Below are 72,089 nucleotides of genomic sequence, written 5' to 3' on the forward strand. Positions count from 1 at the left end.
TGAGAGGAAGAAGAGAAAAGAGAGAGAGACAGGAAATAGAGGAAATAAAGTGTGTGGGGGGCAAGGGATTAGTGTGCAGCTGTCACCTAACCAGGTTCAGGAGACCTGGGTAGTAGTACAGGACTTTGGGGACATGTTTACTGTTAAGCCAGGGTGAACCATTGTGATGTAGCACTGTGTAGACACAGGGCCTCAGTGGCCATCAAACAGACCACTTATAGTGTGCCTGAACGAGTTAAGAAGACCTTGAGAGAGGACCTACAGGAGAGGTTGGACCTAACAGTAATCCAGGAGTCCAATAGTTTGCTTCTGTCGTAACATGTTTTATGACAAAAATATATGCTAATAAATAAGCATGTTGTTTTATTTTAATAGATGGTCATAGCATATATTCCTAATAGCTAATATGAAATACTCTTAAGTACAGGAAGTCAACAAGTAGAGATAAGGTTGGGTGTCAGTTGAGAGGGCCCACCAATACAATCTCATCTGGTCCCATCAATTGCTATGGCCAGCTGTATGTTAAACTGAATAATTGTTAAGGCAAAAATCATATTTGCATGATGTGTGCAAATGAAAGAATCATTGTAATGATTTGTGTTCTGTTTTATAATTGAATGTGTACTCATGTTGCTATGCAATGTATGATGTTAATAAATATATTTAACAAATATTATATGGACTGGGCTTGTTGCACAGAGTGAAATGATCTCTTACAATGAGAAGGGCAATAAACTCTTTGTTATTACTGCTGCTGATGCGTAAAGTACTGTTTGAGCAGGGACATGAAAGCCTGGATGGACAGATAGGGTGCTGGAGGTCTTGGCTTGGCCGCTCAGCTGAGATCTTAACCCTATAGCTGTGCCAGTGGAGAGTCTTATTTGGGATATAGAGAAAGAGGGAGAAACCAGCCACAGACTGACTGTGATCTCTGTGTGCTCTTAAGGGAAATTGTACTTTACTGTGTATGTACTTGTCATCCTCCCAGTGTGTACGTCCCTCACTGTTGCCAGTGGTGAGGATTGAAGCTCCATGATTAATGGGCCAGTGTCGGGGCATCACAGACATGAACAAGAAAGAGAGATGTGATATGGTGCAATATTTATGCAAAGGAGAAAGCCAAATTAATCAATACAAAAAAGCAGCCTCAAAAGTATTTGAAGAGAAATACAGGCAAAGGCATCTACGTATGAAAAATGTCAAAATGCAAAATAACATAGAACAGAAGACTGGTAAAGCAGATGTTAAAAAAAAAATAGAAGCTGAATTTATGGAATACTTGTGAAGTGAAGGATTTAGGGTAGAAAGTCTAACACAGGTTATATCACAGCATGATGGAACAATGACACCCCAAGTAAGGAGAAACAGGAGGAGCGGGAGACATCTGAAGAAGAAATATGGACATGGGAAAGAAAAAGAGATGTAATATGGTGCAATATTTATGCAAACGAGAATGCAAAACTAATCAATGCAAAAAGAGCAGCACCAAAGATATTTGAAGAGAAATACAGGCAAAGGAATCCAGATATGGAACATTTTACAGTACAAAAAATAAGGAAACAAACAGGAAAAGCAGAAAAGAGGATTAGTAATGGAGAAATTATAGAAATAGAAACTGAAGTTATGGATTACCTGCAAAGTGAAGGATTTTAGAAAATCTAACTCAGATAACATCACAGCAGGATAGAGGAATGGATCCCCAGCTTAAGGAGAAACCACTGGAGCAAGAAACATCTGATCAGTTGGCATATGAAGATACTTTGGAGCTTTCCATAGGAAACCAGTACAAATGTTCATTTGGTGTTGTACAGCAAGGGAAGGAACAGGAAACTGGCAACTCTGACTCAGTCAATGTTGTAAAGTGATAGGCCAATGAGTTCCCATATGAAAGAACAATGGATGATGCAGGATAAAACTGAAGATAATATGGCACAGGAAGATGCTGTGGAACTACCTATAGAATGCAGACAGGAAATGGAGAATAACAAACGAACCCTCAGTTTAGAAGAAAATGATCTAAGAAAAGAGTCACTTGATTTAACACAGAGGCACAGACATATTAAGATCAATGAAATAAATAGATTACAGAAAGTAAATAAAACACAAAAGGTTAGAATTTTGATAAAACAAATGAACACAATAATTAGGACAGTTCGTAGAGATTCATGTGATATAACAAAAGTAAATAGGATATGTTACTGTGCAGCTAAATTAATAACAGATAAATTCTTACCACAAGAACACAGGGCAGTAAGGGAAGGGAAGGGGAGAATACAAATGCCATCATGAAAGTATCAAATACAGAAAACTATAATTAAGACAAGAGGTCACTCTTAGAAAAGTATAAAAGAGGGAACAGATCAGCAAAAATAGTCAGCAAGATAGACATGATAAAAGCAATGGACAGTGTCAGAATAGATCTGGATCTATTGTTTACCATCACAAATAATAAACTAAAAATATCAGCACAGGCAGAAAAACTTAGAAGATATGCAGATAAATATAAAGGAAAAGGACAAAATAAGCAATTTATTGATGACCCAAAAAGTTTTATAGGGAATTGGGAAACAAGGTAAAAGAAATTGTAGCACCACCAATAAAGGATGAAGTAGATACATTTTGGAGAAATATCTTTGAAGATCCTGTGGAACATAACAAAGATGCTAAACGGATAGAAGAAGTAAAATAAAGACTAAGGCGTTTAAAGGTACAGGATATGAAATGGGATGAAGTAATAGCCAGAGAGACTGAAACAAAGTTAAGAAAAGCCTCTAATTGGAAAACCCAAGGTCAGAATGCAATACCTAACTTCTGGTTAAAGTATTAACATCTTTACATGAAGATTTAGCCATGAAACTATTTTTATGCACACTCTGAACAGACACCAACCTGGTTAACAACAGGAAAAACAATGCTCCTACTTATGACTGAACCTGCAAGCTATCCTAAAAACTATAGAACAATAACTTGCCTTCAGATGACATGCAAACTAACCATTGGAATTGAAGCTGACAGAGTTCATAGTTATTTAGAAGAAAACTCAGTTATGGCAACAGAACAAAAGGGTAACAAAAGAAAGTCATATGGAACAAATGATTATTTGTTGTTAAATAAAGTCATAATGGAGAGCTGTATAAAGGGGAAGAATCTAAGTATGACATGGATAGACTACAGAAAAGCATTTGACAGTATCCCACTTTCATGGATAAGAGAGTACTTAAAAATATATAAGATATACCCTACTTTGATCAATTACATTACAGCAACCATGAAACAGTGGCAAACCACTTTGCAGTTATCCCATGATAAAGGGGAAATTATTACTGCAGGGATAAAAATTCAAAGGGGTTTTTCAGTGCCGCTTTTTGTCTTGTCCTTAACCTGTTAAGCTGTCTTCTTAACAAATTAGGTCATGGCTAGAACTTGGCTCCCAGAAAACAACAGACTGTAAGGACTTCTCATCTTCTCTTTGTGGATGATTTAAAACTGTATAGTTCATCAGACGAGGAACTGAAAGCACTGCTGTAACTGCCTGGTCAACACTTTTTTCAGATGCTATAAGAATGTCATTTGGTCTTCATAAATGTGCAAAACCAACCTTTAAAGCAGGAAAGCTGCAGCACCAAGAAAACATCAGCCTGGGACAGGAAAGTGATATAAAAGAACCTGAGCAAAAGGGAATATATAAATATTTGGGAATTGATGAAGGATTGACAATAAAACAAACAAATGTGAATAAAACATGGATATGTTTTAGAAGACTAAAATTAATATTGAAAACAGAGCTGACATCTAGGAACAAAGTCATATCTATAAACTAATTTACTCTTCCTCTCCTAATTTACAGTTTTGGAGTGATTGACTGGCCCCAAAAGGTGTTGGATCGGTTGGACAGGAAAACAAGAAGGATGTTTCCTGCATTATCAAATGATCTATAAAAATCAGTGCATACCAAGATTATATATTCCCCATTCCGAAGGAGGTATGTGCCTCCTTGAAATTGATTACATGTATACATCTGCAATCATAGGACTGGATACATATCTGCTGACCTTCCAAGACCCAAATGTATTGAAACTTTTATAACATGATGAGAATAAATCTAAGATGACTTTCCTGTTTAGTTTATCAGAAGCATATCAGTGTCAAGTGGGAATGGAGATCAAACCAGAAGTAGCTAAAAATCAGACAGCAACTGAATGTGCCAAAAAAAAACAAACAAAAGAAAGAATATAAGGTGAAGGATCAGATGAGAAGGCAGGAAATATGGAAAGTGCATAAATATAGTTGCAAGTATAGAAAACTCTTGGAACAGCCTCATGTTGATCAGGATCAAATGCAGGAATGGTTAAGGAGAGGCGAATTTAAACCAAAAGACAAAAGGTTAATACTGGCAGCCTAAGATAGTGGACTATACATGTCGATTTACAAAATCCAACAAGGAGTCAATACTGGGCACATTGCGGGTACTGCAAAGAGGATCCCTGTCATATGATAGAAACCTCATTTGACTGAATCGCATTTGACTGAGACCAAAAGACTGAAATTTCAAAACACTGAAAAGTCACTTGACTGAAACCCATAAGACTGAAAGCCATAATACTGAATTTCAACATACTTATTTTTAAACTGGATTGGACTATATAAAAGCAGAGTAGGTGGGGGGGCTATGCCCCCCACACCCCCCAACTATATATACTAACACCAGGATCACACTACAGTGGGGAAAAGAGCATATCAGTGGCAGCATGTAGACTACTGTAAGGTAAATGAAAGGTATATGACCTTTCATAGGATCATAGGTTCATAAGTAGGTACTAGGCCTATATAAGCCTAGCCAAAAAGGTACCCTGGCTTTCGCCACCCAAGAAAATTATTTTCCTGTGCCCCTGTCGAGCAGAGCCACAGAAGTGATCCTTGGAGTGAATTTCCTATTTCCCATCCAATCATCAAGATTTTCCTTGAAGAGTGCTAATGAGGAGCTCTGTTTGACATAGATAGGTAGTCTGTTCCAGAGTATGGGAAGTCTCTGGGAGAGGAATGTATCCCTCCAGCATGTTCTGTTTATTGTGGTGACAAGGTTTAGGTCCCTAGAGCATGTAGCTCAGAGGGATTGGGATTTCTTTAGGTATAGCATGTCCAACAGCTCTGGATTTGATATAGCTTTGTATGTTAGGCAGAGATCGCCTCTGAGTAGGCGATATGTGACGGAGTAAAGCTGGAGTTTTTTGAGATGGTCTGTGTAGGGCATCTGTTTGAAGCCAGTAATCCTCTTTGTGAGTTATTTTTGTGGCCTTTCTAGTTGTTGTAGATGTCTTGTGAGGTACATACCAAAAGGGGCATTATACTCTATAATGGGTCTAATGAGTGATGAGCAGAGGGGAACAATGACCTCTTTTTTTTCTGGATGAGAAACCTTTTGTGATGAGGTGAGCCATGTAGAAGAATTTCCTGACCACTGTGGTGATGTGATTATCAAATGAGAGACTACTGTCCACCTGTGTCCCAAGGTCTCTTATCACACTTTCAGTGTTAAGTAGACTACCACGTATGTGGTAGTTCATGGGTACAGAGTTTTTACCAAAGGGGATGACAATACACTTTTTGGCATTGAGCTTCAGACCATGGCTTTGACAACAGGCATCTGTCTCAGTGAGGCCCTTTTGTAGTATGTCCACATTGTTAGGAGTTTCGATTATGGCTCCTAGTTTGCAGTCATCTGCAAAGTTTGTTAGCCAAAGACCTTCTGTGTTAGCCTGTACTTCAGAGAAGTAGATACCAAACAGGAGAGGACCCAGGACTGAACTCTGTGCTACTCCACTTGTCACTGGTCTGAAGTCGGATTTGGAGTCTGCTACTTTCACAGTGTGGGTTCTGTCCATGAGCCAGTTGGCAACCCATCTTGTGACATAGGGATTTATACCTAGTTCAGTGAGCTTATCTATAATTCCAGAGTGAAGGATGGTGTCAAAAGCCTTGGCGAGATCAAGATAAGCTGTGTGAACCACCTTACCCTCATCTATGGCTTTGGTGACTGCTTCAAAGAAGTCATTCAGGTTTTGGAGACATGATCTGCCTTCTACAAACCCAAACTGGGTAGGGTCCAGAGTTTGGAGATTACCAATGTCTTTGTTTATGAGTTGCATGATGATATGTTCCATGGCCTTGCAGACCAGGCTCATCAGGCTAATGGGGAGGTAGTTCCCGGGGTCTATCGTGACTCCCCTTTGTAGAGTTGGATAACCGTCATGGTGCGCCATTCAAAGCCTGAGGTGAGGCTATGATTGAACATGGTACTTAGGTAGGGTGCCAGTTCATTCTGTAGTTCATGTAGAACGCAGCCTGGGATATAGGTTCATAGGTTGGTACTGAGCTATCTGCCCAAAGGCATATATTAGCCCAGCCACATTTATTCATTGCCCCTTTAGTAGTTCCCTAGACCCTTGTACTAGCAGCTAGTACCCTTGGCCCCTATCTAGTAGTGCTGTTGGTGTGATCCCCGTTGTGAACTTTCTGTTACCCATCCACTCATCAAGGTTCCTCTTGAAGAGTGATAGTGAGGGGCTCTGTCTTATGTAGATCAGGACCCTGTTCCATAGTAAGGGAAGTCTCTGTGAAGGGAATCTATCCCTGCAGCATGTTCAATTCATTGTGGTGTTGATGTTTATATCCCTAGAGCATGCAGCTCGAGTAGATTTGGTTTTGCTAAGATGGAGCATGTTCAACAATTCTGGGTTGGACATGGCTCTGTACATTAGACAGACATCGCCTCTGAGAAAGCGGTATGCAACAGAGAACAGTCTTAGCTTTTTCAATCATGCTGCATAGGGCAACTGTTTGAGGCCAGTAATTCTCTTGGTTAAGTACCTCTGTGGTCTCTCCAGCTGCTGGAGATGTCTAGCCAGGTACATTCCAATTGGTGCATTGTACTCAATAATGGGTCTGATGAGGGAAGAGTAGAGGGGCACCATTACATCCTTAGATCTTGATGCGAACCCTTTCGTGATCAGATGGGTCACATAGAAGGATTTTCTAACCACTTTGGCAACATGGTTATCAAAGGAAAGCTGGGTATCTACTTGAGTCCCTAGATCCCTTATTTCGTCTTCAGATTTCAGGGGATTACCTCCTATGTTGTAGTTTGCGGGTACTCTGTTTTTTCCAAAGGGGATTACTACGCATTTTTTTGCATTTAGCTTGAGACCATGGCTTTGACACCATGCATCAGTCTCATTTAGGCTCTTCTGGAGGATCTCCATGTCGGCCGGAGACTCTATTATAGCACCCAGTTTGCAGTCGTCTGCAAACTTAGTCAGCCACAGCCATTTCATGCTTGCCTGTACTTCTGAGAAGTATATGCCAAACAGAAGGGGCCCCAGGACAGAGCCTTGAGGCACAACACTCGTTACTGGTCTGGATTTGGACATAGATCCCACTACTCTTACTCTATGGGATCTGTCTGAGAGCCAGTTTGCGATCCATCTTATGACGTAAGGGTTTATGCCCAGGCTGGTGAGCTTATCAATAATACCCGAATGGGGAATGGTGTCAAATGCTTTAGCAAGGTCAAGGTAAGTTGTGTGTACCTCCTTTCCCTTATCTATAGCCTGAGCATTGTCAGGTCCCATGGGTGCTGTGTTCTTGGCTTTGGAGAGTGTGTTTTTTACCTGTGCAGCCATGATTACAGGAACTTTGCATTCTTCCGGTATAGAGATGGGCCTTCTAGGGGAGTGAGAGGGGGGTAAAGTTAGCACTGAACTTATCTGCCAGGATGTTGGCAATATTTGTTGGTTCTGTATATTTAGTTCCATTGAGCTGTAACTCAGAGCAGATCTGAGTGTTGCCATTAAGATTCTTGACATAGCTATAGAATGCTTTGTGGTTCTCTTTAGAGTCAGTGGCAATTTTGTTTTCATAAGTGTTACCTCCACTGTAGTGCGATCCTGGAGTTAGTATATATAGTTGGGGGGTGTGGGGGGTTTATTTGGTCCAGTTTACAATTTAGTATGTTGAAATTCAGTCTTATGGTTTCAGTCAAATGCGTTTCAGTCAAATGAGGTTTCTATCATATGATATGGATCCCTGCAAAGAGCACTTCTGTCTGACATCAAATACTGAAACAATACTAATTTCATGACATTTAATCGTACTTTGACTTAGGAATGGAGTCCATTCCTGTCATGGTATTATAAACCTAAAAGACATTGACGGGAAAGCATGGCTTACAACGGCAGAAATCATGACTTCATTTACCGTATTTGGACAGCTCTCCTTACCACTAAGGCTATTTAGTTCAACCGATCTACCGAGTGCGGACTCTCAAAGTAAGGAAAAAGGAAAAGGCAACATCTACATTCGTTAAAAAGTTAGAAGGATGCTTAAATATATAAGTTGTCTGATATGCAGAGAATTCTAACCGCAGCCAGATGATGGAAAGACCGTTCAACCACAGGTGGCCATTAAGATTGAGCCAGGTAAGAATGCATCTGGTGCATTTAATATTAGGCAAGTTCCTAGGTGGGTCTAAAAGGTGGTTCAATCTGAAGCTGTAATACCCACCATGGAGGATGCAATTGAATGACAGACTGAAGGGAAGACTTGGAATGCAATTCCTAAAGAGCAGTGATATCAGATATAGCCACACTTCTGTAGGTACAGTCTGAATAATAATGATTGAGAGATAAGTAAATAAATGGCAAAATGGTGACAGCAGGCTTCCACTGTGGTTGCATGTGATGAATCTCCTCAAACAGCATAAAGTGCAAGCGCATCGCCCATGAATATTTCATCATAGTCAATGCAAGGTTTTATGTACAATGCTATAAAAAAAAAACAAAAAAAACTCAAATACTACTCAGCAGAAAAAGAAAAAAATAAAATAAGGCTGCAAAACTTCAATGTAAAATGTATACAGGGTTAGTGCTGATTAGAAGAAAATTTGGTTATCATCCACAATTTCTTTGGGTGTGCATTTTGATGGTTTTCATTCATTGAGTTTACTTGGGGTAGGGGATATTAAGGAGTTCTTTTGGATCTGTAGCAGAGTAGCCCAAAAGGTATAGTTCATCAGTTATGCAAACTCACAGCATGTAACAATCCTCCTAACTCAAAACTTGATCAGGCTACAAAAACTTAAATAAACCACATCCAATACTTAGATCATGACCTCAACATAAAATGAATCATTGCAGCAAAATGATTAATCCTAACAATTAAATATCTAGTTGTGTTACATTTACAGACACATCCATTTAAAGCTTAAATCAATGTTCATAGGCCCCTCACCTGCACCCCCACTGTCCCACCGCATAGTTGAATAACAATAATAATGCTCCTAGAAACAGGTTCACTAAGCATAACCAAGGTCATGAAACAGAAATTTTGTTTCTATGATTTTTTACTAGAACTTTTAAAGCAAAACTATGCAAATGTTCATTTTTTTATATGCAGTTTCATAATCCAAATCAGTGGAGTATGACTCAGGATGAATAGGCAGCAAGACGTGCTGAAGGAATTTGATATTATTTGACTGACAAGGTTAACCTTTCTTTACAATGATGCCTGGAAGGCAGAGATGGGACCTCTTTTAGTAGAAAGCTAGTGTAATTGCCTCTGTCCCTCAATAAATATTACTCTAGGTTCCATATCAATTAGAAAGTGATGACTGTTTTGCCTTCCTAAGAAAGACTGTGTCAAAGTGTTGGAATGATGATGTCATCCAATAGCTGGGCCTATTTAGGAGGTGCAAATTTCATCCTGTGCATGGGGCAACAGATCAACTATTTGTCCTTGCACAGATATTGGATGTGCAATGGTAATTCACCACTGCTGGCTGCATGTGTTTTGTGGAATTGGAGAAACAATTTAACTAAATACCTAAGAATGTCTTGCAAGGTGATATAGTCAGATGGGTAAGAGTTGTACCTCTATGCCTAGTATTGTCAAGCACATCCAATGTTGGAATAGGAAACTAAAACGAATGTGCCCTCTTTATCTTCCCCTTCATTACTTTAATGTAAAGACTAGTGTGGAGATGTGAGGGTTACATCTGTGATATTGTCCTTTTGGTAGCAAGTGACCTTTGATCACCATTGTGCATTGGGATGGTTTGCTGTGAATGTGAAACAACTTGGATGGAAATTTGCACCTCATAATTTCAGGTCTTAATTCTCTCATAAAAGTGCATTGTTGTCTGCAAACATATGGAGGAACAAGTACCTTAAAGGAAAGAGTTTAAAAACCTTACTAATCTTGGAGTTTTAATGATAAATGATGGTAGCAGAGAATCAGGAGTCTGACCATCGGATAGATACTACAGTGGCAGCAGTATTGCAAACACTTCAGTGGACAGTAGTCATGTCAAAATTAAGTCATAGGATGGGTCTGTGATCACAAACATCTGCATAATGACTGAGAAGGTGATATTATGGATTCAAGTGGAAGGGATGAGTTTTTTCAGAGGGTTGTTGACCTTACTCTCTGTGCCCTGTTAAGGAGCATGTCAATCACAAGAGTATCTCAGAGCACAGTCACTGCTCTTCTGCATTACATGCAACCAGCTGAGGTGGTCTGTACACGAAGTAAGGATATCAGTGGGAAGTTACTGTGCAAGGTGTCAGGCAAGGCCTGCTGGGAGAACACCTTGAAGCAGGCGTCACACTGTCATGGAATGGAAGGAGATGCAGTAGTGTGAGATGAGGACTGTTAATGGGAATAAAAATGTCTGGTATGTCCTCTCAGCTTGTTATTCAAATGACCCACATCTGGATGGGTGGTTTACAAAACAGATGTGGATGGATGGAGGGGTAGATGGAAGGATGGGCTTCTCATTTTCTAATGGCTAGATGGATGGATAGATTTTTCATTCTCTAATGGATGGATGGATGGATGGATGGATGGAATGAAGGATAGATGGAGTTCTTATTATCTAATGGATGGATGGATGGAAGGAAGGACAGATGGAGTTCTTATTCTCTAATGGATGGATGGATGGAAGGAAGGATAGATGGGAGTTCTTATTTTCTAACGGATGGTTGGATGGAAAGATAGATGGAGTTATCTAATGGATGGACAGAGTTCTTATTTTCTAAGTGCAGTACAAATCTTTAGAATAGGAGGCAATGGGGAATACTGGATCCTTTAGATGTTGAAGCACCACATCTATGGCACAAAATCTTACCACACCACTGGGTGTTCTGAAATTCTGCAGCATTACCCATTCTGCTAGCTATTATATTTTAAGCAGAAGTACGCTCAAAACGTATAATGTTTCTTTTGCTGTCTCAAAAAGACAGTAGACACTATCTAAAAATCCTCACATAAGTTCAAATTATATATGTTGGGGGAGAGTTTTGCTTAATGGTTAAGATCTTCACCTCATAGATGCAAAGTACAGGGTTTGATTCTCACCTCAGGCTATTGGCTAGGCTTAAAATTGCCCTTCAAAGCAGTTAGCCTCATATTCACCTATGAACCTATATACTTCTGGAATTTACCTGAACTCTATCGTCTATATTTGCTTAAGTAGCTGAATATTAATACCTGAGCTTTTATTAGATTTTTTTTTTCAGTTTTCCCAACAATGACAGCATGATATGTTAGGTTTAGAATGCTTGCTGTCCAGCATGGGCTTCACAATTCTAAATCCTGCTAGCAAGAATGCCACGGTTTAAAATTCAGTACACAAAGAGTAAGACTGTCCATTATGATCTTTTTTTTTTTGTTATACAGTTGTCAAATGAAATAGAAGACATTTCCATGAGACAATGAGACATCATTGGAAGGTTTTACCAATGCCAGTAAAAAACAACTGTATTCAAAACTATGGCTAATGAACACTATTTATTTTTTTTAATGTACAGATCTATGGTTGGCATGCAGGATAGTCAGAGGAACAGCATTTAATTATGTTTTATTCATTATTCTTCTCAGTTTTAGCTTTTGATCCCACTTCAAAGATTTTACTCAATGTAAAAGCACAAGCTATATTTCTAGTGGAAGATCTGTTCAGCTTACTAATTTATTTGCAAATGCACTCCGTGCTTAGGGACTTACTAATTACCTGTGCAAAGGCGCAGATGTTATGCACTTACAAGACAGATGACTGGCTAATTTTGATCGTCTGTTGCATACCACTGGCTGCATAACATCCTTTCATGCTCCAGCTTGTTTCGGCAGCTCTTCCAAGCTTTTCTGTGCTGTGTCTAAGCAGTGGTCTATGACCCCAGCAGTTCCTGTATTACTCAGAACTCCAACTTGCTTTCACATCAGGATTTCTTGAGTTTCCTTAATAGAAAACTGTATCTGGTTTGACAAAGTGTTTCGCTCCTGCTCTGTCCTACGTTATTCTTCATTAGTCTGTTTTGAGGATGCCTGTCACTGCTCATCATTGTACTTTGAACGATTTAAAATGTACCCACTGTACTTCTGTGATTGTTAAACTCATTTACTACTACTTTATCTGCCATTTTTCCCTTCTGTTTGACAATTTCTACTATCTTTAAGTAATGTTATCTGTTTTATCTGTCTAAAGAAAAGTTTTACTGTCTGAAAAAATGTAGTGTACTTATGTTGCCTTGCCAGTGATTGGAGAGTGATGAGTCATGTGACCTGTCAAGAGGCTTAGTGAGCAACGCAGAAGATGTAGTCTAGTCAATGTGAAATTTATATTTCAGTATAATTCTCTGTGAGAACTGTGTACCACATAACATGCAAATCTCTGTGGGTAACTCGTTATCCTTAAAGTTTTTCTAAAGCATATATATGTTAGCATTTAGTAATATAATGGTAAAAACGCAGAGTTTAAAACAGCTATCTCAGAAGAAATCATATGTTTATTTACAAGAGCAAACATAAAGAAAGAAAGAAACAAAGAAAAATGTGCTTATATGCAGCCAGCAAGGTAAACAAAATATAAATAAAGTTTAGTTCTTCATAAAACCAGAGCAAGTACAATCCTTCCTTAAATATTTTCTTCACAAAGGATTTAAAGCAAAACACTAGTTTCAGTCAATAAACAGGTTTCAACACACACAGACATGCGTGTTCCACTCAACAGCTCCACTCTGAGTCAAGCTTCAGGGACAATTTCCAAAGTGATTTCTACCTTCAGACTTATCTCACTTGAAGACTCTTTGATATGTTCCCTTAGGTTCATAGGTTCATAGGTAGATACTAGGCTATCTGCCCTAGGGCATTTATAAGCCTAGCCAGAGTGTATTTGGCTTCCGCCTCCCTATTAGATTAGCCTACCCTGCCTCTGTAAAGTAGGTCACAGAAGGTACCCTTTTAAGATTAGTTTACTGTGCCTCTGTCTAGCAGGGACAGAGGAGAAATCCCAGGGGTGAATTTGCGATTTCCCATCCACGCGTCCAAATTTTGCTTGAAGAGGGTCAGCGAGGGGCTATGTCTAACATGAATTGGGATTCTATTCCAGAGTGAGTGGAGCCTCTGGGAAATGAATCTGTCCCTCCAGCATGTCCTATTTATTTTTGTGCTGAGGTTTAGGTCCCTGGAGCGTGTAGCTCTAAGGGACTTGGATTTTTTGAGGTGGAGCATGTCCATTAATTCTGGGTTTGACATGGCTTTATCGTCAGGCATAGATCGCCTCTGAGTAGACGGTAAGCAACTGAGTAGAGCTGGAGTTTCTTTAGTCGAGCTGCATAGGACATCTGTTTGTAGCCCATGATCCTCTTGGTGAGGTACTTTTGGGGTCTCTCCAGTTGCTGCAGGTGTCGGGTAAGGTACATCCCAATAGGGGCATTGTATTCAATTATGGGCCTGATGAGTGACGAGTAGAGGGGCACAATGACCTCTCTTGATCTAGATGCGAACCCTTTGTGATAAGGTGGGCTATATAGAAGGTCTTTCTAACCACTTTGGCAACGTGATTATCAAAGGAGAGATTACTATCTACGTTGGTCCCCAAATCTCTAATTACTTCTTCCAGATTTAATGGATTACCACCTATGTGGTAATTTGTGGGCACCTTGTTTTTCCCAAAGGGGGTGACTATGCACTTTTTAGCATTTAGCTTGAGGCCGTGGTTCTGGCACCAAGCATCCGTCTCTGTGAGACCCTTTTGGAGGATGCTTGTGTCAGCTGGAGATTCGATTATGGCCCCCAGTTTGCAGTCATCTGCAAACTTTGTCAGCCATAATCCCCCCGTGTTAGCCTGAATCTCAGAGAAGTATATACCGAACAAGAGAGGTCCCAGAACTGAGCCCTGTGGGACGCCACTTGTAACTGGTTTGGATTTGGACATGGCACCTGCGATTCTGACCATGTGGGTTCTATCTCTGAGCCAGTTTGCAACCCATTTTGTGATATAGGGGTTGATATTTAAGCTGGTAAGCTTATTTATGATGCCTGAGTGGGGTATTGTGTCAAAGGCTTTTGCGAGGTCCAGGTAGGCTGTGTGGACTACCTTGCCCTCATCTATGGCTTTGGTAACTGTTTCAAAGAAATCAACTAGGTTTAAGAGGCAAGATCTGCCCTTAAAAAAATACCCGAATTGGGTAGGGTCCAGTGTCTGGAGGCTCCCAATGTCTTTGTTTATGAGTTCCATGATAATACGCTCCATAGCTTTACAGACCAGACTAGTAAGGCTTATGGGGCGATAGTTTCCGGGGTCCGTTGTGGCACCACCTTTGTGGAGTGGGACCACTGTAGCTGTACGCCATTCTTTGGGTACATATCCTGTAGTAAGGCTAAGTTTGAACAGTGACTTAATGTGAGTATTCAGTTCTTCTTGTTGGAGCTCGTGTAAGACACAGCCTGGGACACCGTCCGGTCCCATAGATGCTGTGTTTTTTGCTTTGGAGGGGGCAGCTTTCACCTGTGCATTTGTGATTTCAGGGAGGTTACATTCAGTTGGGATAGGCATTTGCGCTGAATCTGTCTGCCAGGATGTTGGCTATGTCTGTAGGTTCGGTATATTTTGTACCGTTATGCAACAATTCAGAGCATATCTGGGAGTTTCCGCCCGTGTTTCTGACATAACTAAAGAAGGCCTTGTGATTATCTTTAGTGTCTAGGGCAATTTTTCTTTCGAAACTGGCCTTTGATGATTTTATGAGGGATCAAGTTTCTTGCTAATACTGATCAGAGATGCCTTCCCTTTTGGGATTTTGCTTTGTCATGTAGTAGCTTCCTCCTTCTGTTGTATAGCTTATTTATGGCGGGTCCACCAGACCGGTCTCCTGTTTTGGAGGAGTGAGTCTTGGTTTTATTTGGGATAGCACAATCCATGCATTCCTGCAGGTGCTCATAGAATGCATTTGTAAAGGATTCTGTGGATTGGGCTGTATTATCCTCTGGCCCAGGGGCTTTGAAGGATTCTACCTCAGTCTTGAGAAGTGCAAAGTTAGCTTTGAGAAATTCTTTACAGTGATTTCCTTGGTGGGGTGGGGACGGGATATGGATGTCCAGGGAAATTTGTTTATGGTCTGATCTTACCAATGAGGGGTTTACCTCTGGTGTGGAACATAGAGTCCCCATGTTGGTGATGACCAGGTCCAATATGTTGTTCCCTCTTGTGGGAGTGGTGACCAGTTGTTCCATTGCGTTAGAGTTTATAAATTCAAGGAACCATTGGGCGAGGGTGTTTGGGCTTGAGTAGTTTTCCCAGTCAATGTTTGGGTAGTTGAAGTCACCCAATAACATAGTGTTTGGAGAGACCTTTATATTCTCCAGTGTTCTCAGGAATGCCAAGTGGGGTTCCTGTAATAGGGAGGGTGTTCTGTAGCAGGCTACAAACTGAAAGGAAGTTTTGCCCGCTCTTAGTGGCACATGGATGGTTTCCGATGCTTCATGCAGTGTCACTAACCTGGATGAATATAGATACTCCCCCTCCTTTTGTGCTTCGGTCTGAGTTTTGGGGCCAAAACGCATGGTATGAGTTATAACTTGGTAGTGCTGGGGTGCTCTCAGGAGCCTTGAACCAGGTTTCTGTTACTGCACAGACATCAATTTTCTCCATACTGAGGAGAGTCTGGAGTGCGTGCATCTTGAGGTTTAGACTTCTGGCATTGAGTAGCATTACCTTTAGTTTTTTTATCTTTGGGTTGTCTATGGAGGTGGGTTTGTCCTTTGAGCCTTGCCTAAAAAAGGCACTATGGGGGTGGCAAGAGCCTTGGCCAGTATACGAAAGCCTAAGGGTGACAGGTGCAAGCTGTCCCTAGCGAAGCAACGTGGCTTGTCGAGCATGTCATCCCAGGCTGACAGACACTGGATCACCTTTGAATGACACCAATACTTTAGCCAATTGTTGAAACTGATCATTTTGTCTTTATACTGTGGCATCATTCTTGGTGAGGGCAAGATGCTACTCAAGGTCAGGGGCATACCAGCCTGGGCTACATGGTCAGAGAGTTCCTCTATGTCTCTTTTCATGTAGTCCAGGGAGGTACGTCTCAGGTCATTCACACCAGCATGGACAATGACGGAGTCATACTTGTACTTGCTTTGGAGTGACCTGAGTGCTTGCATTATGTGGCGGATCCTGGCACCTGACAGGCAGATTACAGTGACCTTCTCCTTGTTCAGTTTGGTGAGTGGGACGTCAGTGTGCTGGACAATAGAGTCCCCTATAACAAGTGTATTTGGTGTGTTGTTTGGCCTTATGGGCTGTGACTGTGAGGCACACTGATTTTGTGAGATATGTGATTTGTGGGTATTGTTGAGGGGTGGCTGTTGGTTGAATATCTGCTTAGGAGGTCTTTGCTGTTTAGGCAGATTTTTATTTAGAACCTCTGAGTATGTTTTTGTGTGTTTATGTGTTGGGTATGCAGATGCAATAGGTCTGTGTGAGACTGGATTTGTGGTGTGGGTGGTTACCTTTTCCTCCTGACTGACTGTGCCAGTCTTGGGTTGAGAGAGCTCTGCCTTCAGTTTGGCTGTGTAACTGCATCTCTCACATGTATTAGAGTTTGTTGGAAGGAGGAGAGGGTTGTCTGTGCACATAAGGCAATTGTAACATTGCCTCAAAATTCCCAGATTCACCAGCTGGACTGGAGAGTAACCTTGAAACTGACCCTTGGACATACCAGATTAGTATAGGGAACTGTTTTTTTACTGATCAGATTAGGGAAGGGAACTGATTTTTCACTTGATCAGGAAGGACCAATCGGGAGTCTAATACTTATGAGAAGTCAAGGAGGGTGTAATGCTTTAGTTAGTTAGCGTTTCCTTATAAGAACTGAGCAAGTGCAGGGCTTTAGAAAGAGAATAGAGTGATTACTTTGAGTGCTTGAACAGTTCTAAGGGAAAAAGTGAAGAGCAGACTTTGTGGAGCCTGGAATAGTTTAAACCTGTTTAGGTGGCGCTGCCCGATGCTGCTCAGTGTGCAAAACCGTGCAAAAAGAGAGTTGTAGGGTTTTAAAAGAGAGAGATCAAGGAGTTTAGAATTGACTCAAAATGGCCAATAAAACTACAGCTTCTAGGTAGTAACCACTCCTCCAGGGACAGACAGGCTGTTCAATGTTTACCACTCCAACTGGTGAACACAGAGACTTCCCTTTAGCCCAAGCAAGCACTGGCCTTCTAGAAACTTCCAAACAGTTCAGAACAGCAAATCTGTAACTGAACTTTCTTAACTTTCAGAAAGTGGGAAAAAAGCAAGATTTTTTTTTGTTTTTTTTTCTTTTTGTTGTAGTTTAAAGGTAGCAGAGATACACAGGCAGCAAAATAATCACAACAGTGCAATAAATGACCCCACACTTGAGTGCTAGGCCAAAATCAGGTAAAAATGCAGTTTAGTTCTTCATGATACAGAACTCAGAAAAACAGGAATCTAACTATAACTGATTCTCTGTCCATTATATCTCCTAATGGCACCTGTTCCTTGATGGAACTGGCCTACCTCCACTTAAAAGTGCAGTGTCTTCTAGGTTCAGCTACATCAGTTGCCACCACTATACCACTATACAGGTGAGTCACAAGTATCATCAAGCAGAGTTTTAACGAAGTCAGGATTGTCAAGCTCAAGTCTTTTAAACCAGGTGCATTGACAGCAAGGTGCAGGTAACCAAGCCTGTTGACAGTAAAGTGCAGGTAACCAGGTCCATTGACAGCAAGGTGCAGGTAACCAGGCCCATTGACAGCAAGGTGCAGGTAACCAGGCCCATTGACAGTAAGGCACAGGTAACCAGGCCTGTTGACAGCAAGGTGCAGGTAACCAGGCCCAGTGACAGCAAGGTGCAGGTAACCAGGCCCATTAACAGCAAGGTGTAGGTAACCAGGCCCATTGACAGCAAGGTGCAGGTAACCAGGCCCATTGACAGTAAGGTGCAGGTAACCAGGCCCATTGACAGCAAGGTGCAGGTAACCAGGCCCAGTGACAGCAAAGTGCAGATAACCAGGCCCAGTGACAGCAAGGTGCAGGTAACCAGGCCCATTGATAGTAAGGTGCAGGTAAAGATGGACTTGTCTCTCCTCCACAGGACCCACACTAACAGACATAATGAGGTTTCCTCAGTAGGGTTTTTCTGGATCAAGACCGACATTTCAATGAATGCCTGATGATAATGAGCCCTTTTCTCAGACAATTGATGTATTTATTCCATCAACAGTGAGGACATGAGTTGGCTGAAAGGAGTCATCACTAAAGTCAACATCAGAGTTGATCCAAGGATTTTGCTTTGTAGCCCTACATCCACACACATGCTCAGCAGAACAGAGGAGGGGACATGCATGCAAGCAGCCCGATCCCAAGCTGGAAACACATGAAGTGGATTCCCCCATCTCTAACTGCGAAAACTGTTCTTCCATGTGGGCTCCCCAGTTCTTGCTGCACTACAACTTCCCTTGGAGTAAATGGGTCAGGAATCTTCTTTTCTCACTCTGCATTTCTTATCAGTCACAGTTTTCCCAGAGTTTTTTAAATTTTCATTTATTTACTAATTTATTTTATTATTTTAATTATTTAATTTATTTCCTCACAAAATGACTGCATGTAATAATTTTGATTGTTCTTCTGCCTGGACTGTCAAGTTTTGACTTTGGCATATTTGTCTTGTAAAATTGTGTTTTTTTTTCTATAAAACTTATCATTTTTGCCACAAATTGCACAGGGCATTGATTCAGTTAGTTTAGCAAAAACATAAAGTTCAGGTAACAGAATTTAAATGTCTTCTTATTCTTTGTTTGAAACATACAGCTCGGTCATCTGCTGCAGTCCCTGTCATGGTAGGATTTCTGTCTGTGCTGATTTGTATTCAGAATTTATTTTATGATATGTTGCTTGCATGGTATATGTATGTGTGCAGATATGTATATATATATATATATATATATATATATATATATATATATATATATATGTAGATATATATATATATATATATATATATATATATATATATATATATATATATATATATATACATATATATAATATATATATATATATATATATATATATATATATATATATATATATATATATATATATATATATCGATATAGGGAGAGAAAGAACAATATAGATATATACATAATATGTTTACATTACATAGAGTAACATCATCAGGTACAGCTTGAATCTCATAAATAAGTCTGAGATGACACAACCGTTGTAGGTCTCATCTGCAATAATGATGAAACAGCCAGCCAAGAGGAGGGTAACCAACTGATTGCATGGTGTAACAACAACGACCGGCCACTGAATGTGAACAAGACCATGGGGATAATTGTCGACTTCAAAAGGACCCATGGAGTGTACCCTGTCCTCACGATCCATGGAGAAACTGTGGAGAGGATAAAAAGCACCAAGTTCTTAGGAGTACATATCACGGAGGACTTGTCATGGTCCATAAACACATTCCATTGTCACGCAATCACGGAGGACTTGTCACGGTCCATAAACACATTCCATTGTCACGCGATCACGGAGGACTTGTCACGGTCGATAAACACAAATTCCATTGTCACGCGATCACGGAGGACTTGTCACGGTCCATAAACACATTCCATTGTCACGCGATCACAGAGGACTTGTCACGGTCCATAAACACATTCCATTGTCACGCGATCACGGAGGACTTGTCATGGTCCATAAACACATTCCATTGTCACGCGATCACGGAGGACTTGTCACGGTCCATAAACACATTCCATTGTCACGCGATCACGGAGGACTTGTCACGGTCCATAAACACATTCCATTGTCACGCGATCACGGAGGACTTGTCACGGTCCATAAACACATTCCATTGTCACGCGATCACGGAGGACTTGTCACGGTCCATAAACACATTCCATTGTCACATGATCATGGAGGACTTGTCACGGTCCATAAACACATTCCATTGTCACGTGATCACGGAGGACTTGTCACGGTCCATAAACACAAATTCCATTGTCACGCGATCACGGAGGACTTGTCACGGTCCATAAACACATTCCATTGTCACGCGATCACGGAGGACTTGTCACGGTCCATAAACACATTCCATTGTCACACGATCACGGAGGACTTGTCACGGTCCATAAACACATTCCATTGTCACGCGATCACGGAGGACTTGTCACGGTCCATAAACACATTCCATTGTCACGCGATCACGGAAGACTTGTCACGGTCCATAAACACAAATTCCATTGTCACGTGATCACGGAGAACTTGTCACGGTCCATAAACACATTCGATTGTCACGCGATCACGGAGGACTTGTCATGGTCCATAAACACATTCCATTGTCACGCGATCACGGAGGACGTATCACGGTCCATAAACACATTCCATTGTCATGCGATCACGGAGGACTTGTCACGGTCCATAAACACATTCCATTGTCACGAGATCACAGAGGACTTGTCACGGTCCATAAACACATTCCATTGTCACGCGATCACGGAGGACTTGTCACGGTCCATAAACACATTCCATTGTCACGCGATCACGGTGGACTTGTCACGGTCCATAAACACATTCCATTGTCACGCGATCATGGAGGACTTGTCACGGTCCATAAACACATTCCATTGTCACACAATCATGGAGGACTTGTCACGGTCCATAAACACATTCCATTGTCACATGATCACGGATGATTTGTCATGGTCCATAAACACATTCCATTGTCACGCGATCACGGAGGACTTGTCACGGTCCATAAACACATTCCATTGTCACGCGGGTGCAACAGCGTCTCCATTTTCTGTGAAGAATGAGAAGAGCCAACCTTCTCCTCCTGTTCTCACAACCTTCTACAGGGGACTATAGAAAGCAGCTTATCAAACAGTCTTTTGGTATGGTATTGAAACTGCTCTGCTTTTGATCGGAAGTCACTCAGAAGGGTGGTGAAAGCAACCAAGAAAATTATTAGGACCATTCTTCCATCTATTCAGGACCTATACTTGTCTTAAGAGCCACTAAAATAGTCAGGGGCTTCACTCACCCTGCCCATGGACTGTTTTCCTTCCTATCCTCTCACAAGCGCTATCGCAGTATGTGGTGCAAAACTGCTAGATTCAGTAAGAGCTTCTTTCCACAAGCGATCAGACTGCTCCACTCTACTAATAACATGCACGAGGATGGCCATCAGGAGTAGCAGATATCTGTGTTGATGAAAACTCATATTTTTGTGCAATAACTCAAATGCTAGTCTAAACTCATTTTTTTGGTACAATAAACCAAGATACGAAACTAGCCTTCTTGTCCAATACTGAACTGTTGGCATTCTGTGCAATAATGTATTGTTTTAGATTTGTAAAATGTTTTGGATGTTATGTCTCTAATGGTTTGCTGTGATGTTGTAATATCTCTTGCAATGCTTCTTGTGTTGTTTTACACATTGAGTCTGGAGAAATTAAATTTTGTTCAGCTTGCAATGTTGTTTGAAGTCTGAATGACAATAAAGCCCACTTTGACTTTGACTTCAGAGACAGAGAGTATGTATATTATATAAAATGTATATATTATATAGAGAGACAGACTTTGACTATATATCATGTATACAGATAGAATGAGAATATATATATATATATATATATATATATATATATATATATATATATATATATATATATATATATAATATGTGTATATCATGTATAGAAACAGAATTAGAGTATGTATATTATATAATAAGTATATATTATTGTACAGAGATAGAATTAGTGTATATATATATATATATATATATATATATATATATATATATATATAATATAATATTATATATTATGTACAGACACAGAATTAGAGTATGTATATATATTATATAATAAGTATATATAATGTACAGACAGAATTAGTGTATATATATATATATATATATATATATATATATATATATATATATATATATATTATATAATATTATATACAGACACAGAATTAGAATATGTATATTATATTCTTCTTCTTTCGGCTTTTCCTGGTTAGGGGTCTTGACAGCAGATCACCTGTCCGCTCATGATTGGCAGTGGAGTTTTAGAGTGTAGAGTTACCAGCCTGGTGCCCAACCTTCCACAGAAGGCCCTCACACGCACACACTCACACCTAGGGCCAATTTTTAGAGTGTCCAATCCACCTACAGCATGTCTTTGGGATGTGGGAGGAAACCGGAGCACCCAGAGGAAACCCACATCACTACAGGGAGGACATGCAGACTCTGCACAAAAGGCACCCCAGTTGAGGATCGAACCGGAGAACTTCTTGCTGTGAGGTGGCAATGCTAACCGCTGCACCACCATGGCCACCCAGAATATGTATATTATATAATAAGTATATATTATGTACAGAGACAGAATTAGTGTGTATATATATATATATATATATATATATATATATATATATATATATATAATATGTATATATTATGTACAGAGACATAATTAGAGATGTATATACAGAGAAACACAACCTATTCTAACTGAACTTGCAGTGATTCCTTTTAGTATAACAGCCACCAAGATATGCAACTATAGTCGATGGGAGGTATGCGACATACTCTGTGGTGGTTGGTGACTTCAAATCATAGTGGACTGCAGGAGACATTTAAATGGGTGGGGCCAATGAGTAGGGGCACGACCAACTAGAAAGGGGTAGAGTTATGCTAAAAACTAGAAAAACTGGGACTTTAATTAAATACGCTACCTTGGGTATCAAGCCATCATTATGAGAGTCCAATCAAGACAAAATGAAGTGTAGAAGAAAAAATATTTCAATGCATTGGCTACATGACAGCTTACTTAATATCTAGATGGAAACAAAAAGGTTGTGAGGCATGAAAAAATAAATTACTTTTTAAATAAATTATTGGAATGCCAGTCAAAATCAAGTATAAGAAAAACAAGCAGCACTCAACTCAAACCACTTCTCCTTGCACTGGAGTTCTAATTATAATTTATATTCAGCTTTATAAAGTGCCAAGTAACATGCTGAAAGTAGCAATCTCTGTGATACCCCCACTTGTAAAACTGTTTCTTATCCAAAAAAGACCTGCTCTATGACAACAACTATCTCCTTGTTTCATTGGGAAGACATGATCAAAGTAAAAATTGAACAGCAAGCAAGAAACAAGCTAAAGATAAATTGCTTAAAGGATTCCTGCACAGGTTATGGACCACACTTGATAGATTGGCATTTTGTTTAGTTTACATGTAGAGCCTGCAAAGATGACTGCAAGTCTCCAACAAATGTAATGAGGTTCTGAAAATACTGCAGTCCTGTCCTTTATTACAAATACTGTCATATGCATTTCAATACCCAAGGCTTATACGCTATCTAGTTATGTAAATATTCTCTGCATGGCAACAACAAAAAGGCGTTCAATGTTGGTAATTCTTTAACAGTATGCTTATTAAAGCTTACTTGCATCTTATAGTCTCAGACAAGCTTACCTGATGGTTATTAAAGCATTGTTAGGTAAACACAGACCAACAGGTACTGCAACAACATGCATTTTCTGAATAATAAGAAGCATAAATAAACAGTATAAAAATATGACAGAAAACCAGAACATTCTGCAAAATCAAGGACAGATGAAAAGACACTGTAGTACTTGTGTCTACCTTGGATGGGGGGATACTCTGCACAGTTACACTGCATAACTGCTCCTTGCCTTGCTTGGACACATCCAGAGTCACTACATGGGGGAGGGGGGGGGTACAACAAGTATGTCACAAGTTGAAATGTCTCTGGCTGATGGTGATGGCTCTCACACATTTGTCATACCTCTCAACCTCAGAGCAAAACCATAAACAGAAGTGGGACAAAGGCTCAAAAATAAGTACAACTTTGTGATTTTATGCTGTCATTTCTTAACTTGTCACCTAGCTTTTTATACTCCTCTCTCATAATATGTGCATGAAGCGTACCTACCCTCGCAAACTGTATTTGTGTAACAATTGCAATGCTATGTTAAATGTGCTTTTTAATGTTAATATCTTTGTTACAAACTAATAATTATGTTGATATAGATGTGGATTTAGTTCAAAAGTCAGTTTTTTTTATATGCATTTTGATAACATTGCATATAATTGAGTAATTGGTTTTCTTTTCCGCTAATACTGTGTCTACTAAGACAGATGCACTTTGTGAGTCCTAAGCCAGTATAAGGGCTTCATAGGAATGTCAGTGGCATCAGTGGTGTGTTTATTATTTAAACTGTGTATTGCTACCATAGGCTTTGCTTGTGTAACCAAGATTAATGCTTACTGAATTGTATTACTAGAGTGCAACCTGAATCTATATATATATATATATATATATATATATATATATATATATATATATAGATATATATATATATAGATATACACCTTCTGTTAAGTATTATTTCTGCTTGAATACCATTTTCTTGTACTATGTATCTGTCTTATGTATTCTCTGTACTTTTTAATGTATTACCTTTTCCCTGCTCATAGCCTTACTGTTTTGTCTTTTCTAGGTAATTACAGGGAATTTTCTCCTTGAAGCCCTCCCGAGGACATAAACAAAAATAGATTTTGACCGCTCACTTGTTACAAGACAGGTCTCACACATAAAGAAAAGGAACAACAAGGTTACCCATTTCAAGCTTTTCATATAGGTGAATACTGTTGTATACATAATCAGAGATTAGAGCATTTTTTTCTTTAATTCTTTAGTGTGCACAACAGTTAGGGCTCCCAAAATTGACCCCAATCTAAACTCCATTCAATATCTGGTTAAAGTAAATTCCTCATAGTCACAACTACATGGCTCTATCTGTCTATATTTCAGCCTACTAATATTTTACAATAACTTATTTATTCCAGTTAAATAATTGCTGCAAACTTATTAGAATACCTACCCAACCCTATTAATTAAGTTTAGTGCACAGTCACCCCCATACTTGTATCATTGATAAACCCACTCAGTAAAGTTAAATGCTTGATTCCACATACCTTTCCTTAGTCCTCCACTGATAATTTTCATTCTCAGCCCTGCAGGGGCAAGCAAGCCCTCTCTGTTCACTCCGCTCCCCTACCCTGACCCAATTCCCTCCCACCCCCACTGTCTCTAACTTTATACATCACAGGCCACTCCTTCCAACTTCCTCATAGGCTCTAAGCCCCCCTGACGTCTTTACATCCCACACCCATAACAACTAAAACCCTCCTACATCTCACATCATGCACACTCTACTATTAATAGCATCCCTAACCTTCTTTAACCTACTTATTCTCTACCACCTCACTTTTCACAACACCACACTACATCAACTAACCCCAACAAAAACTACAGCATGCATATACCATAACTCATCCCAAAATAGTTACTCTGATATTTCACCATTACTCTTTATTCACAGAGACACTACCACTTTCAAGACCAAACTGCATTTTAATATACCTAAAATCAAACAATTATACATTATGCATACTCCATACTTAACTACATTTCATCTATAATCCAAACCACTATATTCACATTATTATGCCAAAGTGGAGATATTCATCCAAACCCTGGACCCTCTCCTACCCAACATATTAACAACTCTACATCACTCTCAGTGAAAACACAAAAAGACCTTTGCATCGTGACATTAAACATCCGTAGTATCTGCAACAAAGTAGCAGACTTCCATGCATGGCTTACACAGTATACACCTGATATAGTTGCTCTAACAGAAACCTGGCTCAACCCCCAGATATCTGACTCAGAAATACTTCCCCCTGGATATCAAATATTATGAAAAGATAGACTTCATAAGAAAGGGGGAGGCCTGGCATTAATATATAGTAACCACTTAAACATAGTACCCCACCCAAAAATCATTCCCACTTTAAATAATATGGAAATCCTATTAGCATCACTATTTTTCAACAACCATAAACAAATATCTATTGCCACCATCTATATTCCTCCAGGTTCCAATATCCTAACATTGAAAAACTTCTTATCATGGTCTAACCACTACATAGCCAAAATGAAGCCAGCAACCAAAGTGGATCCAATAAAAAATCCTTTAATATTAGATGAACATCAAAAAAGCTCAGACCGGTTTCGGCTGGCAAAAAAGCACAGCCTTCTTCAGTGACAAAAAACACAAATCAATTGATGTAACTTAAATAGTATCTTAAACACATCCCATTGGTTCAATTAAAATTGCTCATTTAATCCAGGTGAAAAAGAGCACCTAATTTAGTAATCCATTTCTTTTCTTTTGTATCTAACATTGAGTGCCATCCTGTTTTATTAAATTTAATACCCTTGACCAAATCAATCACCATAAAGGAAAATTTAGCAGTGTGATGTTTCAAAGTGTGTTTGTACAAAGCATTGTTAATTTTCTTATTTGTAATATTGCTCATATGTTCAGAAATCCGTAGTCTTAAAGGACGAGATGTTTGACCAACATAAAAGGAGCCACAAATGCATGTGGCCAAATAAATAAGCCATTCACTGCTGCAATTTGCAAAGAATGAAATGTCATAGACCCTTGGGCAATTCCTACTAGTAAATTCCTTAGATTTAGCAATTTTATCACAATTACTGCAATGACCACAGGGAAACACCCCACTAGAGGTTCCCCAGTCATAGTTGTTTGTGAAAATTGTGCATTGCTAGCATAATGTGTATGTTTATAATGATTGAAACATGAGGCTAGATTCTTTCCCTTGCGGAATGGGAATAAACATTTATCCGGTAATATATCTGATAATTCTGGTAGACTTAACAAAATGTTCCAATTTCTCTGAACACTATTCATGAGTACATCTGAATTTCTAGCATATGTTGTTAAGAACCTGATTGGCTGTGTGGTCCTCTGATCCCTAAGTTTATAAGTTAACAATTCCTGCCTGGATAAAGTATTGGCCCAATTGCTGGCCCGCAAAACATGTCCCATAGAATATCCTCTGGCGCAAAATCTGTTGATTAAATCACATCTATCTTCTTGGAAAGTATCCTCCTTAGAACATATGTGCCTCAAACGTATAAGCTGCGATTTGGGTATGTTTTTGGCAATGTGTGGAGGATGAAAGCTGGATGCGTGAAGGACTGTGTTGTATTCAGGATATTTCCTGAAAACCTGTGTACTGAGAGTGTCATCTGGTTGTCTTGTTATTAACACATCCAGAAAAGTTATTGTGTCAGCATGATAATTGACAGTGAACTGTAAGCCCCATATGTTGTCATTTAAATATGAGACAAATTCAGTTAAATAGTCAACATCAGCCCTCCACACCATCCAGCAATCATCCAAATACCGCCTCCAGATATCAATTTCTGGAAGGTAAATGTTGTGACTGCTGTTGTAGATTATATGTTCTTCTATATAAGCCATAAAAAGGTCAGCATAAATGGGAGCAAAAGATGCTCCCATTGCTGTTCCTTTAATCTGCCAAAAACAAATGTCTTGATAGAAAAAGACATTATTAGTGAGGACATGCTCTGCAAGGCCAACAAGAAAGGAATTGAAATCTTGTTCATATAGATGGGCTATATTAAGCCAGTGAGTTAAAGCTTCCAACCCCACCTGATGCGGAATATTCGTATACAGAGAACTGACATCAAGTGTACACATCAGCCAACCAGGTTCCAATTGTGCATCAGATATAATGTGTAAAAATTCAGTCGTGTCTTGCAAGCGAGAACGAACATATGACAACAAAGGCTTGAGATGTCTAGTCAAAAACAAGGATAATGGTTCTGTAAGGTAACCTTGACCAGAAAAAATAGGTCTACCTGAGGGATGTACAGGATCCTTATGGATTTTTGGAAGAAAGTAAATATATTGATTGATAGGATCCTGAATAGTAAGTTGTTGTAGTATAGAAGTGGTTATGAGGCCAGTATCTCTAGCACTAATAAGAAACTCATCAATCTGTTTCTTGAACCTGTGTGTAGGATTTAAACACATTTCAGCATAGTACCGTTTGTCAGATAATTGTCTCCTGGCCTCCTTGTCATAATCTGACCAATTCATAACCACAACTGCCCCACCTTTGTCTGCTGAAATAATAACCAAATCCTTGTTTTGTTGTAGTTCAACACTAGCCTGTTTTTCACTGGATGACAAATTATTGGGTTTAAAACGAGTTTCAGAACTATTAAAATGTAGATCTTTGAGAATCATATTCTGAAGCAAGTGTACAATGGGGTGCATCGGAGGAAGATATTTAGATTTATGATAAATAAATTTATTTTGATCGTAAGATGCATCCCCATCTCCAAACTGTAATTTCAAATTAAGAGTTCTACAAAATGACAAGACATCCTGGACCAATTGGTCCTCAGAAATAACAAAACCAGGAATAAAAGTTAAGCCTTTATTAAGAATGGCCACTTGTGATGAAGACAAAACAAAATCAGACAAATTTAGAACATTAGAATTAACAGTACTTATTTCTGTATTACCATTTTTAACAGACTCTGAATGTTCTCGATTCTTTTTGTGTTTTCTGCCTCCACGTTTGTATTTCCCCCTAAAGGGACAAAGCCTTGGGCTCTTTTGGGGTTAGGTGAATCCGATGCTGGCTGTATATCACTATCTGTATATGATGAAGGATCATCAGTAGATGAACCATTTGTTATAGTTTTGTTACGTAATATGGATCTGCGTCTCTTTCTTCTTGGTGTTTTAACCGGATGAGGGTTAAAACGAACATGTTTGGAAGGAAAACTAAAGGGGTTAGCTCCCTGATATTCATTTAGATCCCGCTTAAATTTTTTGATTTTTCTGGATTTTAACTGTTCTTCAAGGTTGGTGAGATCATTGGCCACCTTATTAAGATATTTCTTGAAGAATATTTCCCCCTCAAATTTTTGTACATTATTGTATAAGTCTGTTACAGTGTTAATTTCAGAATCAATAATTCTGTCATAATATTTATCCAAAGCTTCAACAAATGACATAGTAGCATGCTGTTGTATATTAGACCATTGATTATTGAGCTCCTCATCTGGCTGCCCCACATGTGGTTGAATTCGAATTCTGAGACCCCTAGGTGTGATTCCTTTTGCAATATAAGCTTTAAAAAGTTTGGAATGCCAAACATTAGATCTTAACAATTTTAGGTGCTTATAAAGATTGTCAAAGGCTAAACTGCATGATGGCTCAGGTCCCAAGGGGTCATTAGAAGAATTACTAATAGAACATGCACCAAGACCAAATGCACTCAAATCTTCTCTATCTGCAGAGAGCCCTGAAACCAAATTGAAAAGATCCATTTTATCTGGTAATAGAAATGACAATAATGGCTTCACATAAAAGTGCCACGTCAATATGAGGGGAACAATAATAGCTCTAAAAGACAGGCTAAATATCACCTGTCTTATGATGCTACATTCCCAAAATCAAATATAGTCAAATACCAATGGTCAAAAACAATATATGCTTTATGGTATATAAAATAAGATAAAATAAGATAGCAATAAAAAATATCTAATAACACTGCAAAAAGACTTAGGCAATGATGTCAATATAATGCAAAAAAAATATATATAATAATATATAATAGTTGCAAATGATTTCACCAAAACTGACAGTAAAAATGCAATTAGATCATACTCAGAAAATCAGGGGGCTAACCCTAACCACTCACTACAAATTGTAAAGATCAAAACTTTAATCTTCACAAATATTAGACCCAAACATGTTGATAAAAATTAGAAAATGATATATGCTACCATCCCCTAAGTAGAATATTATCATAAATAATTATCACCCATAGAATTGGACCCATATATTGGTTAAATAAAAACATAAAGCAACACCATATTATTGTAAAAAACCACTTATCTCACCCAAATGTAAGATGCAAGGGGGCGCTATACAAAATACTAAGTACAGGTATAAACCTATTCTGAAAAAAACTTATCCTATAAAATGATCCCTGAAAAAAGACAACAATTGTGAGAAACATATAACATCCCCAAATGACATATATTGGTCAAGCTGATATTAATAGTTCTCCAAAATAATTTGGAAGATAAAACAATCAAATAAATTGAGATATACAGCCTATGCGAAGACCACCATATCCAATAACTGTATATTATAAATGAAAAAACCAACAAGGCCTCTATGTTGGATATGTGATCCAAAAAGGAATCTATCTAGCATATAAAAAATATGCAATTGTCAAAATCTTGCTATGATGCTGAAAGAAGTTGCAAAACATTCAGTATGTATTAAGAAAAAAGAATGTTACTAAACCCAAAAGTCTCTCAATACTGAAGAACAGAAACCTACAAATCGGAATGGTCTAATAAGCCAAAAAATCACAATAAGGCTAGACCAATTCAGTATACATAAGACACAAAAGAATAACATTAACAATGCTGAAAATCATATTGTTCTTATTGTTCATTAGTTCCCTCACAAGTGTTCCACAATAGTCACTGATGTTTCAAAACTTCACATAAAACGTTGATGAAACCCTTAAGCATTTCTACGCATAAATTCTTTGTCCAAGAGAAAACGAGAATTTAACAAGGCAACAGTTCTCATCGCAAACTGCACTCCATAATATAATGTGGAAGCAACTCCAAAAAAGTAAATAACCCCAAAGAAAACCAAAAATGGTTATGTAGAAAAAACACACAGTACCTTAGTCCAATATAATGATCGTAATTGGTATGTAGATAAGTTGACCCACAGGCCACGTAGCAATGTCACAAGATGATGAAAAATTATTATGAACAACCTCATGACCCCACAAACAACTATGACTGGGGAACCTCTAGTGGGGTGTTTCCCCTGTGGTCATTGCAGTAATTGTGATAAAATTGCTAAATCTAAGGAATTTACTAGTAGGAATTGCCCAAGAGTCTATGACATTTCATTCTTTGCAAATTGCAGCAGTGAATGGCTTATTTATTTGGCCACATGCATTTGTGGCTCCTTTTATGTTGGTCAAACATCTCGTCCTTTAAGACTATGGATTTCTGAACATATGAGCAATATTAAAAATAAGAAAATTAACAATGCTTTGTACAAACACACTTTGAAACATCACACTGCTAAATTTTCCTTTATGGTGATTGATTTGGTCAAGGGTATTAAATTTAATAAAACAGGATGGCACTCAATGTTAGATACAAAAGAAAAGAAATGGATTACTAAATTAGGTGCTCTTTTTTCACCTGGATTAAATGAGCAATTTTAATTGAACCAATGGGATGAGTTTAAGATACTATTTAAGTTACATCAATTGATTTGTGTTTTTTGTCACTGAAGAAGGCTGTGCTTTTTTGCCAGCCGAAACCGGTCTGAGCTTTTTTGATGTTCATCTAATATTAAAGGATTTTTTATCGGATCCACTTTGGTTGCTGGCTTCATTTTGGCTGTGTGGATGCTTTTGCTTTAGTTGCCGTGCAACTTTTCTCCGTGCAGGAGTATTTTTTTGACTAACCACTACATCTCAAATGAAACCATCATCCTCGGTGACACTAATATAAATTGGCTTAAACTAACACAAACAACTCCACAAACTCCATCAATCTGTTCAAATTTACACAAATTATACATACCCCAACACTCACAACAAACAATCACCCTGTATCCACCCTAGACTGGATATTAGTATAAGATAAAAGATAATCCACAGACAGGAAGAACCGAACCAAAAAGCACAAAGTGCAGCTTTATTGAACAACAAACAGGTCAATAAATACCTGGCTTTCTCAAGATAAAAAGTAGTGTGACTGAAAAGTTTAAATACTTAAGCATCTGATCACATGGTACTTAATTAGTTCAACAAACATCCACTTAAGAAGGCAGTTAATTAGTAACTGAACTCAGTGAGTGAAAAGTATGCTTATGAAAATGCAGAATAAAAGTTCAAATAGTGAAAACGCTAAAAAATCATTTAAAAATCATTTAAAAATGATGTACAAATGTGTGCATAAAAAATCACAAATGTGTAAGATAAAAGACATTTACTAACTGTAACAAGAAAATCATAGCCTAGCCCTTCTCAGCTTTAGTACACTGGATATATTAATGGCCTCATTGAGACCAGGGGATTTTGCAGCATTAAGTCTAAGCTGCCATAAAAGTTCTTTATATTCAAGGCGGGCTTCCCAGTCACCTCCTCTGGCATCCTGGGTTACCTGTTCAAGAACCATAAACTTAAGTTTCATGTTAGGGCAAGAAGCCAGATGTTTAAAAAAAGCATTAGTGTCCTTCTTTTTTGTAATGTCATATTGATGTTCATAAATTCTTTTTCTAAGGGGTCTCTCAGTCTTCCCTATGTAGAAACTGCAACATTCAGTGCATAATCCAAGTACACCACCTTTTGCGCAGTTGTAATATCGGTCAGCGTCAAATCTAAATTTTCTAGATGGAAGATAAGAAGAACTATCATTCATGATAAAGGAACACTGCTTGCATGCCCCACATTTATAGGTACCAAGTTTAGGGGAACAATGCCTTGAATCTGATAGATGCTTTCTTTCAAATAACCCTTTTAGGTTAATATCCCTTCTAGTCACAAATTTGGGACATTCCTGGATTATCCCTTTAAAGTCATCGTAGCGCCAAAAGTGGCCAGTGTTTAAGCACTGTGTGTTCCACCAGTTGGGAATCCTGTGAGAATGTGTGAATAAAACTATTATGCAAGTTAAAGTATTCCAAATTCTCAAACTGCTCTACTTGCTGAAAGCCACTACCTAACAGCGGAAAATACTTGGTTTGTCTATTATCTGTCACTTCTTGGGCCATGTTGTTAACCAAGGAGGCAGGGTAACCTCTTTCTAAAATAAGTTTTTTTAAAAACTCAACTTCTTCAAGAAAATATTCATCAGTGCTAGACATCTTAGATGCATGAATGAATTGCCCCTTAACCAAGCCCTTCTTCTGGTGAAATTGGTGACCACTGTCAAAATGAAGGTATGAATTAGAAAAGGTGGCTTTCCTAAATACCTTGGATTTAAAGGTGTGATTACAGTAGTCCTTCTGTATGGATATATCCAGGTAGTTCAGTACGTCCTTACTAACATTATAAGTGAAAGATAGAAAGTGTGTGGTAGAATTAATATAACTCATGAACTCAAGAAAGTTGCTCAGGGTTCCTTTCCACAATAGGCAGATGTCATCAAGGTATCGCTTATAATGGACTATGTATTGTACCCAATGTGTGGAAAATATAAAATTGTTCTCCCAGTAATGCAAAACTATGTTGGCATATAATGAGGCACATGCAGCGCCCATCGCAACCCCCTTTTTCTGTTTAAACAGTTCTTAGACTGTTAGACCCCATGAGATTTAGACCTATTGTCTCGGGGGCTGGAGGTATCAGTGAACCGTTGAGCAAGTTTATTGACCACATTACAAAGAAATTCTCTTCTGCGCTACAGCATGTATGCAAGGATTCTTGGGATTTTCTCAAGGGTTTAGAAATTAGATTATTTCATCCTGATTTACTTATGACAACCATTGATATTGTAGAATTGTTCCCCAGCATCCCACACTCTGTTGGATTAGAGTGGTTCAATGAAGTTTTGGTCTCTGAATCCGGCCTTAGTTCCAACACAATCAGCTTAATTGTTGAGTTTATGGAAATTGTTCTCGATAATATTTTTCTTTTTTTCAATGGAGAACTGTTTAAACAGAAAAAGGGGGTTGCGATGGGCGCTGCATGTGCCTCATTATACGCCAACATAGTTTTGCATTACTGGGAGAACAATTTTATATTTTCCACACATTGGGTACAATACATAGTCCATTATAAGTTTATACCTTGATGACATCTGCCTATTGTGGAAAGGAACCCTGAGCATCTTTCTTGAGTTCATGAGTTATATTAATTCTACCACACACTTTCTATCTTTCACTTATAATGTTAGTAAGGACGTACTGAACTACCTGGATATATCCATACAGAAGGACTACTGTAATCACACCTTTAAATCCAAGGTATTTAGGAAAGCCACCTTTTCTAATTCATACCTTCATTTTGACAGTGGTCACCCATTTCACCAGAAGAAGGGCTTGGTTAAGGGGCAATTCATTCGTGCATCTAAGATGTCTAGCACTGATGAATATTTTCTTGAAAAGTTGAGTTTTTAAAAAAACTTTTTTTAGAAAGAGGTTACCCTGCCTCCTTGGTTAACAACATGGCCCAAGAAGTGACAGATAATAGACAAACCAAGTATTTTCTGCTGTTAGGTAGTGGCTTTCAGCTAGTTGAGCAGTTTGAGAATTTGGAATACTTTAACTTGCATAATAGTTTTATTCACACATTCTCACAGGATTCCCAACTGGTGGAACACACAGTGCTTAAACACTGGCCACTTTTGACGCTACACGATGACTTTAAAGGGATAATCCAGGAATGTCCCAAATTTGTGACTAGAAGGGATATTAACCTAAAAGGGTTATTTGAAAGAAAGCATCTATCAGATTCAAGGCATTGTTCCCCTAAACTTGGTACCTATAAATGTGGGGCATGCAAGCAGTGTTCCTTTATCATGAATGATAGTTCTTTTTATCTTCCATCTAGAAAATTTAGATTTGACGCTGACCGATATTACAACTACGGAGCAAAAGGGGTGGTGTACTTAGGATTATGCACAGAATGTTGCAGTTTCTACATAGGGAAGACTGAGAGACCCCTTAGAAAAAGAATTTATGAACATCAATATGACATTACAAAAAGAAGGACACTAATGCTTTTTTTAAACATCTTGCTTCTTGCCCTAACATGAAACTTAAGTTTATGGTTCTTGAACAGGTAACCCAGGATGCCAGAGCAGGTGACTGGGAAGCCCGCCTTGAATATAAAGAACTTTTATGGCAGCTTAGACTTAATGCTGCAAAATCCCCTGGTCTCAATGAGGCCATTAATATATCCAGTGTACTAAAGCTGAGAAGGGCTAGGCTGTGATTTTCTTGTTACAATTAGTAAATGTCTTTTATCTTACACATTTGTGATTTTTTATGCACACATTTGTACATCATTTTAAATGATTTTTAAATGATTTTAAATGATTTTTTAGTGTTTTCACTATTTGAACTTTTATTCTGCATTTTCATATGCATACTTTTCACTCACTGAGTTCAGTTACTAATTAACTGCCTTCTTAAGTGGATGTTTGTTGAACTAATTAAGTACCATGTGATCAGATGCTTAAGTATTTAAACTTTTCAGTCACACTACTTTTTATCTTGAGAAAGCCAGGTATTTGCCTGGCGAAAGCGCTTGATTTATTGACCTGTTTGTTGTTCAATAAAGCTGCACTTTGTGCTTTTTGGTTCAGTTCTTCCTGTCTGTGGATTATCTTTTATCTTATTTGCCTTGGTTTCTTGGAAGTTATTTCCTGGATATTAGTATCCCACCCACAGTGCTACTCCAATCCCCACACCCTAAGTGACCACTTACCAGCCCTGATACACAGACTATCAACCTCCACTCAAAAAATTCATTCATACAAATATACCAGAAATCTAGCCAATTTTAGACAGTCTCACTTTTGCAACCTATTACAAACACTAAACTGGAACCTATTGAAATATCTTCCCTTAGATGAAGCAGTACATTATTTCAATACTGTCTTCCTAGATACCTTTAACTCCATACCCCCCATAAGAAAAAGGAGAGTTAAACTTAACCACACTCCTTTGCTATCTAAGTCAACCAAACAATTACTGATTAATAGAGACCGAGCATGGCGCAAATGGAGAAAAGATATGAGCCAACTTAACGAAACCGCCTTCAAAATACTTAGGAAACAAAGCAAAACAGGCCATTAATCAGGACAAAAGAGACTTACTTCTCCCAACAAATAAACACGCACAGTAATAATCCCAGACTTTTCTGTAAATCTGTCACCTCATTTCTAAATCCTGGCAGCACCCAAAATCCATCTCCATTTCCAGAAAAAAACCCAGTTGAAATCAGTAAAATATTTAATAAAAACTTTATTGATATTATCCTAACATTAGTAAATTCAGGCAGTATCCCAACCTCCATTAACCCATCCATCATACCTCAAAGCAATATCAGCTCCATACCATCTTTTAACTTCCAACCTGTAGCAACCTCTCAAATACAAACATTACTTGGCAAATTGAAACCAGGCCCCTATTCCACTGATAATCTCCCCCTAGAATACCTCAAAATTAGTGCTAAGGCAATATGTTTCCCAGTAAGTATCCTTATAAACTGATCACTTGCAGAACACACAGTCCCCCAGCTCTGGAAAAAATCAATAATCACCGCACTTCATAAAGGTGGAAACCCTCATGACCTATCTAATTTTAGACCCATTTCCATACTGCCCCCTCTATCTAACATAATGGAAAAATGCATCCACAAACAACTGGTTGAATATCTAACCAGCAACAACATACTATCCCCTTCACAACATGGTATTCGACCATCCCACAGTACCATTACTGCCCTAGTCTCCTTCACAAATTACATCTATAATTCCCTAGTGAGTAACCTACTTACATCAGTCCTGTTATTTGTTCTCTCAAAAGCATTCGACACAGTCTCCCACATCAAACTTATCCACGACTGCAATCACTAGGATGCTCTGATGCCACTCTAACCTGGTTCACTAGTTACTTGGAAAACTGACTGCAATCTGTAAAATGGCTAAATAACCTCTCTAGCTTTCTCCAAAATAACACAGGAGTGCCACAGGAGTCAGTCTTGGGACCCCTACTATTCAACATTTTTATAAATGACCTAAATAAAGTTCCCATTGACTGTACTACCATACAATATGCAGATGATTCAACCATAATCTGTACCTCCAATAACTTCTCTGACCTGCAAAAGTTAACACAAAAGGCCTTTACATCCATAGAATTCTGGCTAAACCAATCACAGCTATTACTTTACCGTAATAAATCTAAATTACCCATTTTTGCATCTGAACCTGTTCCCACAGACTTTACTATATTCTCCATAAACAAAACCCCAATAGAGTTAGTAAATCAGGCCAAACTCCTAGGAATTACTATTGACAGCAAACTTAGCTTTGACTTGCATATAAATAGTGCAATAAAAAAGACACTTCAAATTAGACAAACTTTACAGAAACAAACAATACTTAGACAAATCCATCCAACTAAAACTTTCAAAAAGTCTTCTCCTTCCAACCTTACTATATGGGTCTCCTATCTTCACCAATCTCCACAACTCTTTACAATACAAACTACAGCCCTGTTATTATAAGTCTGTATAATTTGCATCAGCCCAACCAAATCACACCCACCATTACCAGGCTACAACAGAACTAAACTGGCTAGAATTTGGACATTACCTACATTACACACAACTTACCTTTGCCCATAAACTCATTTATAAACCCGAGTGTTGCCCTTCCCTGAATAATATTATTGACATTACATCCCATCCAAATGTCTACGCTCTATCAACAAATGCCTACTTAAAGTATCAAAACCTAGTAAAAGGGCAGGTAGCTGCCTCTATTCCCATTCCATAACTAAGCTGAGGAACACCCTCCCATCATCAGTTACAGAATTAGACAACATAATATCCTTTAAAAGAAAACTAAAGCAACATCTCAACTGATAACCCCAGCTGCACATGCAACACATATCCAGAGCCTCCCTAACCTAGCAAAACTGTTTCACGTAGCAAATATACTTATGTATATGTTACACCATATGCATTATCCCTAATCTTTAGTATCATAGCCCACACATCAATACAACCATCTTAACACATTTTCTCTTCTCTGTCACTTTCTACTTTTAATACCACCATTAAATATATGCCACCTATAACTTACATATTCCCACTACCTAGCTATAAGATTCTAACTATATCTGTCTTATCTTTAAGTTTAACTCTCTAATTATATCTTTCCCTTTTCCTACTCCCCCCCAGAAAAATGAGCTGTATTGTTAAATATTTCTAACTGTATAATTTTCCTACAAGATAATGTTCCATTGTTACTGTATTGTGCCTTTTTACAACATATTTGCTGTTTAGATAGTTTTCTGTATTATTTCACTTTCTTTATAATTATAATTTTGTTTCCTTACAAATTCATGTAATGATTTTCATGTAACTTGGAGCTTTTCTCCCCGGGCCTCCACTGAAAATGGGTCTCAAGCCCAGTGGACTTTCTCGGTCAACAAATGTCAATAAATGTCAATAAATAAATAAATAAATAAATATTGCTCTTATAAACTTAGAAAGATAATCAAATAGTAGGTCTTGGTTTAGTATGGATTTTCTGAAGGGTATGAAATCTGAAATTCAAATATCTGTCATTATTTTCTAACTTCAAGTCTTTAATGATTTGCCACTAATTTGCCAGAAAACCACAATTTTATGAAAAATGGACAAAACATGATACAAAAATATAAAATAGCCACACGATACAGCTGGGAGCCTGTCAAAGAAGGGACACTTTTTAAAATATTAGTACTGTTAACTTGAGCAGCTGACAAAATAAGAGAATCTACATGTATTTCTGAAATTAAAAGTAATCTATAACTCTGATCATTACAATTACTTATTAATTGTAAACCCTCCACAATTTTTTCCAAAGTTGCCATTTTGTGGAGGGATTATTAGGGGGAGAGCAACATTTGAGCCAACATTGGGGACAGTTGAGAGGTTTGGATATACCTAATTCTATAAAGCAATTTATTTGCTTGTACCTCTCAACCTCTTAACGCAGGAAATCTGGACAAGGCCAAATATATTGGGGAACATACAAACAGTACTAAAAACTTCTCTTGTATAAACTTAGATAGTTGACAGAATAACAGATCTTGCTTTAGCATGCATTTTTCTGAAAGGTATGAAGTCTGAAACTCAATGTCTGTCATTATTTAATGACTTTATTCCTAAATGATTTGCCAGAAAACCACAAATTTTATGAGGAACAAACCAAAAATAAGAAGCAAAAATCTATTCATTCTGCAAAAATCTGGACAGTTGAGAGGTATAGTTCAGCCGGGGCTGCATTTGAGTTTGGTCGAATAGGGCCTCCCCCTGCAGCCATTCCAATGTCCCATTATTTGGCTATTTCATCCCATTTACCATAAACACTATAATGTGTATACTGCTTTACTTCTATTTATTTTACATTTTACAGCACAAGCACTAAGACATCTGCTAAACAAAGCAATATAGTCTCACAATGAAAACAGAATTAGCATTAAAACTTATCTGCCCTTGAAACCCACATTCAAAGAAAATATATCTGGCCAGTGGCAGATAAAGATTAACTTTGGGCTGTTTTCAAATCATAGGCCCCTTGTACAGGAAACATACATGTGTTCTTTGATACACCTTCCTGATTGTATTAAATTATATTACTCATATAATACAGTGCAGTTGTTAGAGGGTGTTTTAAATTTATTGTTTTGAATATTTTTCCAGTAAACAATGAAACAAAATGCATGCACCAATAATGACAAAACTGCCCAATTTAGAACATCTCCATCATAAAAGTCTATTCAAACTTCTGCAATCCACCAGTATCAGCAAATATGCACAATATCTGCAGAAGTAAAAGTCATCTAAACAATTCCACATTAAAGAGATCTGTAACTAATGAAGAGGTTGCTGCTAGCAAACAATATTATATTTCATTGTTTCATCTACAAATAAAGTGTCTGTTGCCCTTGAGGAATAAATTGCCTATGTTACATTAAAAATGATAAGCTAGTAATATTGGAATAGGGAATGGATGGGAAAATGATAACACGTTCATAGTTACTAGGTATCGCTGCCAAAGAGGACATTCTCAGGGCTGCAGCATCCACCCCTTTTAAAATTACAACCCAGTACAGTATCAGCCATGTATCTACATACTGTGGGAGTAGAACCCACAGCCTTCTGCATCAAAAGCAAGTACACTACCTGTTGTGCTATTAACAATGCAAGCAGACTCTGTATAACCAGCACTAAACTTTTCTTCCCCTGAAGCTCTCAGCTCCTTGTAAAATCCATTCAACACTCAACTGTATCTCTCAACTTTGCAGCACAAGAAATCTGGAAAAAGCCAAAGCCCAAAAACCAGGAACACATTTTAAACATTGCTTGTATAATCTTGGAAAGTTGCTAGAATAAAATGCTTTGTTACCACCATGGATTTCACTGCCAAGTCTTGAACCCAGGCCTCTATGCACAACAGTTAGAGCAGCATACCACTATGCCAAATCAATTTTTCCTTGAAGCATCGGAAGACTGAAACTTAAATGGATATCATTTAATGAATTCAATTCTCACCATAGCTCTCAACCTCTTAGCACAAAACACCTGGACAAAGCCAGTAATGGGAGAAATACAGCCCCCACACATATTCAGTGAATTCAGTTCTCACCATAGCTCTCAACCTCTTAACACAAAAAACTGGACAAAGCCAATAATGGGGGAATACAGCCCCAAAAATAGGCACAAATTTCAAATACTGATCTTATAAACTTAGAAATTTGCTAGAATAAAAGGTTTTATGCTACCATGTGCTTTCTGAAGAATATGAAGTCTGAAATTTAAATGCCTGTCATTATTTAGTGAATTAAATCCAGAAAACCACAGATTTTATGAGGAAGTGAACAGAATAATAATATGTGGCAAAAATTTGAGCAGTTTTTACATGTGATAGTGGGTAGGGAATTCAGGCTCTTGCTACCTGCACCCAAGGTACAGGGTTTGAGTCGGAGTTATTCTCTAACCACTACTGTTGCCTGAGTCTCTCTAGCCACCAGGTATATTTATCTGGGGCATTTACACACACACACACTTCCAGTTGATGTGGGTCTATCTGCACAGACTTCTGGGCATTTCTGCAGTCTGCTGCCATCTGTCTAACCTAGACTGCTCATAACTCAGTCTGGATTCATGTGTGTTCCAGGAATGTGCTTGTGCGGAGTCTGTTCTGATTTTTTTTTTATGTTTTATTTTCAGCTGGGGAGGCTGCAGTCCAATAGCATGAGCCTCTCCTGGACCTATTGTTATGCAGAACCATAGCTGGATCATATAGCACCCAGTGCCTATCCCCAGTTTAACTCCCTCAGCAAAAAAAAAAAAGAAAAAGACTTTACTGTAGCAGTCAGGTTATCACAGCAGACACCCCCCAGCTTTTCCATTGAAGAGAAATAAACACACATGCACACACACACACACACACACACACACACACACACACACACACACACACACACACACACACACACACACACACACACACACACACACTGTTATTGAAGAGCTAAATAAAAAAGGCTTCTATTTGTTTTAAACAGTAACAGACTGATATTGGTTTGTTACAGCTCAACACACAAGAAGCCCTGAAATGATTTGAATGCAGCAACTGCTCTTCCTGATTGTATCCCCCAATACTTTGCACCCAGTGCAACTGCCCCCTTCACCCTATCTTTACTATGTTACTTCTGTCATGGGCAGTTGTGGACAGCAAACAGCTTTCTATTTTAACAACGCAGCAAACATATGGGCAGTATATGCATGCATAGAAAAATATGCATCAGTGTCCACAGAAATTGCCCATAACAAGCTTTACATTGGAAGTTTTGCTGTCTACATAGAGTGGTTTCCAAAAGAAGCCTCACAAATGCAAGCAATATTGTAATATATATGTAGTATATTCCGTTCAACAAACACATTACAGAAGTACTATATTGAACATGGACCTAAAAAGTAGTAAAGCACAACTGATATGTAAAGTAACTAGACATAACGTGGCATCACCCAGCTACATTATTTCCACATGTAGAGGAAATTCCAGATACATCAGCTTCGTACAGTCGTACAGACATATATAACATACTAACACATTTAGCTCTTTTGCACCATATATCATTAATGGACCTCATTACGGTACAATGTTTCAAAAGTTCTGGCACTGGCAGCACACCACACCAATCTCTGCTAACTGTTGTTGAGTCCAAAAGTTTCTGATAATATTCAAAAGTCTTTCAGAGGAAGCCAGCTGTGCTGGTATGAAGGGAAAATGTCTTTAAAAGGCCCAGTCAGGCTAGTTTCAATTAATGTCCCAAACACCTCTAAGAGCTGGTCAAAAAAGAGAGGAATGATGAAGCTATACCTAAAACCAAAATTAAAAAAATAAAAATTATATAAAAAATACAAAATTGGCTACTAGAAAGAAGTTCATAGGAAACTATGCCAGCTCATGCCTCTTCAGAGAAGGCAAAGAGGTGATATGTTGCAGTGAGGTATTCCATTATGGAAGCCTGAGTGAAGCCTAGAACCATGATTAGTGGCCAGTTCAGCTGATGTGCAGGCTATGAGGGGGTGTCACACTTTAGAAGGTGGTGAAGACTCACCTAAAGATGATTATTCCAAACAGGAACATTCGGTGTATCCTAGTAATGCCATGCAAAAGTAAAATTAAATATAATTGATGTGTATTATGTTTACACAAAATATTTAGCAGCTACACGTGCAGTGTATGCTATGGATATGTAAAATTATAAATTGTATTTTTTTCTTTGTAAATGAACTGTCTCATTGCTTATTTGTAAGTGTTCATAGCTTAATGTAATAATGTGCCATAGGTCTGATATGCTTTCATAGGCATTCTAAGGTGTATAAATGCATTCAAGGTGTTACTGTTAGGTGCATGCGGTTGCTGCCAGTTCATAAGTCCTGGAAGTGTATACAGTAGTTGTATTCCACTGACTTTTTTGGATATAGTGATATGGTTTATAGGAAGCAATACTTTAATAAGATGTGATGATTCCAGGCAAACAAAAATCAGAAAAGTACATAGAGGATTCTACTGAACAATGAGACTCTGAGACATACTTTTCAACTTCTTAGGAGTAAGAAATCTGGACAAAGCCACAAATAATAGGGAGACAAAGGTCCAAAAACAGAGATATTTTTTAAATATTAGTCTTACAAACATAGAAAGCTGATAGAATAACATATTTTGCATTAACATGAATCTCCTGAAGGGTAAGGAGCCTATAACTCAAATGTCGGTCATCCTTTTCTGACTTCAATCCTCAGTGATTTGTCAATGATTTGCCAGAAAACCACAATTTTATGAGAAACAGACAAAAAATATGAGGCAAAAATCTGGACTTTCTGTGAAAATCTGGACAGTTGAGAGGTATGCTCTGACATAATGTGTTTTGTGATTGTACGGAGATTAGTGATGTCACCACCTAAAATTTGCATTTACCCAGGAGCTTTTGTCACATAACTATAATTATGTTTTAATAATATCACTTATCTAAGTTAGTACTAGGTATTACCATATTAGAAATATGAAACTGTAAGAATGGTACATCTTGCAGAAACAGTACAGCTATACTGTGCAGTCACCACATGTATAATGTACATTAAAAATACCTCTGTTGGTATTCTGGAAGCAGTGTAATTATTTTTGATTGGTGTTGTGGTACTTAATATGTTAGGTTTTTGTAAGTGCACTGTTGGTGGTTGACTCATATTTGTAAAAGTGAACAAAGTGGAACATAATTGTAATCATGTGTTATATTCCCTGCTTTTATCCATTTTTTCCACACCAGACATTTATCTGTAATATCAGAACAACAATTAGTTATTAAGATTATACATAGAACATGTTGCTGCTAATATCTCCCTATATTAAACAGCATACATAAAAACAAATAGCAGATGTGATTGTTAATTGACCTCATGGTTATATTTTGATTATATACAATATTCATTTCACCTGTGGTGGCAACAGTTTATGCTTGTACAGTGTGTGCATAATATGGGTTCCCTTCAGATGATCAAAGTTTTAAAACTTTGAATTTCATATGGTTGAGACCATATGATCGAAGTTTTAAAACTTCGAACGTTCTGAACAGAGATCTAGATACAGCGCAGAATGCGAAATTTTCCCTTTTCCTCGCTGTGTGATCTTGGAGTTGGTATATTTAAATAGCAGGGGGTGTGGGGGGGGGTACCGGCGGGCTTACCCCCTGCAAAAACATCCAGGAAAATGTTTTTGTTTCTATTTCAGGTGTTTGAAGTTTTGAAACTTCGATCATATGGTCTCGGCCATATGGATTTCGAAGTTTTAAAACTTCAGTCATCTGAAGTAGACCCGCATAATGTACTGTATTCCTACATAGTGACATTAATAAATACACTTTTCATGCACATTAAGATAGGATTATGTTGACAGATTTGTATAATACAAGTATCTGACAAGAACTTGAGTAATATCCAAATATAGATGAACGCATCTCTAATGCACTTCCATGCACCCATATAGGAGATCCAAGTAGATGTGTGAATTTCACCATCTTTAATTTGAACTGCCTGCCAAAATAATTTGAGTTAAAAGGCAGGAAAGACCCAAGTAACAAAACAAATAAGGACTCCTGTATTTTTATAATAATTAGTACCTCAAGGATACTGCAGGAATTCAGCAGACAAAGTTTCTACAATTGACACTTGCATTGACTGTGCAAACAGTTGGATGCCCACAAAAAAAAAAAAAAAAAAAAAAAACATTACTGTATTAAATGGATTATAATGCCATGAAATTCATTGCACATCTGGTTGCTACACACTCTCTGCCAAATATAATGCATGCTGAACATGTTTTATGACCTGTGCATAATGATTAAGGTTTTAACTCATAAACACAAGATACAGGTTTTGATCTTGACCTGAGATTATTGGCTTGGCTTAAAATGGACCATCAGGGTAGTTAGCCTATTTTCACTTATAAACCTATGTCCCAGCTTTCAGTACATTCTGTAGCATGTTCTCTGTTAAATTAATGTATAACATTTTCTGCAAATATGCAACAACTACTCATGACAAATTGGGTAATACGTTAACCACAACTGTGAATACTATTTTGAAAGTTCCATATTGCTATAACTATACTTTACAAGCATGGCAAAGCCTATAATAACAGTATGTGATAAGGGGTAATACACCGTCTGATACTAATCATAAGTGCTATGTGAGTATATTGTTATAGTTTCACAAGCCACTTCTGTACAAGCATGTATGAACCACTACTGCTATACTGGTGCACATTTCTTTACACAGTATATTGTTCATTAATGTATAGACACATATACACATACACACACACACACACACACACACACACACACACACACACACACACACACACACACACACACACACACACACACACACACACACACATATACACACACACACACACACACACACACACACACACACACACACACACACACACACACACACACACATACAAACACACACATGCATGCATGTTCACACAGTTCAGACTATGGCATGCTAACAGATGACATCTTTATGTGTATCCAGACATGACCATACTCCATGGTACTCAAACTATCTGTGATATTCCAGACCTACCTGTACAGTCCAGGTTTTTACAGGTGCACTCAGTCTGGTGGGGAGGCCCCAATCATATGTACATTCATCTGCAAAGACTATTATTGTTTTTTCAAATACCTTGATTGAATAGGAGGAAAGTGCATTAATTAAAGGTGGTGTTTGTTCTTTTGTCTAGCATTATATTTGGTTGTTGGCGTGTTCATAGAATCATAGGATTGTAGGAGGTTACTAGGCTAATGAGTGAAACCCCAGGGGTGAATTTGTGATTCCCCATCCAATTATCCAGATTACACTTGAAAAGTGTCAGTGAAAGGCTCTGTTTTACTGGTATTGGAAGCTTATTCCAGAGTAGGGGGAGTCTCTGTGAGATGAACCTGTCTTTCCAGCAGGTCCTCTTAATATCGCTTCTCATGTTGAGGTTGCTAGAGCGAGTGTAACGAGTACCATTTGTCTAGCTAATGTGTAGCATTTCCATCAGGGTAGGGTCCGCAGTTGCCTAATAGGCTAGGCAGGGGTCACCCCTGAGTAATCTGTAGGACACAAGTGTATAGAAACAGGGATTTTAGTCTATTGGAATAGGACAGGTGTTGGACTCCTTGAATTTTATTTGGAGGTACCTCTGAGGTCGCTCCAATAGTTGGCAGTGCCTGGTAAGATACATACCAAAGGGTGCATTGTACTCTATAATCGGTATGATAAGGGAGGAGTACAGGGGGGTTATGACCTCTTTTTTCTGGAGGCAATGCCCTTATTGATGAGATGGGCAATGCAGAAGGCTTTCCTTACCACTGTGGAAACATGATGGTCAAAGTAGAGGCTGCTGTCAACCTACGTGCCCAGATCTCTTATCACAGATGGGGTACTTAAGGTGTTGTTGTTAATGTGGTACTTTGCAGGGACATCTCCCTTGCTGAAGGGGATGATGGTGCACTTTTTAGCATTTAACTTGAGCCCATTACTTTGGCACCAATCATTGGTTTTAGTAAGACTTTCTTGGAGGTTTTCAATGTCACTAGGGGATTCAATAATTGTGCCCAGTTTGCAGTCATCTGCAAAATTTGTTATCTACATGCCCTTTGTTTTGGCCTGTACTTCTGAAGAGAAAATTCCAAACAATAGGGGCCCCAGCACCAAGCCCTGTAGTACTCCACTGACTACTGGTCTGGAGGTGGATGAAGATTCCCCTATTTTAATGGTGTGTGTTCTGCTGGTGATCCAGTTAGCAACCCAACTGACTATGTATTGGTTTATGCTCAGTTGGGTAAGTTTATTAATGATGCATGAATGTGGAATGGTGTCGAAGGCCTTCACTGAATCTAAATAGGCAGTATGCACAGCTTTACCTTCATACAGGGCTTTGGTGACTGTCTCAAAGGAGTCCACTAAGTTTAGTAGGCACAACCGCCCTTTGACAAAACCAATCTGGAATGAGTTTAGTGTTTGGATGTCTCCTATATCCTTGCTGATAAGGTCCATGATGATTCTCTCCATGGCCTTGCATATGAGGCTGGTCAGACTTATGGTTCTGTAATTCCCAGGGTCAACAGTGGAACCCCCTTTGTGGAGGGGGATGGCAGTAGCAGTCTTCCAATCTGCAGGAACATACCCAGTGCTTAGACTGTGGTTAAAGAGAGTACTCAGAAGTACAGCTAACTCTTGCTTTAAGCAATTTAGGATGCAGCCAGGGATGTTGTCTGGTCCCATAGAAGCCATGTTTTTAGCCTTGGAAAGGTCATTAAGGACCTGTTCCTTAGAAATTTCGAGAGAAGGACATGTAGAAGTGATACCTTGTGGTATGTTAGGTGGAGACGAAGATCTCACTGAACCTATCCACCAGCAGTTTAGCAATATCACCAGTTTCAGAACATATTGTGCCATTTACAACATGTTCTGTGTAAATCTGAGATTTTCCTTTGAGGTTGCGGATATAACCAAAGAATGCCTTATGGTAACCCTTGGCTAGGGCAGCCAATTTAGTTTCATAGTTGGCTTTAGATTTTTTTCACTAGTTGTCTTATTTGCTTATTTAGGCAGAGGAGGTAGTCCTTTGAGTTTGGGGACCATTTCCTACTGCTTTTAGACAGCAGTTCCTTTCTCCTGTTATATAGCTTGTTTATGGTGGATGCCCACCAAAGCAGGTTTGTTCTTATGTGTTATTAGTTTACTATGTTACAGGCCACCCCATATACATGTTTGATTGTTATTAATGTTTTTAACACCTTCCAAGCATTTTGCCACTTGGAACTTTGACAGCAGCTCTTTGAAATATCTGTGGTGCTCATGAAATGCCAAATGAAATTCTACGATGTCTGAATTTTCCTAGTGATGTAGTAACTGTAGATAAGTTGGAGGTCACTTCATTTAGCATTATCTGCCTAAGACAATAGTTTGCATCTCACACTAAAAAAACTTAGTTTTTGTCCACTTCTTCAGCTGTAAGTAGTGGGTAGCATTGTTTTACTCACTATTCAGTTCAGATACTGCAGATAAGCACTGTATTGCTTTAAAATAGTAATAATTCTATTCAATCATTCTGTTGGCACTAATTGCTTCATAATGACACTTACGGTTTCCATTTTCTTCATTTCCTGTTTTATTTCCAATCTGGGATATATGGATCCTTTTCTGACAGCACATATCACTGTCACTGCATTAAGTTTTAATTGTATCTGGTATTTCAATGGCAAAATTCCCATGCCTGTCAATAAATCAGCATAGCTATCATTTGAGACACCTGTGGCAATGTGATGGATTTTTAATACATTCAGTCTTTCCACTGAAAACATAAATTTATTTTACATTCCTGGCTTCTTGAAAGCCACATATCTCAAATATTAGGGAAAATCAATTAACTACTAAAAAAGAAGCTTGGATTTCTTACTTGTATAGCTACATGCAATAGTTTTGACCTGCTGGTACCTTCTGAAAACTAGAAAAAGTTAACAAAGTGCATACAGCTTTTTTCAGAGCTGTCTAGCCCTAGTTCTTATAATGCAATGTTACATTTAAATTCAACATTTTGTTCATTAATTGTTAGTATTTTTCTAACATTGTTTTGCCCACCTGTCATACTTCTTCAGATGCCCAATTTCATGTTCTCAAGTCTTTTCATTTCAGTAGTGCCCACAAACAGCTCATCTTTATATTTCTGTCCAACAACGTGCACATTATTTTGAAAATACTTGTTTTGCATTTCCTTTTCTTACAGAAATGTCCCTTACTGTCACTGATTCTGCATGATTAGGTAAAAGGAGGAGAAAACTTGAATTAAACCCTCACAAACATCTGTCTAGACTCCAGTATGTATTCTAGAAATGCTCTCCCTCTTTTTTATATTTATTCTTTCATAGCATATATTTTCTTACATTCTGTTTCCCTCTAGATCATCATTGTTCTACTAATGTTGTTAAAAGTATACAGATCCATATCTATCAATTTTGGCATCAGCTTTGCCATTCTTTTAGCCATTATAGACATAAACACTTTATTATCATGGCTTAGATTCAAAATAGGCTTATATGAAGCTGGATCTGATGGATCTTTACCATATTCAGGTGTAACAGCCACTACCACTTTCTCCTAGGATTGGTGCTTCTCCTCCCTTTAATATAATGTTAAATAAAACCTTCAAGATCTTTATCACTTTCTTCTCTTCTAGCTTCCAAACTTCCACAAGAATATCATATGTTCCTGGGTATTTCGTATAGATTGGTTACATCACCATTTTTATCTCATCTCCTCCTATCTTGTTAGTAATTAAACCTCATTTACCTCTAACCTTGGCACATTTAATTTTTTCCATAAACATTTCCATTTGCACTCTTGATGTTCATATTTCTCTGCTTTATAAAACTTTTTATAAAATTTGTGAAATATTTCTCATACCACTACAGGATCTCTGGCTATTTTCTTGCTATAGGATCCCTAATCTTGGCAACAACCCTTTCTGGTTTCTGCTGCCTGAGCTGTTGTACTAAATTTTTTGTGCTATGGAGTTATTATCAAAAGTTGCTTAACAACACTCTTTCTAAACTCATTCATATTATCAAGGTAGTCCCTTATTTTCTCTTTAGCACTCTGCCATTGCACCTTTTCTTGTTCTGTGAGATTCCCCCTATTCTGCAATACATTAACCTTTGTCACTTTTTCATTTTATCCCAATCCTAGCTTTCTTAAATTCCTCTCTTTTTGACAAGTAGGCAGGGGAGTGCCGATTATTCCTTTTTACTTAATTTCCCTGCATTTTTATTTTAGTTATTATTGATGCATGATCTGAAATAGTTATTAGATAGGCATCAAAACTCTCAATTAAATGCACGCATTCCTGTGAAATATAATTTCTGTCTGGTCTAGCCTATTTTTTGTTTCTTGGGGAATAATATGTAAAGACTCTCTGAACTTCTACTACTGAATTTATGTCTTCCATACCAAATATTTTCAGAACTTTCTTCAAAACCTATCCTCATTTAAGTTTTCCATAATAGCCGCTCGACAGATACTTTTTGACTTTTGCAAATCATTGACTTTCTTTCTTATTTATGGCCTATTTAATTATTACTTATTTTAAGGATACTCTTTTCACCAACTAATGTGTTTAATTATGCGCTAATAAGTTTGCTTGCTCTGCACTCATCCACAGCTTTTCATAAGGTCAGGTCTAACTATTTCAATACCTGCCACTTGCCTCATTAATTCTTAAAAAGCAAATGCTTCACTTATTACAGTATCATGCAACTCAAAACATATTCATAGGCAACATAAGCATCTACAGTCTTTGCAGGTCCTAGTGTTCTTGAAAGGAACAAATGTGTAATAAATTTTCTTTTGGGCTTGCAATAACTTTGCCTTTCTCTTCTTAATACCTTATTGACTTTTCTCTTATCAATGTGCAAGAATATGCTGTACTGTATCGTTTCACATGTTTCAATTAAAGATCTTGCAGTGAGGAATAAATTGATTTTTTTAGATACATACCTCCTATTTTTCAGCCATTGTAGTTCCAAACACAGAGCATTTTGAAATTACATAGATTTCTTCACATTTGCAAATATATTAATTCAATTTTAGTAAATATTTCACCACTTTCACACCATCATGTCAGAAGGCTGTCAATGTGATTTATCAAATGAACTGAATTCCAACCTAATTCTCTAGAGGAATTGTGTACTACATGATATGCAAATTACAGTAGCTGAATCATTCACCTTAAATCTGTATGCACCCATATATAACATCCACTGTCTGGTTATGGGGTCATATTTTTGCCCAAAGGAAAGGTGTCGCCAACAGATGTTAATAATCTCCCTCGTTCAGCAGTTCTGCTGAAAGGGTAATATGACTTAGGATGCAGGCTGTCATCCTTCCAAAAACAGAGATGTAAAAGGTTAATGTTATGCTGAATTTTATAAGAAACCACATCTAAATTATAAAATTCAAATCACATTTCCTGTATATACAACCAGAATAAAGAAAGAAAACAGATAACTGGGAAAAATGTATTTTTATTTCAACTTTAAAAATGTTCTTACTAACCTTTGCCAATGTTTGTCTTTTCAGCTTTTCCCGGTTAGGGGTCACCACAGCGGAACTCCGGTCCGGTAATGATTGGTAGTAGATTTTTTTTGGTGCCGAGTTGCCAGTCTGACACCCAACTTTCAGTGAAGGCACGCCCATTCATGCATGTCTTTCGGAGGCCACTCAACTGCGGGGATGACATGCAGACTCTACACAGAAGGCACTCCAGCCGAGAATCGAACAGGAGAACCTCTTGCTGCGAGGCAACAATGCTACCACTGTACCAAATGGTTGAAATAAAATATGTTTCCAAACCCATATTTAGAATGAGCCATCCCTTCTGAAACATTGTAAATTAAGTAACAATGAATAGTGGGTGGGAGTTTCTGCATTTCTTACTCATCAGTACTTCTAATTAGACAGTGAGAGTAAAGCCTGAGTGGAGTAATAGAAACATGAGTAAATGTTGTATAACCCATGCCTTTAGTGCTTACCATTGCTATTACACGTAGGTCAGCATTTTGTTTTATTTGTGTGTGTGTGTGTGTGTGTGTGTGTGTGTGTGTGTGTGTGTGTGTGTGTGTGTGTGTGTGTGTGTGTGTGTGTAGCTGTGTGTGTGGTGTGTGTCTTTATATGTGTGTGTGTGTGTGTGTGTGTGTGTGTGTGTGTGTGTGTGTGTGTGTGTGTGTGTGTGTGTTTGTGTGTGTGTGTGTGTGTGTGTGTGTGTGTGTGTGTGTGTGTGTGTGTGTGTGTGTGTGTGTGTGTGTGTGTGTGTGTGTGTGTGTGTGTGTGCGTGTGTGTGTGTGTCTGTCTGTATCTGTATCTGTGTGTGTGGGGGGGTGCCTTGTCTTTTTTCTTACAGTTTGCAGATGCACATATTTTAAAAAGTAGTTCTCTGAAGTAAGTTTTAATAGACTTCTATCTGAGCTTCATACTCTTTCCACAATACTAGTCTACAGAAAATTATAAAGGCCCAGTAAACAGACATTAGATTAAATTAGATTTACATAGGAAATATCATAAATAGAAGTCATCTTATGTATCAGCTTATAAGCTGCTTCTCTTAATTTCATTCATTTTAGCACATTTCATTTCATTTATGCTATTAAAGAAAATGGAAGAATCTAATCATGTTAGAATATATGCATATTTATGATCTTAAAAGTAAAGTGAAAATGGAATGTTATAGTCATAGGAAAGGGGACAGCTAATACTGTAATTTATTGTATTCTCTTCCTGTAATCTGTACTGTGCTATACTATAGGTGATTGTAAAGTATAGGGGAAATAAACAATGCTTCATAAGGAAATTGAAGGTCATTTCTCCTGCAGAATCACAGTTACAGAACCATCGTGCACAATATTTCACTCCGTTGGTGCTTTCCTGTGTTACTACTTCATATCACTTAAAGGAAGGCTTACTTCACTTAATGACAGGCATTGTAAAGGGCATAATAGCATAACCTGTGTGAAATTCTGTGATACAAACCCTAAAAACTATACTGATTTTTGCAATCAGATTTACTTGTGCTGTTCTGAAATAGAAGTATCTTGACTGTTGATGAGGCTGAAGGGACATTTGTTAACTGTTTTGGTTTGTACTTGATACATTTATTTCATTGTTTTTCTAGTGTTATTTGGGGTTTTTGCAGTAGCTGACAACTAGATTCACTTATAATCGTTTCTTACTTTGGGATTGTTCCATGGCTTAATTTTTTTTCCAACAGCCAAATTTCCTTCTTCAATGGTTATAATAAATGTTAACATAATGAGACCCAGGCACTAAAGCTCAGATTTATAGAGATGCATGTCAAAGCAAGGCAAGCACTGCAAAATGGTGATATACTGTATGTAAAATATGCATGAATAGCCAAAGAGTGACAGACTGCACATCTTCGCAGCTAATTGTTCTCTGATGTAGAAATTACAATGCTAAAAAGCTGCAAGCCTGCCACAGTAAAGGGGATTAAGAAGCAAGCTATAGAAGAAGAGCATGGCTATACATTGGATAACATGACCTCCATAAGAGAGGGTGGCAACCACTAACATGAGTGCACTTACAGAGTATCAGGGTGTCAGTAGTTGCCACTTACTAATAACTTGCAGTACCGTGTTGACATCTCCTCTCTGCTGTTTGGGCTCCTGGATACTTAATAATTCCATGAACGAAAGAGGAAAGTGAAGTATGGAGAGAGCAGAAACTAGGGAAATATAGTAAACAGGGTCAGGGCTGGATCCAGCACAGAGCAACCTAGGGAGTCGCCTAGGGCCATCTGTTGGCTAGGGGGCCCTCAGACCAGCCATAAAAACATTACTGCTTGCTTTAAATTGAAGAAAAACTACAGTCACTTTAAAAAAAAATACTTCTCTTACTTGTCTCAGTGTGCATGCACATAAACTAGTCTCTCTTTCATTCACTCAGATTGTAAGATAGTGACAGGGACTTTCAGGAGCTCAAATCAGAAGCACAGTCTCAGTTTTATTGGTGCTGCAGACCATTATTTGAAATGGAGTTTGGTTTTTCGAGTGGGGTCATCAGAAGCAGACCATTTACAGTGAACAACATTATGGGAGAGGGACAAAACTTAGCACATTTATTTATTTGACATGTGTTAACCTGGTTAGGCCAGCTGAGCCAGAGACCCATTTTCAGTGTAGACCCAAGAAGAAAAGCTCCAGTGATTAAATAATGTCCTTAAACATGCAGAGTAATAATAACATACATTCAGAGTTTACATAATAATGCATAGTGAAAAAGAAAATTACAGTAGTACAATGTTGTGTCTTTCGGCTTTTCCCGGTTAGGGGTCACCACAGTGGAACTCCGGTCCACTAATGATTGGCAGTAGATTTTTACGTGCCGAGTTGCCGGCCCTGACACACAACCTTCAATGAAGGTACACCCATTCACACATGTCTCCACACAGAAGACGCTCTAGCTGAGAATCGAAAAAGACAATGTCTTACTGTGAGGTGACAACGCTACCACAGCACCACCACCGCAGTCAAATTACAGTAGTACAATATGATTGGGAAACTAAAATAGATTTTTTTTTGTGAAAAAAACAAACCAACAAATTTTATACTTGGGTAGAAAAGTGACATCTTAGATAGTCTGCGATATATATTTACAAATAAGTATAGGTCAGTATAGGTAAGGGGTGGATAGAGTTGGAGACCAAGTTAAGAGTTTCAGTGAACAAGAAGAAGAATGTGATAGTAACAAGAGTATAATACAAGAGTATTAATCAAGATGAAATTTGAATAGCAAGCAAGAGTACTATAGATAGATCAGGTAATTATGTTGCTGAGAGAAATAGTGGAATCTGAGAATGTGTTACTGCATGATGTAAAATAGGAAATAACTGCAAGGTAGAGATAGGATACTGTGAAGGAGTATTACAGCGAGAAACTACTGAAGAAAAGAAGGAGAAAACAGACAATAGAAGTGGATAATGGAATGTGTTATGAATGAGTACAATAAAGGATACCTATAAATGGAGATAAGGAGAAAGAAAAAGAATGATAGAGGGGGTGTGTAAGTGAGGGAGGGGTCCGAGGAGAGATGTCATCTAGGGTTGGAAGGGGTGAGAGGGTTTAAGTAGGTTCATGAGAGGGCAGATCCATGAGCTGAAGGGGTAGAGGCATGTGTGTAAGACAGAGAGAGGAAGAGACACACACCTCTGTTTGGTTGAGGGGCTTGGTAGAGTCAAACCCTGTACTCCTAGGTACAATTTGCAGATGACTTAAACCTCCACACCAACTGCCAGTCTGCATCTGTCCCCAATTTTGTAAAACATCTCTGATTTTGCTTCATATTTATTCCCTGTCCTTGAGCAACTAACCAGACAGTGCTTTCGGGCAAATGGAAGCTTGGGATAGGCTCCTCAATGATCTGTACGTCTGGTGTAAAATAAGAAAACATACTGCAGGAAAGAATACTTCTGGAATGCTCCTGAAAAGGGACACCTGTGTCCATGGGCTACCACAGACTGTTAGCAAATGATTTACACCTTTATCTTTTGAATTCCTGCACCATTCTCATGTCACTAATCAGTGCTTTACTATATGCTGTTTAAGTATGAATCCCAGCACATTTGTTGTAAATTAATTGGCCGACAGATGCATTTCAATAGAGTTTTAAAGGAACAATTTACTGTTTCTCATGCTAAGCCTGTTTTCTATGTGAGGGCAATTTGTTTTGTTTGAAAATGGATTGGTTTATTTTCTGTAAAGTTCAGAATAAAGGTTTTAAATAAAATCAACATCTGTGATACCTTTAAAGTAAGGAAGAAAATGGTAGATACACTGCAGGTATGGACAGTGTTTAGGGTATCTGGGGTGTGGCAGGAGGGGTCTTGAATACTTACCCTACATGGGGTGCTGTTTCTCCACTGTGATGACAGTGACCTGGCCCAGCAATCAAGGAGCTTCACCCCTCACCACTAACACCAGGGAGGTCATCTCATAGAGAAGAAAAGGATAACTAATACACACAGTAAAGTACAATTTCCCTTAAGTGCACACAGAGATCACAGTCAGTCTGGGGCTGGTTGCTCCCTTGCCCACCAGGTCCCCAATAAGACTTCCCACTGGCACAGCTATAGGGTCCAGGTTTCAGCCTAACTGGGCAGGCTAAAACCTCCAGTACCATCTCTGTCCAACTAGTGCTTCGTGTCCCTGCCAAGTAGCTGACACAACATACACACACTTTGAAATAAGTATTTATACAACTTCACAGACACTCCTGGGAAAGGCTGACACAGATTCTCCAACTGTGCCCCTTTACCCAGACTATACGATAGTAATTACTGCCACTGCCCAGTTAATAATATCAGCTACTAAAAGGCCCTTAAAAGGGTGTCCAATTATTACTGTGCAATATTAATATCCATTGGTAGTATGACTAACAGTCAAGGCTTACTTTAGAGTGGCCTATTACAATAACCTCTATAAATATGCAATGTACTCTAGAGCTTATCTCTACACAAAGCAGCCACAGGTAGAAGGTTTTACAAATATTTAATAATAAATAACTAAAATACAAGACAAAACTACTACACCACAGAGATATCTAAGAGTTCACAGATCACACAGAAACTTAAAATAATACAGTAGGACAGGTCTGATTTCAAAGAAAAATACCTAATTAATCTTTACTAGCTTTAACTATTCCTACAAGAACTCACGGTGCTAAAACTTACATGTGAGCACAAGGCAGAGTGCAGATAAGCTAGATGTCCAAAGTCAAAATGCGTCAAGTCTCTTGTGAGAAATAGTATTTAAACATTACTAACAAACATGTTTGCTGGGTCCCTCCCCAAATTACATCATTTTTGACAGTTAGGTTTTCCCAGGCAAACAAACTGCATTATTTAGCAATCTAACACCTGCACAGAAACTTACAACAATAGAAGACATTTCACATGTATATTCTAAAAGAAACCCGAGCAATAAAGCACATTCCACATCTAAATTCTGGTCATAAACTTTAGCATTAAAACAATGGGCATGAAATCTTCATCCAGCCACCCTGGAGCCGAATTCTAACATGAAAGGGTACAGCATGCTTCACTGGGCCAGTAGAGTGCAATGTTGTCACATATTATGCAGTTCCACATTTCACAATATTCTTTTACATTCAAGAAAACATGCCTGTATTTTACATTTATTTACAAATGCCAGAATTATATATCAAATTCTATTTGACTAGGTTGGCAGCCTTCGCCCATCTCTCCCCAATCGTCACATCCCCCCCCTCCCCCGGGGAACTCAAGCAAGTTTTTCAAGTGCCCCTTGAGAAACATTGCTTGAGAGTGTCAGGTCTATCTGGGTGTACCTCACCCCGTTCCCTATTTTGAGAGCCCATCTGCATTGGCATTGCTACTCCAATTGCGGTGCTGCACTGACATATTATATGCTAGCAACCCCAGACTCCATCTTAGCAACTTGGCATTTTGCTGACTGGCTCTGTTTAACCATGTTAGTGGGTTGTGGTCTGTCATCACAGTGAATTTTCTTCCATACAGATAAGGCTGAAGTTTTTGTAGTCCCCACACTATGGCTAGGCATTCCTTTTCTACCGCTGTATAGCATTCCTCCCTGGGTTGCAGCCTATGACTGAGATAAACCTCTGAAGAAATCTGGCTAAGTACAGCTCCCACCCCATAGTTTGAAGCATCCACCTGCACAACAAAGTCTTTGCTGTAGTCTGGACTGGCTAACACAGTGGGTCCTCCCAAAGCTTCCTTAAGCTTCTGAAATTTCTGCTCACATGCTGGGGTCCACACTACTTTATCTGGCCTGTTCTGCCTTGTCAAGTCTGTGAGGGGAGCAGCTATGGTACTATAATTGGGAATGAACTTTCTGTAGTACCCTGCTGTCCCCAAGAATGCCCTCACCTTCTTTTTGGTAACAGGTGCAGGCCATGCCTGAATAGCTTCCACTTTGGCAGGTTCTGGCCTTATTTTACCACTCCCCACTTTATGTCCTAGGTAGGAGACCTCTGCCATACCCACCTGACATTTGTTTGGCTTAATGGTCAACCCTGCCCTCTGTAGTCTGCCCAACACCTCCCTGACATGCTGAAGGTCCTTTTGCCAGGAATGGCTGTAGATGGCAATATCATCCATGTAAGCAAGAGAAAACCCTCCTGCACCTGTTAAGATATGATCTACCAGCCTCTGGAAAGTCACTGGGGCATTCTTCATCCCAAAGAGCATCTTTGTGAACTCATACAATCCAAAAGGAGTCACAAAGGCTGAATTCTCTCTAGCACTGGGAGTCAAGAGCACCTGCCAGTAACCCTTGGTAAGATCAATGTTTGAAAGATACTTAGCCTCACCCAGCTGCTCTAGGGCCTCATCTGTCCTAGGCATAGGGTAAGCATCTGTCTCTGTGTGACTATTTAATTTCCTGTAATCCACACAGAACCTGGTGCTGCCATCCTTCTTTGGCACCAGTACCACTTGTGAGGCCCAGGGACTGTTGGACTCTTGAATCACCCCTAGTTCCAACATCTCCTGTACCTCTTCCTTCAGAGTCTGTTTGACTCTCTGAGGCACCCTATATGGGGCCTGCCTGATAGGCCTTTGGGGTCCTGTATCCACCTGGTGCTGCACCAGGTGTGTGCTCCCTGATTTCCTGGTGAACATGCCCCCAAACTTCTGCAACACTGCCCAGATTTCTCAAAACTGGGTAGGAGATAGCTGCTGGGACATTGCTACCCCTTCCACCAAGGTGTCAGCCCGAGCCTCACTGAGGAGATCAGTCCCTAGATCTCCCTCAGACTACTCCTGCAATCCACTGCAAATACTGAGCACAAGGGCCTCCCTATCATGGTAAGGTTTCATCATGTTAACACGGTACAATTTGTGCCCCTGCCATCTGCCTAGTACTTCCACCATGTAGTTAACATCACATACCTTTCTTACCACCTTGTAGGTTCCCTCCCAAGCTGCTTGCAACTTGTTGTGTCTGACAGGAATGAGAAGCATCACCTGCTGCCCTACAGCATACTCTCTAGCTCAAGCATTCCTGTCATACTACACCTTTTTCTGTTGTTGGGGTTCTGACAGGTTCTCCTGGGCCAGACCCATGAGTTCCCTGAGCCTTGTACTGAGGTTCAGGACATATGCCACAACAGACTCCTTGGTAGACTCACACTCACCTTCCCACTCATCTCAAATTAAATCTAGAGGTCCCCTCATCCTATGCCCATACAGCAACTCAAAGGGTAAAAACCTCATGGACTCCTGGGAAACCTCTCTGTAAGAAAACAACAGATGGGTTAAATATTTGTCCCATTCCCTCTTAAACTGATCTACAAATGCCCTTAGTCATGGGCTTGATTGTAGATTTTAACCACTCAACAAGACCATTAGTCTGGGGATGGTAGGGGGTGGTCTTCATGTGCTTCACCCCACAGGACTTCCACAGACAAGCCAGCAAGTCTGACATAAAATTGGCACCTCTGTCAGACAGTATTTCCCTTGGGAAACCTACCCTGCTGAAAATCTCTAACAAAGCATTTGCCACCTTCTCTGCCTCAATGGAGGACAAAGCCACTACCTCAGAGTACTGTGTAGCATAATCTACAATCACTAGGATATACTTTTTCCCTGTGGAACTTGGGGTACTCAGAGGACCCACAATATCCATAGCTACCCTCTGAAATGACTCCTCAATCACAGGCAAAGGCATCAAAGGAGCTCTCACCTTGTCTCCTGCCTTGCTTACCTTTTGGCACTGCTCACAGGTCCTGCAGTACCCTGTGACATTTCTGGAAATTCCAGGCCAATAGAAGTTTTGCATAATACGCCTCTTTGTACATTTTATGCCCATATGACCTGCAAAGGTAATATCATGGGCTATGGCAAGAAGCGCCAGACAGTAAGCTTTAGGCACTACCAACTGCTGTACTCTCTCACCTTCTAGCTCTCCCTCAGGGGTCCACTCTCTGTACAGTAACCCTTTGTTCTAGTATACAGATTCCCCCTTCCCTTGAGAATTGGGTGCCTCCCTATCTACCTGCCTCAGGTCTTGCAATGTAGGGTCTGAGAGCTGAGCCTGTCTCAAGTCTCTCCTGGTAACCTTTCCCAGCTCCCCTTCCACAGGAAGTCTGGCATCCTCTGACAGCAGTGCCTCACTGTCAGCCTGGATACTACTACTCACCTCTTCCTTTGCAGTAACCCTGTCCAAGGGAACATCAGTACCCACAAGCAGCTGTGGCTCACACTCAGTCTCACTGCTACAGCATAGCTCACTCCCTGAAGTAACCACCTCAGCAGTCCTGGCTGCAAGTATGCAGTCTGTCTGGGTCTCCCCAGGCTACCAGACCCACATGCTTGTCTCCTAGCCTCACTGCATGTAACTGCATAAGTACATAGTACTGCCTCATCCAAATCCTTCCATCTCAGGATATCTGCAGGATGGTAGTTCCATACCCCTTTTGTCTCAAGACAACACACTGTTGGCATTTTGACTTTCCCACTTACTGGCTCTTTCACCTTTTTATCCCCACCTTGCCTCCATGGACATCTGTATGTCGCATGGCCCCACTGGTTGCATTCAAAACATTTAACCCTAGCTCCTGGACATGTACCCAGACTAGTGGCTTCCCCTGCTACTGGCGGATTCTGTTGGGGAAGTCTGTGCTGCCCACCATGGGTTCCTTTAGTCCCATGAGCAGTACTGGGGGTTCCTTTCCTATGCAGGGCTGCCCTGCTTGCTAGGTATAGGTCTCCCTTTTTCCCCAACTCCTCTGAAGTAGCACATTGTCTATCAGCTAACCAGATCCTCATGTCCTCGGGCAAAGTGCTAAGTGCTTGTTCCCTTACCAAAAGGTCTGCCAGCCCTTCAAAAGTGGCGACCTGACATCCACTCACCCAGCTATGAAAATAAGTGCTCAGTTCAGCAACATATTCACATACATTTTCATCTGCCTTGCATCTATGCTCACAAAACTTTTTCCTATACATTTCAGGTGTTAGTTTAAAACATTCTAATAAATGTCTTTTTACAGCAGTATAATCAAAACAGTCAGTGTCATGAATTTTTGCTAAAGAAGTTACAGCTTTACCATGGAGTAAGGGGGTCAGGAACCATACCCAGAGCCCTTGGTCAACTTCATACTGTTTACATACCCGCTCAAACATATGAATGAAGCTTTCAAAATTATCCCCCTCTTTAAACTGTGGAATAAATTTACTGACCTTTTGTGCTCTGGGGTCCAGTTACTCCCTTCCACATTACCTCCAAGATTCTGGCAAAGAGTCAGCATTTCCCTCTCATGCCTCCTCTGCCGTTCATTTTCCTCAGCTTCTAGACTCCTCATTTTCTCGGCTGCTTCTAGTTCCATACGCCTGGCCTCCAACTCAAGTCTCTTTAGCTCCAGCTGGATTTTTAAGTCCACTACAGAAAGGTTGAGCTGTCCATTCTCCGAGGATATTGTATCTCCACTGTCAGTCTGATTGTCCTCCAGGCTGCTGTTCTCTGATGCAGCTATAACCAAGGCTGCAATCAGGTCTGCTTTAGTCAGGTTTCCATGCACCAGTCCCTTAGCCTGGCATATCTCCGCCAGCTGGCTCACTGTCAGCTTTCCATACTCTTCTGCTGACATGCTGCCTGCTCACCCTGACTAACACTAAGCTAACAAAAGAAATAAAACAATTGTGATCTGAACTCTGAGTATACATTGCATGGCTGTTTTAAAGTACAAAACACTTTTAGAGATCACTGTACATAAGCTACAGGAATTCGCTCTACTCACACCACTACAAGCCAATTAGTATGTGAAGTAGATCCACTGTAAAAGAGATGAGATGCACGTGAAGTAGATCCCACCACTGCGAAACACTTGTGATGACCGTGCCCTGGCCCAGCAATCAAGGAGCCTCAGTCCTCACCACTAACACCAGGGAGGTTGTTTCATTGAGGAGGAAAGGATAACTAATACACACAGTAAAGTACAATTTCCCTTAAGTGCACACAAAGATCACAGTCAGTCTGGGGCTGGTTGCTCCATTGCCCACCAGGTCCCCAATAAGACTCCCCACTGGCACAACTATAGGGTCCAGATCTCAGCCTAACTGGGCAAGCTAAAACCTGTAGTAGTAAATCCAGTTGCCTCTCTGTCCAACCAGTGCTTCATGTCCCTGCCAAGTAGCTGACACAACACACACACACCCTTTGATCTAAGTATTTATACAACTTCACAGACACTCCTGGGAAAGGCTGACACAGATTCTTCAGATGTGTCCCTTTACCCAGACTATACTGTAACAATTACTGCCACCACCCAGTTAATAATATCAGCTACTAAAAGGCCCTTAAAAGGGTGTCCAGTTATTACTGTGCAATATTAATATCCAATGGTAGTATGACTAACAGTCAAGGCTTACTTTAGAGTGGCCAATTACAATATCCTCTATAAATATGCAATGTACTCTAGAGCTTATCTCTACACAAATCAGCCACAGGTAGAAGGTTTTAAAAATATTTAATAATAAATAATTAAAACACAAGACAAAACTACTACACCACAGATATATCTAAGAGTTCACAGATCACACAGAAATGTAAAATAATACAGTAGGACAGGTCTGATTTCAAAGAAAAATACCTAATTAATCTTTACTAGCTTTAACTATTCCCACAAGAACTCAGAGTGCTAAAACTTACATGTGAGCACAAGGCAGAGTGCTAAGTTAGATGTCCAAAGTCAAAATGCTTCAAGTCTCTTGTGAGAAATAGTATTTAAACATTACTAACAAACATGTTTGCTGGGTCCCTCCCCAAATTACATCATTCTTGACAGTTAGGTTTTCCCAGGCAAACAAACTGCATTTTTTAGCAATCTAACACCTGCACAGAAACTTATAACAATAGAAGACATTTCACATGTATATTCTAAAAGAAACCCGAGCAATAAAGCACATTCCACATCTAAATTATGGTCAGAAACTTTAGCCTTAAAACAATGGGCATGAAATCTTCATCCAACCGCTCTGGAACTGAATTCTAACATGAAAGGGTACAACATTCTTCACTGGGCCAGTAGAGTGCAATGTTGTCACCTATTTTGCAGTTCTACATTTCACAATATTCTTTTACATTCAGGAAAACATGCCTGTATTTTACATTTATTTACAAATGTCAGAATTATATATAAAATTTTATTTGGCTAGGCTGCCAGCCTTCGCCCATCTCTCCCCAATCGTCACATCCACAATCTAGCTGTATTGACTCTTGAGGTGTGTTCTACAACAGTGCAACATTTTAGCCATTCAAGTAAGTCATACCTGTACTGAGTAATGTCAGAGGGATAGCTATTCTTTTTTTAAAACAATTTTTATTGGATTTTCATTAAAATTACACTTTTACCCAAATAAACATTAAACTTTTAAACATGAATGAACAAAAAAATATATATACAAGGTCCACAGCAGATATGGATTCATAGTTGCTATCACATTTTCTCTGGTAGGTTTTCATGATTTAATCATGACAATTGTTTATGAGTGACATTTAAAGTTCTTGAAGCAGCAGTTTGTAATCCCGTATTACAGACAATCTTCGTTAACGAAATAAAATCTTTTAACAAGAGGAATTTTTTACATTTCCAATTTAAAGTGATAATTTTCCTTGCTGTTCCAAGAAGAGAACAGAGAAGATGTACCTGAGTTATAGGGATACAAGCTGATATTGATGCGTTAAATAACAATAATATGTCCGATAGTTCACATTTGCCCGATCACAACCATCTAGTAAATTTTTTTTTGTGAAAAATCTTTTATTTATTTTTTGATCAAAAATTACAGTAAACATAACACTAATAATGAAAATGTGTTGTTGTGAACAGTAATAACAGAACAGAGTATTATAACTGAACAAATGTATTTACAATTATGTGCATATATGCCAAACGTCCATCATTGATACAATATACCAACCTTATGCTAGAATGTGATCAAAAAGGGATTTCCAGAATTCTGTAAAGTGGGTGTGTGACTTCTGTGTGAAAGTTAAGTATTTATGTGCTAGTAGGTGTTTGATAGCTATATGTTTGAAACCCTCCCAGGTATGTAATGCTCTATCCTGCCAATGTAGTGTAATGTAGTATTTAAGTAATGAGACTAGTGTTACTAATATACATATTTGATTTAGGCCAGCAGGGGTGATGTGAAGGAGAGCTAGTTTCCAGGGTAAAGTTGTTTTTTTGTAGCCCATTTTCTCTAGTTGGACTCTGAGTACCACAGCTTGTATGTGCATTTGCAACTCCAGAAGATGTGTAACAGGTCAGCTTTGTGGTTATCACAGTAGGGGCAGAATGGTGAGGTGGAGGGATATATTCTATTTAGAATGGTTGGAGTAAGGCAGGCATTATAGAGTATCATGATCTGGGTATATTTAAGCTTTTTACGGGGAATGAGTTAAGAGGTATTCTGGGTGGCTTGAGTTATTTGTTTGTTTGTGATTGAAGGGTTAATTTATTTCCAGTATTTAGAATAAATAGCATATTTTTAAGTTTTGATAGATAGAATAAATTTGTAGGATAGCATTTTTTTGTTTAAGGATAGGAGGTTCCTTATGGTTTTACAGGTTTGAATGTCATTGGCGTTAATAGTAAAATTTCTAAAGTCCAACCAAATGTGGTTATCATTTTACAATCAAAGAACATATGTACCCAGTCTGCATCTAATATTTCATTGCATCTCCAACATTTAGAGATGTTTTTTTTTATAAAATTTTTAATTAAATTTAAATTTTAGTTTTTTATTTTAGATGGGTATTCTTGATGACAGAGAAGGCATAGGGGAAGTCAAAAATGAGATGTAGCAAGTATGTAAGCCTCCCAGAAAACAGTATGTTATATGTAGTTATACATATCAATGTTTCTGATTTTTGTATGTCATGTGAGTTGTTGAACAAAAGTTGCTGAAACATTTATATTATCTCTAATGGATTTGCTTTACACATTGCATTAAAAAGAATGAATTCATTCATGAATAGGTATGTATTGTGTTGTATAGTCTAAACATGTTACATTTTAGTAATATATTTTTGCAGTATCTTTTTCACTAATTCCAGAAACTGCAAAGGGGGTTGACATTCAGCAGGTCATATAGTCTGCATTATTTAGATTGATTATCAGAACTGTCTGATGTTCAGCATCCATTATATGGTCAATGTTTGTGTATTACTGTGGTACAGTCTTCTATACAAGATCTGATCATTCTAAGTCTTTTGGAAGGGAAGGAACTTCTCCTTACATGTTCAGAACATTAAGGTAGCTCCTGGTCTAGTCTGTGTCTGGAGTTGCAGGCTGAGCACATGTTATTGGCATCTGCTAAAGTCTGGCTGTTCTCAGTGTCATTTAGAATTCTTTCAAGGTTTACTCTGGTTGTGTAAAAATTTTTGTTCTCTGCACTTATTTTATCTGGGAATTTCACTTGGTCTGCCTTGTAGGAGCTGGGTTTTTCAACTGAAATTGGACTAGTGCCTGCATAACTGTTTGTCTTTTGTTGTTTGTACAACCTTGTTTTTGTCTGTATGCTTTATTATTTGTTTGTTTGTTTGCGTTTGATTTCCTGTTTTTTGTTTTCTGTATAATTTTTGTTACTTCTGATTCCGTTTCCACCACCGTCTTATCTCTTTTGAAAGAAAGGTCCATTTAGTGATCTTATGTGAAACCTCTGTTATGTTTTTGTTGCACTTGAAAGAAAGCTACTGTTTGTCATTTTGCATTTTGTACCTGCACTTGCATTGCATTTGTTTACCTGGCACTTGCTCTAATTTAAAGCACCTATCATTAAAAGCTAAATTAAATTAACTACACCTCACCTCAAATCCCTTTTCCATTACTGTTCTCATTGGCCCTTTTTTCCATTCCAAAGGACCCAAGTTTTTCTTCTTCCTGTTCCAGGTCTACATGTCCCGAACTCTCCTGGTCAATCTGTAAGCTAGAAAGCTGAGGCACAACAACTAAACCTCCAATAACAAGACAAAACACTCCCCAACAAATCTCCAATAATGAAAAGATGGGCTAGGAGGAGGAGAACAAACAACTCGCTGCACTCATTCCAGTCTCATGGAGACCAGAACCGATTCACAAACAATCATTCACACAGACCACAGTCTTACAGACAAACCAAACAAAACAACACAACACAACAAGGCACCAAAGCAAACACAACAAAAGCAAGCTCTCCTGCTCCCAAAACAAAAAGCCACCAAAGCAGCAGCACAAGCAAAACAAAAACCAAAACACACTACAAACACATAGAAACACAACTACACATACACTTCACAGTAACAACTGTCAATAATACACACATGGGCAACTTGTAATAGGTGACATATTGGGCACACTACACCAGTCCCGCCAGACAGGCGCACAGGATCGCTGTCTGTCAGAGTCACTGTGGTCCGCTAGGAGGATCAGAAACATAACACAAGCAAGTACATATATCATACAAATAGGTGACCTGACTTGTGTTGGACCACATGAATAACCTGAGACGAGCTCTCATGACCCTAGGACTAGCAGAAATGACTCTGACCTTCAGTAGCATCCAGGGCTGATCCGGCAGTAGATTCTAGCATCTGACCCATCAAGAGAATCATGAATGACATGCCACAATATGATTTTTCATTCAACAAGGCTTTAAGTATTGGTGTCATCTGGGTCATCATGCCTCTGGGTCAGGGATGATGACATGACAAACAAGCCACAATGCTCTCTCTCTGATGGCTTGCACCTGAATACACCTTGGCTTCGATATTTGGCAAGCCCCATAGTGCCTTTGCCTTTTTAGGGCCGTCAAAAAAGACAAACCCACCTCCATAGGTACAAGGATAAGAAACTAAGAGTAAACTAAGAGTCTCAGAAGTCTAAACCAACCCTCAGATGCATGCTGAAAAACCTCTATAGCATGGAGACATCGATCATCTGTGCAAACCTGAAACCTGGTTCAAAGAGAGAGAGCAGCACCCCACTACCAGGTTACCATACCATGCTTTTCGGCCCCAAAACTTGGACCGAATCAAAAAGGAGGGGGAGTATCAATATCGCCAAAGATACCCACACTTGGTGGCAGCACAAAGCAACAGAGACTATCCATGTAACTGCCTTCCCTGCTAAAGGCCTTTCACAGTTTAGCCCCCTCAACACACCCCTCTTGGCCTGGAAGGAGAACACCTGAAAATATGAAGGGTCCTCCAAACACCATTATATCCAATAACTCCTATACCACCACAACTAAACGTAGACTGGGAGGAGCATTACCTAGCTCCAACCCTCTAGCCTCAAGGTAGAATTTATAAACTCAATGCTATGGAACAAATTGTGTTACCTCCCCACAAGAGGGGGAAGATACTGGACCTGATCATCACCAACATGGGGACCCCAATGCAGACCAGAAGTGTATCCTCATGTATCCCTCTAGACCATAAACTAAATTCACTGATCCCAGAAAACCACCCCCCCCCCTGCCCAGAAAAAAAATTAAAAAAAAAACTTAAGTAAATTTTCCCACACCAACAGAGGTGGATCCTTCAAAAGAGCGCCCCTGTGAAGCCTGTGGAAAATATAGCCCAGATTGCAGAACCTTTTATAAACGTACACCTATGAACACCCCAATGCATCCAAAAACCCCAAATAAAACAAGGCCAATCCTCTCCTCAGGTGGTGTCCCTGTCCCCCCCAACCAACACAAAATACAACATAGGGAGGAAGCTACACTATGATAGAGAGCAATCAAAAAAAAAAAAAGCATCTGATTTAGTGATTGCAAAAACTACGGGCACTCAAAATCATAAAAAGGCCAGCCGAGAGAAAAATTGAAAGGGACACTAAGGATAATCACAAGCTTTTCTTTTTTAGTGTTTAGGAAACTGGTGGGAATTCCCAGATATGCTCAGAATTAGTCCAAAATGACAAAACATCCCAGCTGGAAGATGCTAGCGTAAAAGGCACCCTCTCTATCCAAGGGCAAACCACATCCCAGGGACATGCTGATGAGACAACTGCAATGCCTAGTAAAACTCCAGCAAGAAAAAGCAAACAATCAACAAAATACTGTTCAACGTGTGTACCTACAGGCATCAGATGAACCAAGTGAAGAGCAGCAACCCAGGTCCCTCTCTCAATCTTAGCCAAAGGTACAGCCTCAATGAGTCAGCCCCACTAGCAAAGCTACCTTGGTACAGAATCTGTGCAAGGCTATGCAAAGATATCTGGAACTATCACTGATAAGAAGATATTGGGGAACTGGAGACACTGGATCCCACCTGCCTTGGGTTCCTAAATTAAAAATTGATCTTCCTACAACTTTGTTAACACCAGTTCAAACTTCCAATTGGGCAGATCCTGTTCGAAGGGTGTTACACATTTCTACCCAACAGTCACGAAGACTCATTGAACAGGGAAGGTCCACAGTCACTTGGAAGCTCACCAGCTTAAATATAATACCCCACTCCTGGGAACCAATAAGCTCACAAGCTAAGACATAACCCACATGTCACTAGATGGGGACCCACTGGCCTACTGACCAGTTACCTATGGTGGCCCCCCACAAGGTCCTTCAATTTCCAACTCAGTTACACATTTTCTCCCAAGGCAGGCCAACACCAAGGACTGTGGCGGTATATTTCTTGAGGTAACTACCAACTAGCCACAATCAACTGCCATACCCAAGACGAAACTACAACCATGCCATAAATGAACCTCCAGCCGACACAAGCATCCTCCCAATGGGGCCTCGCCAAAACAGACAAAGTCAAGCTAGCCAAACCCTCAAAAACAGTGCCAAAAAAGTGTATAATAGGTATAAATACAAAACAAAAGAAGAAATGGTAGGTGAACCCACCATAGGTGGTAAGAAGCAAAAGGGACCCAACGGTTGATAGCAATAACAATAGAAAACATTTTCATTTGCCAGCCTAATCATGAAGGGATTCAGATCTAGATCAGGGATCATCAGAATCTCCTCTCTAGATCTCATCGATCATCTTACTCATCCTCATCCCCCCATCCCTGAGATGTATGCCCACTTGCAGCCTGCAGCAACTGGATGCCTCTACAAACCCCAAAGCACCTGGGCAAGAATCTCAAAAGGCCCAAAATGCCATAAATATGCTCGTTAAAGACTCCAGCTCACCCAGTGGCATCACAACTACCTAGTGGCGATCGATTGCTGACGCCAAAATCTGTGCCCCAACCCGAATTAATGGACATGTTGCACTCAAGAAAAATCAAATCCCACTGAGCTATGTGCCATTCAATCAAGAGACTTGAACACCAGCACTGAAATAAAGAGGACATGGGAGAGATCACAGACCCAATTCAGAGGGCTCTCTCTGGAATAAAAAAAAATCCCATCCAGGTTAGGCAGAGTCACTTGACTCTCTTCAAGAGGAATCTTGATGAGTGGATGGGGGATAATAGATTTAATTGGTATCACTTCTGTGTCACTGTTAAACAGAGGCACAGTATACTAACCTCGAAAAGGCATAGCAAAAATTATAATAAAATGGGGGTGTGCAAACACAACACACTCAGGGCTGGGCTTATAAATGCCCTAGGGCAGATAGCCTAGTATGAACCTATTAACCTATGAACCTATCATTGTAAAGGATTTCAGCATTTAGTTAAACACTGTTACTCTGGCAGTTATGAGCAGAAGACCAAAGCTCTGACTTGTTAATGAGCTGCTTCTTGTGGCAAGGGTGCAGGGTTTGAATCTTTTCACCTTTATTTACATACTGTGTGACACTGAGCAAGCCACTTAACCAGAAAATGCTTTGAGGCAAATGAGGATTTGCTATGCTACTTAAAGGTCTCGAGGACTGATGCCTTGTAACTATGAACCTATTGTTGTTTGCCAGCCATTCCCTATTGTATAGCTGATCTAGTTTGGTAAATAGGTTCATAGGTTCACAGGTAATTATTAAGCTAGTTGCCCTTGCAAGCCAATTTAAGTTGAGCCAGTGTCCCTTTTTGTGCTTGAAATGACCTCTCCCATTTGGTTATAGATTGGCCTTACCCATCCCATGGTCAGTAATTATATATTACCCATAATGAAAGTAACTGGGAACTTACCGTAGATATTTGAGGGTTCCCATGTATGGGATAAAGCATTTAGAAGCGGGTTCCTATTACGTTATCAAAGTTCTGAAACTTCGAACACCATAAGGTTGGACCCTTATGTTCGAAGTCTCAGTACTTCAATAATGCTAAAAAATAAAATAAAAACAAAAAACTTAGAATAAAGTCTTGCAGACAGGGGGGCTAGCCCCCCTGCACCCACCACATACCCCGCTCTTTAAATATACCAATTCCGAGATCGCACTACAGTGCGGTAAAGGGAAATCTTCCCTTTCCGCACTGTATTGCGATCTCGTATTTGGTATATTTAAAGAGTGGGGGTGCGGGGGGCTGCAGGGGGGCTTGCCCCCCTGCTTGCAACAGTTAGATAGGTTTTAAGTTTTTTATTTATTTTTTTTATGTTCGAATTCTTGAAACTTCGAACATCTGATTTCGATGTTCTCAGGTTTGAAGTTTCAAGAATTCGACAACATAATAGGAACCCTTTAGAGGCTGCATCTGTCCATTATTAGTACTGAAGATGGTCCTGGAGTAATTTTCTGTTTTCTATTCATAGATCTAAGCTGCATTTTAAAATGGACAGGGATGAATTTCATTTTATGTGGATGGGGAGTCTGTTCCATAGCAGCAGTATATTCTCTGTGAAATATACTTGTCCCTCCAAACCATACAGTTGATTTTGCAGCAGAGGTTTAGATCCCTAGACTGAATATTTTTGATGTGGTTTGATGTGCTGATGTGCAGTAAATCTATCAGTAATGAGTCAGAGAATGCCTTGTCTGCCAGACACAGGTCACCTCTTAGCAGTATGTAGCATACTGTATATAGTGACAGGACTTTGCGTTGGTCCATGTAGGACATATTGTTTAGGCCTTATATCCTTTTAGTAAGGTATCTCTGTGGGGATTTCAGTTGTTGCATGTATCTGGACAGGCACATGACAAAGGGGCATTATATTCAATGACTGGCCTAATGAGGGCTGAGTATAGGGGGACAATGATTTTCCAAGATCTAGACACAATCCCTTTATTTATAAGCTGTGCAGTATAGAAAAGCTTTCTTAAAACAATGGACACATATTAGTCAAAAGTTATGTCACTGTCTACATAAGTTCCCAAATCCCAAATATCTGGGTCAACTCTTAAGGGTATATTGTCAATATAGTAGTCCTGTGGACTAGATGACTTCCCAAAGGATACAATAATGATTTTTTTGACATTTAGTTTAAGACCATGATTTTGACACCAGTTATTTGAGACCAACCTTCCTGTAGGATGGCTAAGTCATTTGAGGATTCATTGACTGCTCCTAGCTTGCAGTCATCTGCAAATTTAGTCAGCTAGAGCCCTTTGTTATTGACTTTTTCTTCAAAAAAGTAGATACCAAACAGGAGAGGACCCAGCACAGAACCCTGGAAGGCTCCAATGGTGACTGGCATATCTGTGGAGGAAAACCCCTCTATTTTGTTTATCTGTAACCTATCTGTGAGCCAGTTGACAATCCAATAAGTGGTATAAGGGGTTATTTCCAGATTATTTAACTTTTCTACTATGTCTAAGTGGGGAATTTTGTCAAAAGCTTTGGCCAGGTCAAGGTATGAGGTGTGTACTGTTTTGTCTTCATCCATTATTTTGGTGACCTTTTCAAAAAAAAAAAAACACCAGGTTGAGTAAGCATGACCTGTTCCCTTGAATAGGTTCATAGGTTCATAGGTTGGTACTGGGCTATCGGCCCTAGGGCCTATAGAAGCCTAGCCATAACAATTCCCTGGCTATTTCTTCCCACAGTATTTACTTCCCTGGACCCCTGTCTTGCAGGGCAACAGACGTGATCTCAGGGGTGAATTTCCTATCTCCCATCCAATCATCAAGGTTACTTTTGAAGAGGGTCAAAGAGGCGCTCTGCTTGACATGTATGGACAGTCTATTCCAGAGTCTGGGGAGTCTCTGGGTCAGGAACCTATCCCTCCAGCATGTTTTGTTCATTGTGATGACAAGGTTTGGATCCCTGGAGCGTGTGTCTCTGAGGGATTGGGATTTTTTTAAGTGTAGCATGTCCAACAGCTCTGAGTTTGACATGGGCCTTGTATGTTAAGCAAAGATCGCCTCTGAGTAGACGATATGCGACAGAGTATAGGTGGAGTTTTTTAGATGGTCAGCATAGGGCATCTGCTTTAGGCTTGTGATTCTTTTAGTGAGGTATTTCTGTGGCCTCTCCAATTGTTGCAG

This window comes from Protopterus annectens, chromosome 8.part0 (genome assembly GCF_019279795.1).
Source record: "Protopterus annectens isolate FY-2018-M chromosome 8.part0, PAN1.0, whole genome shotgun sequence".
NCBI classification, from domain to species: Eukaryota; Metazoa; Chordata; order Ceratodontiformes; family Protopteridae; genus Protopterus; species Protopterus annectens.